The sequence below is a fragment of the Solanum verrucosum genome, unplaced genomic scaffold (genome assembly GCF_900185275.1).
Source record: "Solanum verrucosum unplaced genomic scaffold, falcon-dt-bn FXZP01000127.1, whole genome shotgun sequence".
Lineage (NCBI taxonomy): Eukaryota > Viridiplantae > Streptophyta > Magnoliopsida > Solanales > Solanaceae > Solanum > Solanum verrucosum.
Genome location: NW_026020321.1, coordinates 401,106 through 473,194, shown reverse-complemented (window position 1 = coordinate 473,194; position 72,089 = coordinate 401,106). Strand labels below are relative to the sequence as shown.

The 72,089-nt window shown below is 33.5% G+C and overlaps 3 protein-coding genes across 3 annotated transcripts; all 3 read right to left on the bottom strand.

The window, feature by feature from the left end:
• Positions 1-37,249: 37,249 nt before the first annotated feature.
• Positions 37,250-49,684, bottom strand: LOC125835374 (uncharacterized). The gene is made up of 13 exons (XM_049514500.1): positions 49,549-49,684; positions 48,305-48,700; positions 48,029-48,215; positions 47,117-47,351; positions 46,965-47,033; positions 45,825-45,926; positions 45,629-45,669; positions 41,158-41,291; positions 39,739-39,802; positions 39,548-39,644; positions 39,303-39,463; positions 37,455-37,477; positions 37,250-37,338 (listed from the first exon to the last, which is right to left on the bottom strand). Exons 2-13 carry the CDS (start codon positions 48,697-48,699, stop codon positions 37,251-37,253), a joined length of 1,596 nt encoding a protein of 531 aa, XP_049370457.1. The 5' UTR covers position 48,700; positions 49,549-49,684; the 3' UTR covers position 37,250.
• A 9,861-nt stretch (positions 49,685-59,545) lies between these two features.
• LOC125835393 (zinc finger BED domain-containing protein RICESLEEPER 2-like) lies at positions 59,546-60,885 on the bottom strand. Its single transcript, XM_049514517.1, has 3 exons — positions 60,669-60,885; positions 59,678-60,407; positions 59,546-59,555 (listed from the first exon to the last, which is right to left on the bottom strand). The coding sequence occupies exons 1-3, from the start codon at positions 60,883-60,885 to the stop codon at positions 59,546-59,548; spliced, it is 957 nt and encodes a 318-aa protein (XP_049370474.1).
• A 260-nt stretch (positions 60,886-61,145) lies between these two features.
• On the bottom strand, positions 61,146-61,613 carry LOC125835392 (zinc finger BED domain-containing protein RICESLEEPER 1-like). The gene has a single exon (XM_049514516.1). The coding sequence runs from the start codon at positions 61,611-61,613 to the stop codon at positions 61,146-61,148; it is 468 nt and encodes a 155-aa protein (XP_049370473.1).
• Between the last annotated feature and the right edge of the window lie 10,476 nt (positions 61,614-72,089).

The window sequence follows — 72,089 nt, the reverse complement described above, 5'->3', positions numbered from 1 at the left end:
ATCCTATTATACCCTCATTTAAACTTGAAAAATTTTAAGTTTTAATTCATCCTTTTTGAAACAAGACAATATTTATTATACTTAGGGAGTGACATAATCCTTTAAGTTACCCAAAAGAGCATTTCGTTAGTTTATGAGTAAAAATTTTGAACAATTTTTTTACTCTAAAAATGGATAGAAATAAACTTGAAGAATCATCCACCTTAACAGAAATATTTAAATATATTTCCATTCATTAAACTTGATTTATTTTGTCATGTATCCATTGGTTGTTTGATTTCTCATTTCATTGAAGCATTTTTTATAACAAAATATTTTGGTGGGAAATTTTGGGAAAATGCATAAGTACCCCCACCCCCCACCCCAAATCTATGCCCGAAATCTCAGAGACACACTTATACTATACTAAGGTCCTATTACCCCCCCCCCCCCAAACTTTTTTTATACATAATTTTCCACCCTTTTTCGGCCTAAGTGGCACTATCTTATGGGCCCAGCACGCGTTGATAATTTTTTCAAGCTATTTGGTTGATAGTGCCACGTAGGCCAAAAAGGGGTAGAAAATTATTTATAAAATAAGTTTCGGGGGGGGGGGGGGGAGGGGGGTAATAGGATCTTAGTAAAGTATAAGTGTGTCTCTGGAATTTTGGGCATAGGTTGGGGGGGAGGGGGGCTACTTATGTATTTTTCCTTTTTTTATATGTTAAAAGTGACAAGTAAAAATGAAAATTTATTTTTGGAATAATGGACAAGTAAAAGTGGACAAATAGATAGAGTAATTTCTAAATATGTAAATTATTTTTAAACAATATTAAAACTGATATGTCCAAATGTACAATCAAAAAAATTAAGCTCAATTTGCGAAATTTCGAATTATGTCATATAAATTGAAATGGAGGAGTACTAGAGTAAGAAAGATATAGTTTAGGGATTAAATTGAAATGGCAGAGTATTAGAGTAAGAAAGATATAGTTTAGGGACCATTTAGTCACCTCACATACATAATATGTCTACATGAATTTGTGGTTCTTTTCAGTTTACACAATAATTAAATGACAAGGACACTATGAATGAACATGTTTACCATGGAAAATATTTTCTTAAATAAGTGAATTTTAGATTTATTTTCTCATTTTTGGTTGTGAGTAGAAAATATTTTTTTAGTGTTTGGTTTGTGAATGAAAAACATTTTCTAGAAAATATCTTTTATTTTTTTTACTAGAGAGTAGAAAATACTTTTTAGGAAAATAATTTTTTATCCGAAAACTAACTTCGATAATCGATCTATGACATGAACCCGACACGCGCTCTAGGAAACAATCCCGAAAAGCAATTCGAAATTCGACCCTGAACCTGACCTTGACTTTCGAGTCGAGACCCGATGTTCGAATTGGGATCAGACATCCGACCCAGGACCTGACCTCGACTCCCGAACTTGAACACGATTGATCAATCCAAATTTTGACTTCGACAATCAAATCGAGCCCCAATTTCCAAATCAAGGCCCGACCTCGACAACCAACAATCGATGTGAGACTTAATTCGACTTTCAAATCGGGATTTTGACCCCAATTTTCAAATCGAGATCCAATCACACAGAGGCGTATATATCCAAGAGGGGGGGGGGGGGGGTCATCGGGTTCACGTGAACCCATGCTCTCCTCCCGAGATCATATATAGTGGTATTATATTTTTATAAAACTATAGATGTGTGAACGCACATTCGGAGTATCACATAATGCGATAATGTTTGGGTGCACTGCTCTACGTGAGGCTAGATATTTGAATTTTATATTTATCTTGTTTTATTTTTCTTTCTAAAATTAGATAACACTTCTATAATATTAAGATTTTAACGATTTTTAGTATTAAAAACCTAAATGTCGAACCGATCAAATTTATATCTTAGATCAACCTTTTTTGTAATAGTGCACCCATCATCTCAAAATCTTGAATACGCCTTTGCAATCACACCCGACTCGGAACCTAACTTTCAAACTAAGATTTTTCTTTAAAAAATAAAATTTTAAATTTCTTGTTGTGGGGGGAGGGCTGCATAGTTGGGTTGCACCTACGTTAGGAAAAAATGTCATTCAATTTCAGTGACATGATTTCTAAAGTCATCAGAAGAATTACAAGTTGACAAGGAAAAATCCTCTCCTTTGGGGAAAGAGATATCTTACTTAAGCATATCTTACAATCTCAATCCTTACATTTGTTAGCTGCTATGAATCCCTTAAAGATAGTTTTAAACAGGTTGAAAGATAACTAGCTAGATTCTTTGGACACTTAATGCTTATGGATCCTTATCTACTGCTCCTCATTGGGAGACCACTAGACAATCACAACCCAAAAATTCATATTCAAAATATTATAGAATAAAGTTTTCCCTTTCAAAATGTCTATCTTATCATGGAGGTTGCTTAGAAGTAAACTTTCTTTTTTATGAGGTCTTGGATAAATTCAATAAAGACTTTTCCTCTATATGCATTTGTTGTCGAACCCTATTGATGAGATAATGTCACGCTTTGAACCTATACTATGGACGTAGCCAGCACTCGAGAACCATTGATGGTCCCCAAGCGAACCCTTGGCCTAACTCAATACTCAGCGGAAGACTTACTCAACAATATATGAACTCAAAAGTAAAGATTTACTCATTTGTCTTAAGAATAAATAAACTCAAAAATGTTTGGAAACATTAAACTAGCCAAGAAGGCAACTCAAGCGTTAAACATTAACAATGGAAATGGAAAAGACTCCTCATAACACTACTGCCTATGAAGCCTCTAACAAATATGATGGAAGACGGGAAAAGATCCACAACATCCTAACAAGATTGAAAGTAAATGTGGAACTATCCTGAAGCAAAGAGACTCACCAAAGCAAATCTGGAACTGCAAGTGGTATCAACAGAGCGCCTATTGATGACCCTGAATATCTGTATCTGCATCATGAAACGATGCAGGTCAAATGGCGTCAGTACATTGAATGTACGAGCATGCAAGGGGAACTCTAAAGTATATATAGACATAAACTTGAACTGATAAAAGGAAGAACATACTCACCTCATCTTAACTCAATTCAAAAATACTCACCTTAATTCAATATAAAAGCAACAATAAAGATGCAGTATAAGAAAGCTTTTAAAACAGTAGATAATAACTCAATGTATATGAAAATACCTAAATAAACTCTTTACTCTTATTTGGGAGATTCTCTAACCGACAACCATCACTATGAGCAACGTGATGATACAACGTCTCGCCCACGCTGCCAGAATTGTCCTATAGCTTGTCGGAGTATAGAACATCCTCAACTAAGTGAATCCACTAAGCTATGCTTAAAATCAATAAGGAATCATCTAAAAAGTATTATCATTTACCCATGTTGGCATACATGGTTTATGAGGATTTTAAGTTATCTGAACTCATCCCCATATCGGTGCTCAATACTACTCCCAATAATATAACTCATGCTCAATGTTTAAAAACATTCCTCATCCTCAAACTTGAGATTATTACTCAAAAGATTATCTTAAAAGAGATAATACTCAAAACTCCTCATTAACTCATAGTTCTTCTCGTTTTAAATGTAAAAGCAATTACACTTGGAAATACTGTCACGACCCGAGAGCACCCCCAAGTCGTAACCAACGTACTCGATCTCTTGGAGGTCTAATACAAGCCTCTTAGCATTCATTCATCGCATAGATACTAAAAACATAAGGAATAAAAAAAACTTTCTTCACACATGAAGATCCTTTCATTAAATAACAAGGGGAAGACTTTCTAGACTTTATACATGATGTCTCAAAACCATCTAATACTTGAATACAACATTGGGACTAAGCCCACTCAAAACTATAACAAAACTACAAGACATAAAGGAACATGTTGGGTATTGTCCTCGAATCTATGAGGACTCACCAAGTCTTCATCTTCAAACACCTTAGAAACCTATCCATCAACCATGGAATATCAACATCTCCCAATCCCTACACTTTAGTCAAAAGGGAAAGAAAGGGGTTAGCACAATTAAGTACTAAGTATGGAAACCATGCAAAAACATACTAAAAAGGACATGTGGTTGGAAGTCATGTTTTACGCCATTTTAGTAAAACTTCATGAACATTGACATATTAGGCATATTATAGAACATTAACCACATTATAGACATGCTCAACATTTTCACCAAGTAACCCATTTCATCATCCAAGGACCATTATCTAAAGTTACCCTAAGACACACTTGAGTGAGACATGAAGTGGCCGCCCATACAACCTCTTCATACACACCTAAGTGTTCCTCAAGGATACTATAAACAAGAACCATCATGCTTCAAGGTAACATACAAATAACTCACTTCATTAACATAAGCTATCCATTCAACAAATCATTTAGACAATAAGTCAACATTCTTCTTTAAAGTCATTTAAGACACATTTATGCATTTAGGGGACTTTCATACATTAGCCATTAAGGCTTAGGGAAATCACTTTAGTATCTTCAAAGCATACTCGTGTCATGTGTAGATAGCATCTCATACTACTATTTACACGTTGTAGAATCTATTCAATAACTAGAGTACACATACCACATGATGGGAATAGGCATTAACCGACATAGACCATGCAAGCTAGACATGGAATCCGGTGTCATAAAACCCTACACCGTGGAAAGTGTTTTACTTGCCAAGGGTAGAACTAGGACACATCCCATGTAGGCACATGGTTTAGGGGCTATCCAAAGATGTTCATTGGACTCTTGCCTTTCCTACGGGAAAAGACATTATCTTAACTATATCCACTCGGTGCTAGCCTTAGTTCCCACAGAGTAAATTCATTCACATGTGTGTACTAGAGAGGGCACCATCATTAGGTCTACTGACCCATAGTACTTCTACTAAGAAGGGCACCATAAAGGATCTACCGATCAAGGTTCATTAAGAATAACTCATTGACTTTCTTAGAGAGGGTTTTCTACCGTTCCGGTCCACCAACTCTAAGTCTATCATTTCACACAAGAAGAAGGCACCATCATTAGATCTACCGCTTCAAGGTTTCACATTCACTTAGGGGTCTAGACTCATCATGAAAGGGCACCATGTTTAGGTCTAGCCGATTCAAGACATAGTCTAGAATGCCTCATTAGTCAATCATAGAAAGGGCACCATGCTTAGGTCTAGCTGATTCAAGACATAGCCTAGAATGCCTCATTAGTCATTTATAGAAAGGACACCATGCTTAGGTCTAGTAGATTCTAGACATTCATTCATTCATTTAAGAAGAGGTTACCAATCTAGGTCTACCAATTCATGCTCAATTAGACACCTAAGTCAAGATACATTTATCACTCAATAGAAGGATGCCTAAGCTATCAAGTCAACAGCTCACATTCAATAGGCTTTCATATATCAAGAAGAGGCATTTAAATCTATCAAATCAAGAGACAACATCATCATATAGAGACTTTTTATAGTCTATCATCATCACATATAAACGTTAAGAGAGAACATACTTTATATCACAACCCAATATCACCTCATACAAGATCACCATTGGGATCACATAAACACCTTCACAACATACCCTCACATATACCATAACATGACAATACTACCAATCACCACATAATGCCTTCAAGGACATGATCATAATACAATCAATATATAAATACCTCCACCATAAGTGGATCAATCCATACAAGAACAATTTTATATCAATTCTACATTAGTAAGGAAATTAGGTCAACTTACCATTCTCCAAAGCCATAATCAACATTACTCAATTCTTCAACAATTCACCATATATAAGTATAGACAACAATAGAAATCAATAAATCAATTCAATCTAAGCACAATTTCATCAACATTGAATCATCATCACAAAACTCACTTCATAAGTCAAATTTAGGAAACTTGGAAAGACATGGGTTCATGTAATTTTCTTTCTTAAAACCATCAATAAACATCAATAATAACATAATCATCATTAAAAATCATTCAATGCAAGAACCCATGCTTAGAATCGAAATTAGGGTTTCAGTGTTTTTGGAAGAACTTTGAAATCATTTGGATTGAGCTCCTTGAAAGGAAGAATAATCAAGGATAAAGGATCCCCATACCTTAACCTTCATGAATCCCACGAATTTTGAGAAGAAAACACTTGAAATCTTCAACCCTAGCTTCAACTTGACTTTGACCTTTAATGGTGTTCTAGAGAGAACTTTCTAGGAGAGGGGTTTTAATTTTGAAGAATGAATTCTAAATGGAGGTTTAATTGTTTTAATACACTTAAAAATACCTAAAAATACATAAAATAACCTCCCATGAATTTAATTAGCCAAGGGTGGAATTTACCAACCCACCCTTGGCTTGGCCGTGTCACTTGACAGCATGTAGGTGCGACCTATGACTCCCCACGTACAGACCATAGGTGGAGTGACGGACCTTACTGGTCCAGTTGTCGTTTTGGTCAGAGCCTCCTCAATGGAGGCCAAGCCTCCACAGGCTAATTATGGACCTACGCCCTCCATCTACGGACCGTAGATGGGTCTAAAGGGTGTGGTTTGAGGGCATCGATGGACTGTTTTTTGGAAGTCTTGGGGCAATGTTAGGGTCCTCCTCAAGGACCCTTAGGGTGATCCTTAGGGAGTCGTACCCGGACGTTTAACCCCTACACAAGTCCATCTAGGTACTAGGGTCACTTCTACCAGTTTTAGACCTCAACCACACAACAATTTCAACAACAACACATTGAAACTCAATAGCACCAAAAGACTAGTTTTCGAACATCATAGCCATCCCTTGACGTTTGACCTCAAACTCTTTAAACTAAACTTTAAAAGCCAACACTCATCATTTTAACAAGTTACTAACTTCCAACACATATGTGAAGCTCTAGTTCATCCTATTCCATTTTAGGGTTGTTACAAACACTTAGTTTCATTATTATTCATTTTGAAACATGGACTCAACTCTCATCATTCTTATACTCAAGTCTTAAATCAAGTTTTTAAAAAATGGTAAAAGACTTCTCAAAATGACTCAAAGGACCTTCTCAAACTTTACTCTTAATCTTTACTTGAATTTGAAATGTGAATTCAAGAGTTATGATTTGGATATATAGGATCACTCAATGATTAGATGAAGTTTGAATAGTTATAATTAGGAAGAGAGCAAAGATACGATTTCAAAGGAACATATACGGGATGAAAAATGGAGGTGAAAGGGGCCTGACACCCCTGGCGTATCAGTGGCGCGCCGCGCCAACCCTCATTTATTGGGAGCACTGTTGGCGCATCACGCCAAGCCTGCATATACCTGGGGTTAGATTGGGCTCACTGCTGGCGCATTGCGCCATGCCTGCATTTATTAGGGGTCTGATTGGGCGCACTATTGGTGCTCGTGCCAGGCCCCCTAACGCTATTGGGGGGCGCTGCCCCAGCCTAAACTCAACGAATTTTCTTCTTCGATTTTTCCCTAACTCACTTAGAATCGATTGATTTCTTCCAAACTCCCTTAGATTCGTAAACCCAACACAAGTAAACTTAAACCACTCAAAATTCCTTTAGAACAACCCCCAAACGCAAGACCTTCACCTCAAGAACTCAACAAGATTCTCAATATACTCAATCGCATGAACGATTTCAATAAGAAAACTCATGATTTGAAGTTGACTCAAAACTCATAATTTAAGAATAACTTGCACTACTCTCAAATTGGCTATTTCCAATTTAGTTCTTTTTAAAATTAGTTCTTTCTAACACCGAGGTGTTATAGATAATCCATCATCCCTTTTGTGCTAGTGAATTAGCTACAAGCTTATCAATATTCTTTTGGTCATCCTTTGTGTAACGAATCATCCCGCCGTTATGACTTAATTAATTATAAAAGAAATGAACGAAATTTTTTTTGAACTAAAACAGTCTCTTCATAAAATCAAAATTTGAATCTCAGTTCGACATAACATAACTATCTTCAAAAAACTCAAAAGCCAAAAATATGATTCGGCACAACACCTCCATGATCTTTGTCTTACTCTTCTTTAATACTGCATTTTGCTTTTGAGCAACCGTCGAATATCCTTAATCAGGGTAATGGCCAACTTGAAACTATGAAGTATGTTCTTATTTTTCTCTCTTGCATTATTAACATGTCTTATCATGTGCATATAGTCCAAACTTGGAATTTGCTTTCTTTCTTAGGTAAAGTTTCAAAGATGATCGTTGAATAACACTTGAATCAGCAACAGCTAGATCAAAACTTGATTCAACAGTAAGATCAGCAGCAATGAAAATCCTGTCAATAGTAGCAACTTGAGCCTCTAAAGTAAGAGGGCTAAAAACTTTACCTAACAAAACTTCTTTTTCTTTTTTTCTGTTTCTATCAGAAGTTCCAATTTCTTCTCTCTCTCTTTTCCCTTTCCAACAGTAGAAGTTCCAACTTTTGCTCCCTTTCCAATAGTATCTACAATAGCACCTACAACTTCTTTTCCCTTTCCAATAGCACTTACAACTTCTTTCCCCTTTCTAATAAGAGCTACAACTTTTTTCCCTTTTCCAACAACAGAAATTCCAGCTTCTGCTCCCTTTCTAATAGCAACTACAATAGCACCTATAACTTTTTTCCCCTTTCCAATAGAACCTACAACTTATTTCCCCTTTCCAATAGGAGGTACAACTTTTTTCCCCTTTTCTAACAGCAGAAGTTTCAGTTTCTGCTCCCTTTCCAATAGCAACTACAATAGCACCTACAACATTTTTTCCCTTTCAAATTACACCTACAACTTCTTTCCCCTTTCCAATAACAGCTACAACATCTTTTCCCTTTCCAACAACAGCTACAACTTCCTTCCCCTTTCCAATAACAGCTACAACTTCTTTAACCTTTCCAATAGGAGCTACATCTTCTTTTGCCTTTCCAATACGAGGAACAACTTTTTTTGCCCATAATTCATTCAATTTGTTCTCAATATACTGTTGGTTGACATTTGCTCAAAATTCATCTTTGAGTGCACCAAAATTCCCTCCATGTGAGATAAGTAGGATTTCAAACTCAAGCGTATTTTGTGGGTTGAAATGTCTGCAAATAGGCAACTGAGACACCTAAGATTAGGCTTCACCACCAAATAAGGAAAACAAGGTCCAGTAAATTCAGGCAGTGACTGAATATAGCTTGTTATCGGCTTATCTTCAAGTCAAGCAATTCTCAGACACGGAGGAATGATAACTAACTTTTCTTCAAGATAAGCTGATAACAAGCTATATTTAGACATATGATTCGATACAACACCTCTATGATCTTAGTCTAACTTTTCTTTAATACTGCATTTTCCTTTTTGAGCAACCGTCGAAAATCATTAATCAGAGCAATGGACAACTTGAAACTATGAAGCACATTATTATTTTTCTCTCTTGCATTATCAACAAATGTCTTATCGTGTGCATATAGTCCAAACTTGAAATCTGCTTTCTTTCTTAGGTAAAGTTTCAAAGATGATCCTTGAACAACACTTGAATCAGCAACAACTATATCAAAACTTGATTCAGCAGTAGAATCAACAACGGATTGAGCAACAATGAAAATTTTGTCAACAATAGTATCTTGAGCCTCTAAAGTAAGAGGGTTAACTACTTTACCTAACAAAACTTCTTTTCCTTATTTTCTCTTTCTATCAAAGGTTCCAACTTTTTCTCCCTCTTTCCCCTTTAATACAGTAGAAGTTCCAACTTCTGCTCCTTTTCCAATAGCATCTACAATAGCACCTACAACTTCTTTCCCTTTCTAATATTACCTACAACCTTTTTCCCCTTTCTAATGGGAGATACAACTTCTTTCCCCTTTCCAACAGCAGAACTTCCAGCTTCTACTCCCTTTCCAAGAGCACCTACAACTTTTTTTCCCTTTCCAATAGCACCTACAACTTTTTTCTCCTTCCCAATAGGAGTTGCAAACAATAGCACTTACAACTTCTTTTCCCTTTCCAATATTACCTACAACCTCTTTCCCCTTTCCAAAGGGAGCTACAACTTTTTTCCCCTTTCCAACAACAGAAGTTCCAGCTTCTACTCTCTTTCCAATAGCAACTACAATAGCACCTACAACGTTTCCCCCCCCCCCCCCTTCCCAATAGGAGCTACAACTTCTTTCCCCTTTCTAACAGCAAAAGTTCCAGCTTCTCCTCCCTTTCCAATAGCAGCTACAATAGCACCTACAACTTTTTTTCCCTTTCAAATTGCACTTACAGCTTCTTTCCAATAACAACTACAACATCTTTTCCCTTTACAATAACAGTTACAGCTTCTTTCCCCTTTCCAATAATAGCTACAACTTCTTTTCCTTTTTCAATAGGAGCTACATCTTCTTTTGCCTTTCCAATAGGAGGAACAACTTCGTTTGCCCATAATTCATTCAATTTGTTCTCAATATACGGCTGGTTGACATCTACTCCAAACTCATCTTTGAGTGCACCGAAATTCCGTCCATGTGGAAGGAGTAGGATTTCAAACTCAAGTAGATTTTGTGGGTTGAAATGTCTGCCCAATAGGCAACCGAGAAACCTAAGATTAGGCTCCACCACCCAACAGGGAAAGCAAGGTCCATTAAATTCAAGCAGTGGCTGAATATAGCTTGTTATCAGCGTATCTTCAAGCCAAGCAATTCTCCGACATGGAGGAATGTTGGTTAACTTTTCTTCAAGATAGTAAAGTCAATACATAAATTAATACATGTATAACTTTTATACAACATTTAAAATCTTATCAACCAAACATGGTATTATAAGTTATGTTGACTTTTATACCTAATACAAAACTTCTACGAAACATAGTAAAGCTAATACAACTTTTTATACATGAATAAGATGTATTTTATATCGTAACCAAACCACCCCTAAATTATTGAACCAAAAAAATAGCAACTCTTAGCTATTGAGGTCCTACACTTTTGAGAGATGATCTCTTAGCTAATAGCTAGGAAAATCTCAGTGGGTTTTTTTTTTTCTATATAGAAATAAAATCTTATCTAAAAATTATTTATAGGCAACTGATGTGACTTGTGAGCTGTGAGGGCATAAGATATTTTTCCATATAAAGTAGTTTAGTCCATTTCAACAAAAAGCCCGACAATAATTTATGTCGTCTATTGTTACCTCGTGGCAAAAATATCTGCGTTTTGTACGAATCTAATAGTAAATTATTTCATTAAAGTGGTGTTGATTAAATTAATTAATTTAAAATAAATAAATAAATAAATATATATATATATATATATATATTTGTATTTGTGTGATAATAAATTATTTATCTAAAATAAATTGTATAAATATATTTGTAGGATAATAATTTGTCTCATTAACTGTAAAATGAATACCTAGAATATTATCAACATTATAAATTTTAAATAATATTAATTAAAATAACTATAATAATTACATATATATTTGTATGATAATAAATTATCTCATTTTGTAATAATTTGATGTGAGGCCGGGAACTCTAAAATAACTCCTAATTTAGTGAAAGTTATTAGGAAATAACTCATAATAAAATAACTGTTAATTAACTTAAATGACCCTCAGGGGTGTGCATTCGGTGTTTCGATTTGGTTTTGTACTATTCGGTTTGGTTTTTTCGATTTTTGGTTTGAAGAAGTGTAACCCGATCCAAACCAAAATAAATTTATTTTGGTTTGGTTTTTCTCATTTCGATTTGGTTTTTTTCGATTTGGTTATTCGGTTATGTCAATAACTAAAAATATAATCAAAGTTATATTTGCAATTTGAAAATAAGCTAAATCATAATGAAAGAAAAAAAACTAAAAAGGAACAAAAGTGATTAACTCCAGCTTAATTCTCTCTCTCTCTCTCTCTCTCTATATATATATATATATATATATATATATATGTATATATATATATAAAAAATTCAGATTTTTTGTTTTTTTGGTTGTTATTTTTCTAAATTTGAAACCAAACTAAAAAACCAAACAAAGTAAATTATTAATCCAAAATCAAATCAAAAGGCCAATCCAAATTAGAATCCGATTTGATTTGATTTGATTTTTCAATTTAATCCAAATAGTACACACCTCTACCCATTGCCCCAACCAGCACAACAGCACAACCATAAGCTCCTCAAATTCTGCCGGTAGTATATTCTTAGTAGCAAAGATTTGTGCGTTGCAGGCACAATATTTGTTTATGAAATTTAACTTTCTAAGTAATGTTGATGAAATAATTTTAAATTTTGCAATAAGTTATATTGACAAATGAGTAATTTTTGGAGAAAAAAAAACCTCAATAATATCAATACAGTATATATGTACTAATTTGAGAAATTATTAATCTTATTGATACAAATACAGTATATAATATTGATTTAGTATCAGTTAGGCGAAAATTATCATTCTTAATGAATGGAGGGGTATGTGCTGTAATTTATTTTGAGAAAATGGATATTTCATAAATTACTTTGGATTAAGGTTTGAACATGTAATTATTTTGAGTTTTATGGCCATCTACGTAGTATGTCCCATTGCTCTTTTTGGAAAAATTACGTGGAATAGAGAATATCAAATCATAATTATCAGGCGTAGCTAATGTTTAAAATAATTACCACTTGCAGCTAAGGTTTAAATTAAATAATTAAATATATTTATTTTGTATTTGTATATTTTAGGGATCATATATAAACCTCTAATTTTCGGTCTTATAGACATTTAGCAAATTTGGGGGCTCATATACAAATCTCTGGAAAAAAAATTGTATTTGCATATACAATTTTTTTGAAAACTCAATTTATATAAACTATTAAAATTGACATAGCAATTGAAACTATTACTATAGAATATAATTAGATAAATTGTAGCTAAGTAGACTTATTGTGTTTCATCACTTATTTATGAAATTTTCTCCTTTTTCCTGCTTTGTAGTGTCCTAAGCTCATCAATAAAAGACTGCAAATTCTGATCGGACGAACCACCTTCCGCCACTGCCTCTGCGGCTTTCTTCTTCTTCCAATAATAAGCAGAAAAACTAGCACAAGATTGTACCCAAAGGACAGCACAAGGTATATCAAGACTTTTAGCTACATCACATACCCATGGAAGAAATGGATTGTTGATTAGACATGAAACAGGACGTCCATTCACTTCGTTCTGTTTTATCATTTCAGGGAGTAGTACCCTGCCAAGATTCGCCAGCTCTGTTTCGAGCTGGCGATTCTCTTTAGGCTGAGTGTACTCCCATCCATTGAAAAACTCAAATCTAATGAAACCATCTCCATAAGGAGTTGGCTCATCACTAATTATGTTCTTGCTGGCGTCTCTCATGTCCTTGCCACACATTCAGGTGCGCAAAAAGTGACCAAAACACCTTTCGAGGCGAGGCGTTTGCCAAGTCGAAGTAATGGATTGACATGTCCTTGACCAGGAAATGATATGAGAAAGACATGAATGAATGAATCCATAGTACTTTGAGACCTCATTTTCTCTACTGATTACTGATTTGCTATGATGAAAAAGCAGCTACAGAAAAGAATCTATTCGATTCCACAAACATTTAAAAAGTAAGAATTCATGTTGCTTTCTAAAATACTTTTTTACTTATTATATACTAATAATTAATCATAGTTGTGGGTCCTGCGGTTAAAGATGAGGATTAGATAGACATTTGAAAAAATGTTTGATCCCATATGCGTCAGTACATGTTGGCTATTTGTAATATGAAAATTTTTATTCTATGAGAGGCACAAATTGTGTCAGTTGTGTGAGAAGCTCTTCAACTGCGATTTGTTTCCCATAAATTACCCATTTCATTTCCTTATTTTTTACGCTCATTTGTAATCTTTTCTTCTACTTTTTCTCTTTCTTACACCATTCTTTTGCATTTTTTGAAAAACTTTTAACATAATTTTAAAATTAAACTTTATTTGAGACTTGACCACAATATCGAACATATCTATTTTATCTCTATATTATTTATTTGAGAAAAAATAAAAGTAATATATCAAAAAAAAAATTAAATTTAATATTTCGGATGAGTTTGAAGAAATCACAAGTAGTGGACTTAAAGGAAAATCTTAAAATTTTGTCTTAATTTCATATATTGATTTTTTTTTAAAAGTTCATCTAATAAAATAATACATAGGAAATATGTCTTTATATTAATCATTTAACTTTTGCATGTATTTTCTAGTTTGATTTTATTTTTATTTTGATATACCAAAACTATAATTCATACTTTAAATAACTTATATTTTTAATTAGTTATTAATTATTTATATCAAGTGTCATCAAGACTTTCTGATACACCACAACTAAATTTTTATATAAAAAAAATGTTCGACAAATTCATTATATTTCTTTAGGGAATGCATACATTTTTTTTTTGGAGGAAGTTGTATGTAATTTTATCAACTTTTTTATATTATCATATAATATATTTTTTAAATGACAAAAATCGAATATCCAAAATATATGAGAAAAATTCAAGTGAGTATAATTGACTAATTGATTTAATTTTATTTAATTTATTGAATTTTCTATTAATAAAAAATCTGATTCAAACCAAATCACAAACAAACCTATAAAAATATTAAATTCGATCTTTTGACAAATGAAAATACTTAGTAAAAAATAGTAAAATTTTAGAGCAGTTGATTGGCTATCTGAACTTTCGCATTCGATTCCCCACATTGTTATCCTTTCCCATTTACCCTTCCTTTAACCCCAATTTTTCATTTTTTTAAAAATAATTAAAAATCATATCTAAATGGAAAAATAAAATATAATTCCTTCATCTCTTTTTATTTGTTAAATTTTGACTTGACACATCTATTAAGAAAATAATACATTAATAGAGTATTAAACATATTTATTCACTACATTTTTTCAAAGATATTAACTCAATGTTAATAGATTGAGGATAAATTAGAAAGAAAAAATTATCCTTATTTATAAAAAGTGATAAGTTAAAAGGTATTTAAAATAAATATTTAACTAGTAAATAGAAATAGAGGAAGTATAAATTTTAAAACCTTTAAGTAAACAGATAAATGAAAAAGAAAGATTTTTTGAACAGGAGAAAGAGAAAGAGAGAGAAAGAGAAAGAAATGGGGTCTATAGTCTTTTCTGACCTAAAGTCCACTTGGCAAAGTATGAGAGGACTTCACACAAGTATTGTTTGCCACATACTACTTGTGCCTCTTATAGAATAAATTTTTTCTTTGTAATATATAGATGTCTTAAATTGAACAGACACATTCATTCATGAAAGAATATGATGAAAGGTCAACGGTTCATGAAAGAACATGACTCTTATGAAAAGTCATTTGATTATAAAAGAGCATGACTCTTATGAAAAGTCATATGTTTATGAAAAAACATGACTCATATAAAATGTCACCTCTTAAGTTTTATAAATATAAAGACTCTAGAAATAGCCTAATAAAAAACTACAGGTATATACCAGAGCTCTGTTGTATCCTGAAGTGAATTACTTGTATTTTCCCCAATGTGTATACATATAATATTTCTTTAAGGAAAGTGATTATTCACGCCTCAAAGTCATCTTCTTCTCCTCAGTTGTTTTATGATAACTATTGAAACACAAAAACAAAAAAGAGTGGAAAACTATTTTGTATATCTGGGCACTACAAATTGATAAACTATACATTATTTATTTACAAAGATCCATATATACAAACATGATTCTAGTACATTATCACACCATATCTTGCATATTATTATTGATGTGATTCTGCATAGTTAAAGCATAATATTGTCCCTGATCTTTTAGAATCATATCAAATCATTGGAGTCATATCTGATATGTCCAACATATCCTTTCAAATTGATGCTCTTTATCAAGAAGCATTAATTTGGATAATAGGAGTTGGTGTTGGCTCCTTGTTATCGTTTTTGTAAACAGGTCTGCCAATTGATCATGAGACGAGATATGTCGAAGATTGATGACTTGATCAATAACAAGTTCTCTATTATAATGTCAGTCCACTTCGATCTACTTTGTGTTCTCATGATGGACCGAATTTGTTGTATTGCACTGATATTGTCAGCATGTAATGTAGTGGAGACATCAAAAGAGATATGAAGTTCTGCCATCAACCAACGTATCCACACAATTTCAGAGCAAAAAGCTGACATTGATCTATATTTTGCCTCTGTTGATGATTTTTGAAATTCTTGGTTGTTTCTAGCACTCCCATGAGACTAGTAATGACCCAGTTCACATACCCTATCGTAGAATTTCAAGAGTTTGGACATCCTGCCAATCTATATCTGTATATCCTTCATGATTTAGAGATGATGTTGAATGAAAGAATAGAACTCAATTATAATGGTACTCCAAACATAGCGAATGATCCTGAGGTGGGCGAAAAAATGATGCTGATAAGGATTTGTAACAAATTGGCCCAAGAATTGAACTGGATAAGAGATGTCAAGTCTTGTTATCGTCAAATAAATTAGACAACCAATGAGCTTCTCATACAATGTTGGTTCTGCAAGAGGGCCGCCATCATTATTTTTGTACTTCACATTAATCTCCATAGGTGTGTGCGCTACCTTCTAATCACTTAAACATGCTTGTGAGACAAGATGTTCTGCATACTTTCTTTGTCTTAGCATGATATTATCCTACAAATATTCAACCTCCAACCCCAAAAAATATGCTAACCTGTCAAGGTCTTTCATTTTGAAGGTTGGATTAAGAAGATTATTGAGTTGTTTAATAGATAAACTACTTTATTAGACATGCATCACTACCATATATACTAATTTTACCTCTACTTTCAAATAACTATATATATTACCACTTTTAATATATTATATCATATATTGTTAAAGATACAATCAAATATCCACCTCCCTTAAAATTATGATTGATTAATTATTTTTACATTTAAACTCCAAAATTAACATTTTAATGAAAAAAATATATCTTTTTTTCAGGGAATATGAGTTAGGGTAAAACTCTAGTTCTTCCTCTTTCTCCTCCTTTGATTAGTAGCTAGTGACAAGAAACACACCATTAAAATGGATGCTCTACAACTTGTCAACACATATGTTAAACTCTTAGCCTTTGATTTTCTCACTCTCAAACCAATTTCCCACGCACCCATCATTTTTTCTTGCAAGGGGAGACGTCTTTCGCGTGCAAAGACAATGGGTATCATTGTAAGCAGAGATTTCAAGCCCAATAGATTTATCGAATTCAACATTGACGATGGTGTCGGTTACATAGGCAACCAAGAAACTTTGCATCACTTCTCCCGTCGGATCTAGGTAGTATAAGTGTATCTTATCAAGTGTGTATGTATCTAATAAATATAATAGAGATTTACGCATTATTGGAGATTTATGCATGTATTTGACACAATTTGTTATTTCATGTATGTGAGTGTTGTCATATGTATCTGTATGTTATCATGTATCTTAATATTATCATATATATGTTTGTTAGTTATTACAATGTATCTGAATATTTTTTGTATTTATCCGAGATACATGTTTTTGGATATAAGGTATGAAATTGATACTTGATACATCAAATTATATATAAAAAAATATACATGAAATGATATTAAATCATATAAATAGATACATGAAATTAATAATAGATACAGATAACAAATACATGATAATACTAGATACTTCTATGATACATATGAATGTACTTGTATGAATGATACTCATGTATCTAAGTCTTTAGTTTATTGGATACATTATATATTGATAATGGATACATCAAATTAATAAATTTATTATTTTAAGAGTAATAAAATGAAATTAATCAAATTACATGACCAAGATAAACATGTTTTTGTCTTTTATTATTAATATTAATGAATTTATTATTTCAAAGAATAATAAATTAAATTAATTATATTTTCAGAATTAATTATCTATATATTTTTAATAGGATAAACTACCTAACTAAACATATTTTACTACCGCATATACTTAGTTTACCTCTAGTTTAAATAAATTACACAAAATACCATTTTTAATATTTATACCATATATTTTAAAAGATTTAATTAGATAAAAAACTCTCTTAAATATGATATTGAATAATTATCTTAAAATTTAAACTCCTTAATTAATAGTACATTAGCAATTCAAATTATTTTATCTCACATCAGGGTTTCCTCCCCCAATCCCATTACCCGTTATGTCCTCCATCACCTCCACCATATTCTCTCTTCCTTCATATTTTTTTTTGTTGTAATTGACAAGCTTGATGAAAGTCTTGACTCGTGATTTCTTCGCTTGCTTTATCGCAGTGCTTTAACTTGGCTACGTCGGCGACCAAACAATGTCCGTATGGCCTATCACGTGTCTCATCGTCAAAAGCTTGAACAATCATTGTTTTCCTCTCGGTGTACTTTCCTTCGAGAATCACTACGACTTTGTTTGGCATAAGCAATTTCACCATGTTTCTACACTTCTCTTGTTGTTAGTCTCAACACATGATTTTATCGTCTAACTATTAAAAACTATTCTTGTTCATCAGCAATATATGTAGAGGTTTGTTACTATTGGTTGTGTAACGACCTGATTCAGTCGTTAGGGAAAAGTCAATGAAGAAAGAATTGGGGCCAGAAAACATTTTCGTAGTAACTTGGAATTTCCCAACCTAGTCTAAATTTGGACGAAATCAGAGTCATTAAGGTGTAGGGAAATCTGGTAATTAATGAGAGATATAATTATGATTTGGACTACATGAGTGGATAGCTAAGACGTTAAGGAATCCGTACGACTTTACGGAATCGAATTTGGGCGAGTAGAACTTTCGAAAATAATCTTAGCATGAACAGGTAACATTTTGCCTCTATGTAGGCCGCCAGAGCAGAGCCGCTGTAGCTGGATGGGTTCGCCGTGGCGGGCCAGACGGGACTTAAAGTCGTTAATAAACCCCTAAATGACCTTATTTGGCACTTTTCGATTTTTAGAGCTAAGGAGACGACACCAGGTGACTTCTTGACCGTTTTTCACCATTCTTGAGACTAAAGGTAAGGTTTTAACTCCCCGAATCTATTTTTTTATCAGTAGAATGTAATGTAGTGGATCATTATTGATGGGGGAGGGTTTTGATCTAGAATTTATAGTGGAAAAATCCCTAAATTAGGTAGTAGTATCTTGGGTTTGGTCTAGGGTTATTGGGTTTATTATAATCCAGATAATAAGACATTTGATTGTTGATCCTTGCGTATATTAATTGTTTGTAGACCTAGAACAAGCGGAAAGAATCCGGAAAGGGAAGATTCAAGTGCCTTAGGGAATTCAAACTTGGATTCGACGTAGGTGATGATTGTGATTTTATGATTGTGTGATGTATGTTTGTTCTTGCTTCATTATGATACATGTAAGTATGTGAATGTTGCATTATTGATCACACTTATTGTAAATGAGGATAATTGAATAATTGTATGTCATGAATCACCTCGTGTTATATGATTGTGAGAATATACATTGTGATTGTGATTGTGGTTTGTTGAATGGGCGGGTGTCACGATCCGACACACTAACTGGGATCAGTTGCCACGTTTCGGCATAAATATGGGATCAGATTACCACATTCTGGCATAACTAACTTGAATCAAATTACCACGTTCTGACATAAATATGGGATCGAATTGCCACGTTCCAACATGCTAATTGTTTAGGTTTGGGTTCCATGAGAGGACCATTGAATTGGGTTCCGTGAGAGGACCATTGAATTGTGTTGTGTATCTACTTGTGATGAGTTCGTTCATATCTAATGTGATTGATATTGGAAGACGGTATGTTGCTCTAAATTGATATAACTGTAATATGTGAGAATCGTGAAATTGTTCATTATTCATATATGTTGATAATATTGTATATGTTCGATATGTGCATGTGATTATATTGTTGTATTGACTAATGCATATTACACTTAGTGGGATAGTCGTGTGATCCTACCAGTACACGATGGTTGTGTACTGATACTGCACTTGTTCTTTCTTTGTTGAGTATAGGGCATCTTCATGTGGTTATTGATAGACCTCAGCTAGGTGACTATGAGTGTGACCGGATTCAAGGGTAAGTCAGTTCTTTCAGGCTGTCATGGATCTTCCTTATTTAAGTCCACTCTTTTGGACTCAGACGTTTGTCTAAGGTGTTGTTTAGTTTCGGGGTTGTACCCCTTGTTCTTAGACTTTTCGTTAGTAGAGTTTTGGTACATTGACTTTCAGGTTCTAGGTTAATTCTTCCGCATTTGTTAGATATTGTTGAACTTTTGTTAGAGTTTATGGAAACTCTATTTTCTTTCCTTAGTATTTGACTTATATGCCTTAGTTTTTAGATTGATTGTTTGGTTTGGATTGTAGTAGTGGTTCTCCTACCAGATTGTTAGTGTGGGTGCCAATCACAACGGTTTGGGTCATGACAAAGTTGGTATCAAAGCCCTAGGTTCATTGATCTCATTGTACCAAAACGAGTCTAGTAGAGTCTTGCGGAACGGTACGATGACGTTCGTACTTTTCTTCGAGAGGCTATAGGACTTTAGGAAAAATTCACTTCTTTCTACTCCTTCGTGCTATGAGTTTAATCCAATTGGTATCTGGGTGATACAAATTGGTATGTTTCCTCCTTAACTCTATGGTACGAACTAGAGCAACAAAAGTGGTAACACCATCACTAGCAAGAGAGGATGTGTATAGACTATCGACAGTTGAATAGGGTCACCATTCAAAACAAGTATCTATTGTCTCGGATAGATGATTTTTCTTTACCAATTGCAATGTGCATCGATTTTCTCTAAGATTGATTTAAGTTCTAGTTACCATCAGTTAAGGAATAAGGCGATTAAGAAATGGGTTCGACCAAGTTCTATGATTGAAATTAGCAATTTTGTGGGGATCGCTACCTATTATTATCGCTTGTGGTATGAGTTGAGTCCAACTGGTAACTCTTGATTCCAATTGGTATCTCAACGAAGTGAACTAGATATCGTGGTCACGACTGAAGGGCCACAAGCAAAGAAAATTAGAAACTGAGAAGGTTCCAATTGGTATCTGGCTCTAGGGGTGGTGTGAATGCATGGGTGATCATGAATGGTCATCCATGGAGCAAAATAATTAATTAAGAGTTTGGACTTATCTGTGAACTGTATCTTGGAAAATTTTAATGTGTGCTTATGGTTGTCTGAATTAACTATGAATGTGAAGTTGTAATTGCTTGAATGTGATGAGGTGATTATGTCACAATAAATGTGTGTCTGAACTTTGATATGTACAATAAGTTGGCCTGGTCGTTGAAGTTATGCAAATTTTAAATACTTAAGTATCGTGAAACTCGTTGTGAAAGGAAGATCTAGACTAAGGATCGTGTGAGTGTCTGGGTGTATCCTGGGGATGTGTGGGTTGTGGTGTTGAATTAACAAGAATGAATTGTTTCGTGTATCGTGGGATTGACTAGGGGGTAGACAATGATTATCCTAGTTATGAGGATTATTCTAAAATTGCTAAGTAAAGCTGGGAACCTTTGTGGAATTAAGAAAACAAAAGAACCCGGAAAAAAACTATTGGAAGGAGTTTTATTTTCGTTTTAGCTGCTGGGCGGGACTTTTCCCTCCAAAGCGAGGCCGCCAGTGCGGGATTCCTCCCGCCAGAGCGGGATAGAGCGGGATAGGGCGAGACAGAATCTCAGCCTTGTCTACCCTATTTTTTAGTCATAATTATGAACCCCGAATCGTACCCGAACTAACCCCCGCGATCTAATTCAGTGTTCAACAATCGAATATAAGTTGTAAAGTATGTTAAATTATGGAGAACCTGGGCATATGAGGAGGGAATCAGTGAAGTCGTGGAGATCGGGGAAATTGTAATGCAGGTAGAGGAGTAGTGCAACCAGGCAATGAGGTTGCCCATCAAGAAGACAGGGCTCAGTTTTATATTTTTCCGGGTAAGTCCGAGTTTGAGGGTGTGATGCAGTGGTCACAAGAGCTACTCTTGTTTGTGTCCAGATGACTATTGTTTTATTTGATCCGGGTTCTAATTATTTGTATGTGTCAGTTCAATTACATTGGGATTTAATGTGGTTTGTGATATACTTGATGCCCCCATCCATGTTTCTACCCAGTTAAAGAGTCAGTCATAGTCACCCATGTATATCGTGTTGTCCTGTTGTGTTATGGATTTTTAGAGTTGGGTTGATTTGGTTATGTTGGATATAACTGACTTGATATAATCTTATGTATGACTTGGTTGTCCCCCTATTATATCGGGCTTAATTGTAATGCTAAGTCGGTAACTCTAGAGATCTCTGGTAGTGAAAGATTAGAGTGGAAAGGGAGTACAAGCCTAAGTCACCTAAGGTCATATCTTTCGTGCGGGGTAGGAAACTGGTGGGGCAGGATTTTTTGACGTAATTGGCTCATATTTGGGATGTTGAGGTAGAATCCCCCTCTATTGAGTCTATTCTTGGGGTGTCAGAGTTAAGAGAACTTAAGGCTCAAATCCAAGAGCGTCTTGATAAAGGATTCATCCGTCCTAGTGTTTCCAAGTGGGGTCCTCATGTCTTGTTTGATAAGAAGAAGAAGGGTAGTATGAGGACTGATGATTTTATCTTAATCCATAAGGGAGTGGATTAATACCGGAATGACAAGCTTATGGAAAAAGAAAGTTCCATTGAGTATATTTGGGTGAAGGAAATTAAAGATTTTAGTAAGAAAGTGTGTACCAAGATTGGGTCAGTCCTTTAAATTTGTTGAGTTTACATGAGTTTGAGGTGTCATGTTGATGAAATGTTGGCTTCATAGTGATAGTCAGGGCTAATTGAGTGTAATGGTAATAAGAGTTCGGGATGAATTGTAATGGGATGCAACTATATAATGAAATTGTTGATTAAGCGAATTTTGTATAGTAATTACGACTTGCAAGTATCTAAGGTTGTGGTTTTTTTTTAAATATTTGGTGAGTAACGTGGTTGTGTGGAAAGTTTTAAGAGATGGTGGGACACCATTCGAATAGAAATTAAAGAGTTGGAGTCATAATGAAGAAAAATGGTGGGATATAGTACAACATTTAGAGAGAGGCTAGAGCAAGAATATTTTATTTGATTCTTAAGGCTATAGAGTTATCTTTAGAAGAGTAGATAATTGGGTTCTGAGACGCGTGATTTCATTTATTTTGTTGTGGCTTTGGTAATAGTGTCACATGTGTGTCGGATTGGTTAAAAACTATCGAAAAAGACTTGAGAAAGGAGTGTGCGGACATTAGCTTGAGTGTGATGACAAGTGTTTGGTGTTGTTTTTGAGTCTAGTAATAAGTATGATTGGAAATTTAGCGAAATATATGGTAAGATTGATGGAAATGCGATCAATGATAAACGGAGATACATGAATTCATAAAAATCTTCAAGGTACAAGCTAATGTTGATAGAGAGAGGGATTGTGTTATATGGTGGAAATTACAATTCAGATTTTTCATTATGGGTCTACATTCGTGGTGATGTATTTTGTCAAGGTATGAATTGGCAAGGTGAGAAACGATCAATTATATTCGGTATTGAGCATTTGAAAGGACTTACACCTGGGGTGAGTCGTAAGTACTACTATTGATTGTTAAGTATCTAAGAAAGGTTTTCATTTAAAAAGTGTTGGTTTATAATAAGGTAAATGGTCGAAGTGTTTATGATGATTGTTAGTATTGTGAGTATGATTCACTAGTTATGCTCTAGTGTGTTTTCACTTTTGTGGGTGGATCCCTAGTGGTGGATCAGGGGTACCAAATCCTGCGATGTTCTCTTGGTTGAGGGGAAAGATTTGGTTATTTCGAGTGACATAATTGGTGTTGTCTTGGAGTTGTTAAGGTATTTTAGTGGTTCTACATGTACCACCTTGCTTACGAGAATTTATAAGAGAGCTACCATGCGTATTTGTGGTTGTCCGACAATCTTAATAGTCCTCTAGTCGTCGAGGTCATGTATCGATTAGTTGTGGTTGAATATGGGGATCTTTGGGTCCAATTCTACTGTTCTTAAAAGGTAATCTATAATTACTAAATCTAGTATTTCGATAGTGTTGTTGGAGGGGTTATATGCTTGGACATATCCCTCGATGAGTATCTGATTTCTAAAGATCAAAATTGTTATAACTTAAGCTCATGGGAATTTATGTTGTGGGATGGAGATGTTGTTAAGAACTATGATTGGCTGGGTATTATGAATGTGCGTTGGTTTGTTCAGGTTCACTTCAAATTGTAGCGAGTATTGATTTAGATTTTTATCATAGTTATGTGAGAAAGGATTTGTCCTGATGTTGTGTCAAAGTCCTTGATAACATGTGTGCGATCAATTTTGGGGTTATTGAGAATCGTTGTTGTTAGTTAAGTTTACATACAACAATAATTATCACTCGAGTGTTGAGATGAATTCATTGAGGCATTGTAAGGGAGGATGTGTAGGTATTCAATTGGTTGGTTTGAGGTTGGAGATGTGAAACCCTTAGGGGGAATGAGATTCGGTAAGAATGGCATGCGAGACAAGTATCTCCAGTAATTCAACGATTAAGATACTACTCTACCCTTACTTTAGCTAGTCTTTTCCTAGTTGACCACTCGGAAACGAGTGATGGGTAAATTGGTATCTATTGTAACGACCTGATTCTGTCATTAGGGAAAAGTCAATGAAGAAAGAATTGGGGCCAGAAAACTTTTTCGTAGTAACTTGAAATTTCCCAACCTAGTCCAAATTTTAGACGAAATCGGAGTCATTAAGGTGTAGGGAAATCTGGTAATTAATGAGAGATATAATTATGATTTGGACCACATGAGTAGATAGCTAAAACGTTAAGGAACCCGTACAACTTTACGGAATTGAATTTGGGCAAGTGGAACTCTCGAAAATGATCTTAGCATGAACAGGTAACATTTTGTCTTCGTGTAGGCCGTCAGAGCGGGGCCGCTGTAGCGGGATGGGTCCGCCGTGGCGGGTCAGACATGACTTAAAGTCGTTAATAAACCCCTAAACGACCTTATTTGGCACTTTTCGATTTTTAAAGCTATCTTGACTGTTTTTTACCATTCTTGAGGCTAAAGGTAAAGTTTTAACTCCCCGAATCCATTTTTCGATCCGTAGAACGTAATCTAGTGGGTTATTATCGATGGGGGAGGCTTTTGATCTAGAATTTATGGTGGAAAAAGCCCTAAATTAGGTAGTAGGATCTTGGGTTTGGTCTAGGGTTATTGGGTTTGTTATAATCCGGATAATTAGACCTTTAATTGTTGATCCTTGCGTATATTAATTATTTGTAGACCTAGAACAAGCGAAAAGAATCCGGAAAGGGAAGATTAAAGTTCCTTGGGGATTCAAGTTGGATTCGAGGTAGGTGATGGTTGCGATTCTATGATTGTGTGATGTATGTTTGTTCTTGCTTCATTATGATACATGTATGTATGCGAATGTTACATTATTGATCACACTTTTTGTAAATGAGGATAATTGAATAATTGCATGCCATGAATCACCTCTTGTTGTATGATTGTGAGAATATACATTGTGATTGTGATTGTGGTTTGTTGAATGGGCGAGTGTCACTATCCGACACACTAATTGGGATCGGTTGCCACATTCCAACATAAATATGGGATCGGCTACCCCGTTCCAGCATAAATATAGGATTGGATTGCCACATTCCGGCATAACTAACTTGGATTGGATTGCCACGTTTCGACATTCTAACTGTTTGGGTTTGGGTTCCATGAGAGGACCATTGAATTATGTTCCGTGAGAGGACCATTGAATTATATTGTGTATCTACTTGTGATGAGATCATTCATATCTAATGATGATTGATATTGGAAGACGATATGTTGCTCTAAATTGATATAACTGTGATATGTGAGAATCGTGAAGTTGTTCATTGTTCGTATATGTTGATGATATTGTATATGTTCGATATGTGCATGTGATTATATTGTTGTATTGACTAATATATGTTACACTTAGTGGGATAGCCGCGTGATCCTACCAGTACACGGTGGTTGTGTACTGATAATGCACTTGCTCTTTATTTGTTGAGTACAGGGCATCTTCAGGTGGCTATTGATAGACCTCAGCTAGGTGACTATAAGCATGACCGGATTCAAGGGTGGGCCAGTTCTTTCAGGCTGCCATGGATCTTCCTTGTTTAAGTCCACTCTTTTCGGACTCAGAGTTTTGTTTAGGTGTTGTTTAGTTTCGGGGTTGTACCCCTTGCTCTTAGACTTTTCGTTAGTAGAGTTTTGGTACATTGACTTTCAGGTTCTAGGTTAATTCTTCCGCATTTTTTAGTTATTGTTGAATTTTTGTTATAGTTTATGGAAACTCTATTTTCTTTCTTTAGTATTTGACTTATATGCCTTAGTTTTTAGATTGATTGCTTGGTTTGGGTTGAGGTAGTGGTTCTCACACCGGATTGTTAGTGTGCGTGCCAATCACGACGGTCTGAGTCGCGACAGATTGGGACAAAAAATTGGAATTTTCGATGGTTCCGGCGGAGTCCATCGGATCTAGACGTTGCGAGCAATATTTTTTTCATGAAAAAGCAAAAAAATATTGTTCATGAATTTGTTCTGTCATGTATTAGATACATGGCCATAGTCTGCCAACTCCAATGCCATGATCGGCAGAATGCCATCGTCGGAGATGATAGAGAGTAGGTGGAGAGGGGGAGAGACGGTGGTCAAAATATGTATTTGAAAAAATATACACATGTATCTAATTAAAAGTTATGTGTCTGAGTTAAAATTATATGTATCTATGAGAAAAAATTGAGATGCTAAAGAAAAAATGAATTTTGAAATTTTTTACTTTTTTTAATTAATGATACGACAGATACTCTACAGTCGTGATTTGTTCCTAAATTCATAAGTTTCGGTTAAATTTCATATTTAGATACACATATTTAGATGTATATGCTTATTATGTATTTGAGATACATGTTTCTTTTTTATATAGCGTATGAAATTGATACTTGATACATTAAATTATGCATATAAAAGATACATGAAGTAAAATTAGATCATATAAAAAGATACATAAAATTAATATATATATATATATATATATATATATATATATATAAATCAAACTCATGAAATTAATACTAGATATTTCTATATACATATGAATGTACTTGTATGATACTCATGTATCTAAGTGTTTAGTTTGTTAGATACATTATATATTGTTAATAAATACATCAAATTAATGAATTTGTTATTTTATAAAAAATAATATTTATCAAATTACATGACTAAGAATCAAGATATACATATTTTTGTGTTTTATTAATAATTGTCACAACCCAGGGGTACACTCTAGATGTAACACGGCGTACTTGAGCCCTAAGGGGTCTCATACAAGCCCTTAGCATATAATAACATAAGATAAAAGAAATGATGAGGAAATTTTAAAACTTTATCCATACAATCGGAGTCTTTATAATAGCAAGCGAAAGTCTAGACTTGTCGTAATTAGCCATCTAATACAATGTTTGAATCAAAATAGGGACACAACCCTTACAACATAGTCCGAAATGAAGTAACTAGAAAGAAACTACTAAATGACTCATATGTCCTCGAATCTTGAGGACTCACCACAAGCTAGGAGAATAGTCGATCCAAGCTTTTGACCAAATGAAGATCACCTCAAACATTGGACCCTACATTTGTGGGAAAATGTAGGAAAATATGGGTTAGTACAAAATGCACTAAGTATGATAGTCATACATAAAAACCTGGAAAACATGCTAAAAAGGACATTTTAGTTTAAAAGCATGCACTTTCCCAAGTTTGAGAATCATCATGCACTTAAGTATAAAAGCATAAGTCACAAGAATATTCAACATATAGATCATCATAGCATAATAGAAACATACCATAAATACCCTCAAAGCATCCTTGTGCAATGCATGAATAAGATCTCATAACTTTACCCACACTAAGGAAAGCTTCTTGAGTAACTATAGTTCATAATTCATATTCATGTTCATACTATCATAGCATAATAGAACCATATCATAAGTAACCCTAACTTATACTTGTGCAATGCATAGATAAGATCCCATAATCCCATCTATACTAAGTACCACTTTTATGTCACCATAATCATACTCATCATTCTTTAATCTCATCTTTTGTTCATACTCATAGACGAGGAACATTCACATTTAATAAGTCATATCAAGGAAAGCAACATATAGCAACAATCCAAGTTAATTAAGCATCCATCATTACCATTAGCCTTCATATCAACATACTTAGTAGCATCATCATAAGCATATTCATTTCATAAAACATTATAACATAAAGGAACACACCATGACTACTCTCAAAGCTTACTTGTTCAATGCATGGATGAAGTCTTATACCCCCACCCACACTAAGTAGTGCATTCTTGAGAAGCCATAGTTCATAATCATTCATTATGGGGGTAAGCCTTAACCGACATAGACCATGTGAGCAAATCATGGAATCCGGTGTTACTCACACAGAAAAAAATGTCCTACTTATCTAAGGTAAAACTATTAATTTAGCTTTTAGGTGGATCCACTAGCTAAAGACCTATGATGGCACATAGTTATGGGATAAGGAGATTGCTACTAGATATCCCGCCTCAACTCACGTATGGGCATCCATCTCAAGATATTGCTACTATAAACTCCGCCTCAACTCACGTGAGAGCTTCCATCTCATATCAATATTCACTCAGTGCTTAGCATTATTCCCTATGGAGTACTTAACATTTCATTACTTGAGTTCATTATTCCATAAGAATGCATCAACACTCAAACCAACATCATTCATAAGATAGCTCATAGATTCAATAGGTGAGAATAGCCTTTCAACCTAAGAATCTCCATATTGTGAGAAAACTTTTCACAACATGTCATCATCATTCATACGTGTATAATTGAGAATAGCCTTTCAATAAACACAATCATTATCATAATCATAGAACTTCATTCATACTTCATCCATAAGTGTGTGTGTGAGAATAGCCTTTCAACAACACCACAATTACCTCATAGTCATAATCACTTTATTCTCAAGGTATTCATAAAGCATGTACATAAATATCAATATCATACATAATTCTCATAATTTCCCTTTAAGGACCATGGATCATAGTTCATCAACACATCTAGAATTATTACATTAGACATGGATAATAACATGATTCAAGTAATCAATTCATAACATTCATAATTATATAACATTCTACTTGCATCAATCATTACTCTACACTTGAGATCCAAATTGGGAAAATAGGGGAATTCATGGGTTCTTGAAGAATTCAACTTGAAATCATATAAAACCATCAATATATCCATAAACAAACATAATTCAATCATTTAAAATGAATTTGAAAGGAATCCATGAAATTGAAGTCAAACCCTAACTTTTGGGTTTTCTAGCTTTGAAATTGGGGGTTTCGAAAGGGCTCTATGGGTGAAGGCTACCCATAGATGAAGAGTTGCCATACCTTATTGAAGATTCACCACAAATTTGAGGAGAACATCTTGATTCTTTAACCCTAGCTTCACATTTCTTCTTCTTCTTCCTTGGAGTTCTAGAGAGAGTTTATTTGGGGAAAGTTGGTTATGGATTTGGATTTTGGGATTTTATGAAGTGAATGAGTTGGTTAATGACTTAAAAAGAGTTATGTAGGTGTAATAAAACCATACAAAATGACCTCACTTAACACTAACCTAAAAAGGAATTACCTAAACTACCCTTTCCTTAAGCCGACTTAAGACAATCCCCCAGGTCCCATCCACGACCACCACCTACGAGGCATGGACTGACCCACGGCCCGTACTGGTGGGGCGTGGGTTGGGTACTAGGACTTCACATTTACCCCTTGACCTACGAACCTCCTCCCACAGAGCGAGGACCACCCTACGAGGAGTAGGTCCCTCCGTGGGTCACTGTTTGGGCAGTTTTGGGGTAGACTTTAGGGTTCTCCTCAAGGACCCTTGGTTGGTCCTTGGGGAGTCGTACCTTTTCGTATAACCCCTAAACCCTTCATTCTAAGTTCGAGAAGAAATTTTATGACTCTAACCTTTACGACAAGCTCTAGTTAAGCCTACTAGTTTACGGGTTGTTACAATAATATTTAATTAAACATAGATACACTCCTTGATTTCCGTCTTATATTAAGGGATTTGATTAATTTAATTTTTTCAAAATTAATTGTCCATATATTCTGGAAATCCTCTTTTACTCCTCTAATTAAGGAAATCAGTTACAACTAATTAATTTAAACAAAATAAAATATGTATCTCGATTTTAAAATTAGACAGATACATGTATCTCGCGGATTCAGACTCGTGTATCCTAAGCAAAAAAATTGATAGAGAAAGTAATAGTTCAAACTATCGAAAATATTAATAACAAGGACCTAAACTAGTGAGATTTATATAGTTTGCCCTTTTAAAAAAGACCATTTATTATCCTATCCATGCATTGGAAGAATAGAACAAATTCCGTGAACATGTAAGAATATAGGGCCAAAAATTTATATATATATTACTAGGAGGGGTGTTCACGGTTTGGATAAAAAACGATCCAAACCGAAAAATCGAACCAAACCGATAAAATAAAACCGATTTTATTTGGGTTTGGTTTGGTTTGGTTTTAGATTTTTGAAAACCGATAGTATTTGGTTTGGTTATGGTTTTATTCGAAAAAACTGAAGAAATAACTGAACCGAACCGATGAATTATATACATATATTTTATTAATAGACATACTTAATATATTATTTTTATAAACAACTTTAAAAATCTTACGTATATTTTCATTAAAATTTCTTTATAATTTACTTATTGAAACCAAAAATGCCCAAGAAGAAAACATTTATCTTATTGATTTCATGTATATGAGTGTCTATAACAATTCTTTGTGGGACTGAAAATGTTATTGTCTCTTCCTTCGAGGCCAATATAGTGAATTTTTAAAGTTTTATTGATAGTAAATTTAGTGATCGGAAGTTCAGTAATTTAAGTCATTCTAACTATTTTTCGTTTTGAATGGATTGTTGTCACTTTTTTCACATTTTGAATGAATTGTGTCTTTCTTTTTTTTTTGTATGGTTAATAACTGAATAACCAAACCAAACCAAACCGAAACCGATAACCACCAAACCGATAAATGTATATTAGATTTGGTTTGGTTTGGTTTTGATAATTTTAAAACCGATTAAGTTGGTTTGGTTTTGGTTTTGACCAATAACCGATCCAAACCGACCCGTGAACACCCCTATTAATATTACCCTCTCCATTTTAAAGTAATTAAACTATTGAGGTATTTTACACTCTAAAAGAAGATTAGGAAATAAATTAGACATTACTTTCCATTTTTATCCTTATTAATTATCATCAAAATTAATCTTTAGAATTCTAAACATTAATTATAATAACTACTTCCAATACTAACTAAATTTTTAATTCATTCCTAATACAAAATCTAATATGTGACTCTTAAAATGACTAAAAAAAGTTTCTGTTGAAACCAATTTTTTGGAAATAAAAATGACTAAAAAAATTTCTCTGTGAATTATATCAATTGAGTCTTCATTCATGATGGTGAATAATTCAATCACATGCAAGTAGAGTATAACTCCAACAATGGAGTATTAATTTGTTAATATAGTGAAGAGTATTTTTAATAAAAAAATCTCAGCCACATTAATGTAAGAAATTTTCAAGAAAATAATTCAATGTAATTAAAGTTTTTGAACTCATCACATAGAAAATCTAAATGAAGGGTAAATATTTATTTTTAAATGTTATCTTATATTTTCATGATTGGTTGGTCAAAAAAAAATTAGGAAAATAAATACCTTAATTATTTAGTGTATATATATATATATATATATATATATATATAATAAGTCACAATGCAACTATCATTGTAACTATCTTGTTAGCTTTCAACCAAAAGATAACAAGATTTTTAGTTACATATTTATTATTTAGTTAAATAATAAATATGTCATTGTATGAGCTATTTATTACTCATTCCTTTTGAATTTGTTAATCTGATTTTGATCTGACACATAGTTTACGAAAGTAAATTAAATTTTGAGAAAAAATATTAAGTGATACTTGAAGTTGTCCCAGATTTTCAAAAAGACACCTTAACTTTGCGTGCATCCTATTACCCCACAAAACATTCAAAATCACAATAAATACACATTTTTTACACAATGTTTCCACTTTGGACAAAAATATCCTTCGAATGTGCAATTTCTTAAAAACAAAAAGGCGGACCCATTATTGATGTATTGAAGGATGCTTTGGTAATTTCCTATGATGAATTCGTTTTGTTTGTTTCTTTTAAATTTATTTTACTATACTAAATAATTGTATAAAATATTATGAATCACGATAATTAATTACTTAAATATTTAAAAGATATAAAAATATATAAAAGATTTGATTGACTCTTCAAATTTTATCGATGACACATAAATTGGGACAAATGAAATACTATATACTATTTGAAAATTTCTTAGAAAGTACTATAAATTACAGTAATTAACAACTAGAAATATTTCAAAGACAAACAAAATTGATTGAATCTCAAAAAAAATTTAGTACTACATAAATTGAGAAAGAAGAAATGACCTCTATTATTTGAAAATGGCGTAAAAGTATTACAAATCATACAATAAGAATTAACAATTTTAAATTTTAAAAGACTTTAATGCTTTATACTTATTCTATTTCCACTTTGGACAAAAATATCCTCCCAATATGCATATTTTTTTAAACAAAAAGTGAGACCCATTATTGATCTATTCAAGGATGCTTTGGTAATTTTCCTATGATGAATTCGTTTTGTTTGTTGTTTAAATTTTTTAAATAATTGTATAAAATATTATAAATCACAATAATTATTTACTTAAATATTCCAAAGATATAAAAATATGTAAAACATCTTATTAACTCTTCAAATTTTATCAGTGACATATAAATTGGACAAATGAAATAATATATATTATTTGAAAATTGCTTAGAAAGTACAGTAATTTACAATAATTAACAATAGAATATTTTAAAGACAAAAAATATTGATTGAATCTCGAAATTTTATTAGTACCACATAAATTGAGAAAGAAGAAATAACCTTTATTATTTCAAAATTGCGTAAAAGATATTACAAATCATAAAACAATAATTAGCAATTTAGAATGTTAAAAGACATTAAAAAAAAATTACCATAGTTAACAATAATTAAAAATTTAAACTATTTTAAATTAATATTAAAGTTTGATTAACTCTTTAATTTTGTCTTTGTCACATAAATTGAAACAAAAGATGATACATATTGGGCCCGTGCTAGCACGGGCTCCGATGTCTAGTATATATATATATACTAATTTAGTATCAATTAATATAAGCCTTAATGATACCAATAAAGTATATGAGACTGATTTAGTGTCAAAATTATCAGCCTTAATGAAACCACTATAGTATATGATATTGATTTAGTATCAGTTAAGCGAAATTAGTTGAGAAGTATATAGTGTAATTATTTAGTGGGGTATATGTTTGTAATTATTTTGCTTTTATGGGGTATTTGCTTAGTTTCCTCATAACATGACTATATTATTGTAAATTAATTACTTTATTGTATATATTTGAAACTTGCCCATTAATAAATTGAGTTGATATGTAGCCAAAATTGACTAATGAGAAATCTTGTCAAAATATTTTTAATTTTTTTTAATTTGATATTTTATAAATAGCCATAATAAACAATAATAATCTTTTTAGATACTAAAATCTTTTAAAAGAATAAATAAAGCAAGTAAAAATTAGACGAATTGAGTTATGACCCATTATTTGACTAGTTTTAACTCAACGCGCTCAATTATCACCCTTAATTTATGCTATACTGAGACATACCACTGTTGTAGGATGAATGGTGGCACCTTTCTGATTATTGGGCTAACGACAATGTTGTTCGAGAGGCTCTTCATGTTCGAAAGGTATATTAATTTTTGTTTTTTCACGTATTTGATCGTTCGATTAAAAATAATTACAGTCGCTAATTAGATATACAAAAATTATATTTCGTCAGTCTTAATTTAAGTCTTTTAATTTATTTGAGTGGATATGAAGTTTAAGAAGAAAAAAAGGAGGTTTTTGAATTTTGTTTTTTTAAATTTGCAATATAGAATATTGGAATTGAAAAACATACTAAATATAGAAAGCGTAATTTTTTTGAGACAAACCAAAAATGAAAAGGAAGACACGTAAATTGAGACGGATAAAGTAACTATTTATGTAAAGAATATCTAAAGTAAGTTATTTTTGTAAAGGCCTGACTTATTTTGTTTATAATTTTTCATGATGTTTTTTTTTGTTTTAACTTTGTATGTGCTTCTTTTTTTTCTTTTTTTAAAAAGGACATCTAATTCTTGTATTCTTATGTGAAGTTGTGAACAATAGAACCAATTTCGGGAATCTGAAAATTCAAATTTTTTTATTTATGTTTACTTTTAGAATAATTTAAGTTAAAATGTTAACTAAAAATTAAATAAAATTGAAGAAGTATTAATGCATATAAACACTTTACATTTAATATTATTTAGTATACAAATATAATTTTTTGAAGAAATAACAAGAAAAGTGATCTTGATCTCTCATATCCACTTGATCACATGACAAATATAAAAAGAATTTCATATATTTATTGATTTGATATAAGCAATCGTATATGTGATTAAGTATACCTATATTTATTGTGTAAATTGTTATATAGGTATACAAGAACTTATGACCATCTCCAATCCATCTCTATTTTACTCTCCATTCTCTATATTTGGAGAGTAAAATAGAGAATGGGCACTCCAACCCACCTCCAAATTAGTCTTTATTCTTCAAATTTAGAGATTTGAATAGCAGTTATCCAAATTTGGAGAATTACTATTCACACTCTCTATTTCACTTTTTTAATATTTTATTATTATTTTCATTACTTTCTAATTAACATATTATTTTACATATAATTTCATTAATTAAATATCTAATATTCATAATTCTTTTTAAATGTAATTAATATAATATTTTAAAATATATATTATTTAATATATACTACTTTAATTTCAAATTAATAGCATTTTTAATTTTTTTCTAATTTTCATCAATAATAAAATTTTATTTTATTATTAATTTTCATTATAAAGAATACACAAAATTAAAATGGTAAGATGAAAATTTTAATTTAAATACAAGATAACAATACAATACATAACATAATAATTTAAATACAAAATAAAATACAATACATAATATAATAATTAATTCGCGATGAAACAAGAATCATGTCGAAAAGATGTTGAACGTTCATTCAGAGTTTTGCAATTATTGCAGGACCGTCACGTTTTTGGAGAAAGGAAGTTCTACATGATATTGGAGGTGGGCATAAATACCGGAAAACCGAAAAACCGAACCGAACCGAACTAATTCGGTTCTTCAATTTTTTGGTTCGGTGTTCAGTGTAAGGGTCTCAAAACTTCGATGCACCGAAGAACCGAACTTTTATTTAAAAATAAATAATTATATATATATATGGGCATTCTCTTAACTAAAAATTAAAAATTCAACTAACGATTAAATCATTCATGAACAAATCAATGTAACAACAAATGTACAATTCAATAGTTAACTTCAAATATTAATTTCCAAGAGAAACTCAAACATATTTCTACCAATGTACATTATGTAACGGAACCGTCTTCGTACTTGTTTTTCTCAAGAAATAGTTGGAGGCACAATGTTCTTGATAAAAATAAATATAGTCTTTTAGTTAGCACAATAAGTGTTCCACGGTGATACGCATCATTCCTTAACATAGTTTTAAAAGAAATAAATTATTTATATTATGAAATAAGAAAATAAGAATGAAATAGAAATAATAATATAATATTAAGGAGAGGGAAAAATATTCTATTTTAGAAAGTAAAATAGAGAATTGGGTTGGAGTTGGTTGTCTGAAAAAATAGAGAACTTTATATTTGGAGAGTAAAGTAGAGAATTAGGTTGGAGTTGATTGTCTGAAAAAATAGAGAACTTTATATTTGGAGAATAAAATAGAGTGTAGGGTTGAAGATGCCCTTAATTCCAATGAAATGACATATGCTACACTGAAATCAAGAATTCTTTACATATTTTTTATTATCCGCTATAATTTCTGGTGTGTTTGGTAGCAGGAAAATATTTTTCTAAATTTTTTTTGTGTTTAATGATTAAAAAAATATATTCTCTAAAAGAAACAAGTTCCTTTTCCTTTTTTCAATTTATATATATATGCTATTGTAACAATATTCTCTACCTACTTATCAAATTCCAACAAAATAAGGAAGAATATTACTTATTTTTGAGAAAAATATTTTACAAAAAAATGTTTTTTTACCAAACACATCTCGAGCAATGGCGGAGTTAAGATGAGGGAATTCAAAACACAAAAAAAGTAAACAGTAGAAGAAGTCAAGGGGGGAGAGGGATGGGGTCAGCAACACAGAGATAAAATATACTTATTTTAATCATATATAAACAATATAATTTTCCTCCAAAGAAATTTCGAATGAATCCCCTCTACCCTATTTAACTCCGCCACTAAATTCCCTAGTTTCCACAAATAATCTAGAAAACATTAATTTGGTTCCCTCTGATTGCAGGGAGCAGGCCATACTGCTCCAGAATGGACTCCTTCTGAGTGCTTGACTATGTTGAGACGTTGGTTATCTCATAATCCTCACTACTCAATTTTTATCATATCGTATCTACGCGCATCGAATTATATTGTTAATTTCCTGATTGTTTTCTTATTATTTTTTGTTGTATGTTTGGGATACGTTTAATGTTTCAATATATTCCCTTGCGTCAGTGTGCACATAATTTTTTGTCAGGCATGTCTAGATGATCATTTGTATGTTACAGTATTGATACAATGGAGACGAGTCGAGTTGAGGTAACAAGATTTGTAGTAACACAACCAAAAAAAAAAAACTTGCCTTCTGTCAGAGCAGCTCAAACAGATCCATTGATCCAGCACCAGGGTTAGACTCGAAAGGTAAATTTTTGTTTCAGCTCTAGTACAGGGGCTGAAAACTATATTTTAAAAAGAATATATGAATCAAAAATTTGCTTTATGTAATGTACTACCTCATATTTTCGATAATTTTAAACCAAATCAAACTTCTGATCATGAACCTCCGGCTGCAGATGCAGCCTCAGCTTGCTTTTTCTTCTCCCGTTTTTTCTTGTTTTTCAATGCATTCTTGCTAAGCTCCCTACATTCATGTGAAATACGGAAAAGACGTACAGTCACTCAACAGTTTGAGGTTTGAACATCAAAAATATAACGAGAAAACTGGAAAAAGTATGAACATGTATCTTGAAAGCTTACCCTGAAGGACTTCCTCCAAATAACTGTCAAAATGAAACAGATGCATACTATCAGCACATTAGTAGTACAATCAAAGATAAACTGGAAATAATGCATGGATGAACTTTCAGATGACGTTTGACATATTTAGACTTTAGACATTCTGAAAGTAGCTCGTAAACCATCGCGTCATTACCACATTGCATGTTTATCATCACAGTGTTTCATGTAAAGGTAACTATATCATAATGCAGTTTAACTTTTTTTTTTGTGCAAAAGGTCTGTGTTGGGAATAACTTCTGGAGAAATCTTGAGAGAACCTATATTATTCTCTGTGAATTCCTAGCTTAAGTATTTTTTATCCAAATCCTGAAAAGAACAGTCCATTCAGAAAACAGACTTTCAGTGAGCGAGAACATATTTGAAAAGTATAGGATTATCTCGCCAGAGCAAGAAGAAGAGAAAAGATCAAGCAATAGAAGTGCCAAAATTCTAATATTTGACGAGTTCCAGCCTTTCAGCCCCACCTATGAGTACTATCTACTTTTAGTTAATAATGAAAATGAGTTACAATTAGATTCACAATTTGTACATTTTCTTCCGGAACCAGAGACTGTCTAACCTCACCTTTGTCATCTCGTTTTCCGTTTTTCTGAAAAATAGTTATGTACTTGTTATTGCAGTCATTTATCTATATTTTGCTCTATATCTCAAACAATCACTCCTATACCCAGAAACATACCATCAGACAGTTCATCATCAAAACCATTAATAGACGAAGTAAGCCTCCAAGAGAACCTTCACCTGCTCTTTCGGCCATAACTTCCAGGTCCAAAAAGCAAGAAACCTCCTTCCTTATATTTAATACATGAAGATCCAAACTTATGCTACGTCAGTTTTAGGTTCACAGGTTGTAAAAACCCTATTTTGCCAAGTGCAGGGTCAACGCAAACAAGTCATGTTGGACAGATTAAAAAGAGGGGTTTTTAAGAGCTTACTTCTGGTGGGTGCATGACGGAGTATACAAAGAAAGCAACAAACAAACAAACGAAGAAAAAAACAAAACAAAATAATGAAACCAAAAAACAAAGAACTATGGTTAACAAGACTCACGATAGGTCAAAATGCAGTTTATGGAGCATAAATGAAGCAAATAAAAAAAATTGAGGGGTTATCCTGCTGCTATACCATTGCACACTAGTTTGTACAGTTATTAATGCACATAAAATCCAATTAAAAATTGACATGGCATTAACCATTATGAGTATAATGTTGACTCCAAAGAGGGGGTGTATGGGGTTAAGGTTACTTAGTCAAATTGTGATGCAGAATATCTTGACGATCCTTCTCAAAATATTCCTGGTCAAATAAAAGAATATCTTGACAATAGCAAAACCATTAAAAAACACCATTACTTTCTTGGAACCTGGCAACAATATAATCTTACAGGATGAGTATTTATAAGGGAACCAACTACAAAAATATTATGGTTGCTGTATAAAAGATCGGTTTACTTCACAAAGATAATGGCTGTGCAGAAAACACCACGAGTGAATAATTCATCATATTTGAAACCTACCATATCATTAATAGAATGTCGTTTAGACATTGTAATGGCATACTCATAACGTCAGTGTTCTCCATTGGGAAATGGGCATTAGAAAGAGATTTAATCAGCCAGTGTAAAAACTGGCCCAGGCATGACGTTCAGAATACTGAAGAAAGTATTTTGTATAAGAATGTAGTTAAAAGCAACAGATTCATAGAGAATTTTCATATTGAATAGCAATCGCATGTTTTTACTGAACACACCTTGACTTGTCAAAAAGAAAAAAAGTAATAAGTACTCAATAAAGTATCCATCCATACCTCTGCTTGAACTACAGCAGCGGCCTTGGCATGAGGTGGACGATAAGCAGCAGGTTTTGCTGCAGGAGGATTGGCAGGTGTAGCTTTTGGAACGGCCTGAGCAGCTTTTGAAACAGCCTGTGTAGCTTTTGGAACGGCCTGGGTAGCTTTTGATCCTTTCCCTATAAAGACATTTTGGTTTCAGCTCCCATTATTATAAATGGGCATTACATCAAACTTTGTTACTAGATTTAAACAGGAGGAACCTGGCACTTTAGCTTCATCTATTTTCACCGAGCCAACTGCCTTCACAAGGTCTTCAATGTCACCAAATTTTTCAACTGATTCTGGCTTCCAATCAACCTGTCAGAGGAGTGAACAAAGAAGTAAGCAGGCAAAGCAAATTGGTTTGGGACCAGAAAAGAGAAAAAAGCAAATAAGCACGACTATTATTAACCTGATACAATCTATCAAACATCTTCTTGAAGTATAATGATCCATTGTGGTGAAAGACTTTAACCCTTCAAAAGTATGAAAATAGGCATTAGCTATCATGTCTTTGATTAATGAAGTTTCCAAATATATCTGCTTTCATAAACCTGGAAGTACACTCTCTCGTCCAACAAAGCCAACATTAAGCATGATCACTATTCACTAGCTTCTCATACCTTTAGAATCACTGAAGGCTTTTCAAACAAGATTATGAGTTCATGCAGTTACATTAGGGCCTTAATTCAATAGATCCAACTTTTAGTAAGGAATATAGATGATAATTGCTATAACAATTGATATTAAACTTGCAGGTGGATTGACAACAACATACCCCGTGTAATCCACAAGTGTGACCCTGGGAGGGTAAGATGTACGCAGACCTTTCCTCTACCTTTGTGAGGTAGAGAAGTTGTTTCCAATAGACCCTCGGCTCAAAAAGAGAAGCTATTCGGAGAAGGATAGCAAGAAAAGATGATAGCAAAATATCGAGATACAGAGCAAAATAAAGCAACAAATAGCAAAAAATCACTTTGAAGAAAAAGAGATTACTAAATTACTAAATTACTACTAATAATAACGAGAATAGGATATGGGGCTAGCCCCTTGCCTCTCCCACTCAATGGGCGACCACACTTGGCTACCTATTGACCTTCTACCGTAATCCTCCAACTCCATACCTATCTAAGGTCATGTCCCCAGTAAGCTGAAGTTGTGTAATGTCCTATTTAATCACCTCCCCAATTCTTTTTCGGCCTACCTCTACCTCTCGTAACTCTTGCTACATCCAACCTCTCACACCTCCTAACTGGCACATCCGTGCACCTCCTTTTCACATAACTGAACCATCTCAATCTCACTTTCCTCACCTTGTTCGCCTCGATTTCCACACCCACCTTGGCCCCAGATCATGTCTCCCCTAGTGTGTTCACACATCCATATGAGCATACTCATCTCCGCTACATTAATCTTCTGAATGTAGACGTTCTAACTGGTCAGCACTCTGCACATACAACATTGTTGGTCTAACCAACACTCTGTAGAACTTACCCTTAAGTCTTGGCGACACATTTGCAGGTGGATAAACATCAGCAAAGAAAAAGTTGACAACCAAATTCAAGATTTAAAAAACTATTAAACCAATAGATTGAAAGAAATCAAGTAGTCTAGACAGTCATCAAGATATTCAAATATATTATAGACTGAAGCAAAATGCAGTAATTTAACACATTGAATTGTCTAATCATTGCAGAGCAAAAAAAGTTATCTTCTCATTGCAAGCTACAAACTGAAATTTTATACATTAGGTTCTCAAGGTACCTTAGACTTTAGAGTTTAGCCGAAGCACATTTTACACACAAACAAAATCAGCAAAACATATGCATACCCATTATCAACTTGAAGGCGTGGAGCTGTTGTGGCAGTCATAAAGTATCGACCATCAGGAGACCATTCACTTGTCACTGACAATTCAGCCCTTGTAGTTCCAAGTTGCTTCTTTTCCCTGTAGTCCCAGAATGCCTGAAATCATAACTAATCACTTAAGAGCTAAGCTAAATGAGGAAGAAACTTCTAATTCAAGATCACAGGCAAGCATCACTTAAAGAATCAACTAAGATTTAATAGGAATTTTCTAAGCCTCAGGGTAGACATGGCAATACAGTCTTTTAGTGTTTTTTTTTGGCAAAGGTAACAGTTTTGTGTATAAATCTTCAGCACTAAAGGCTGGGATCCCAAATTTACATCATGGAGCTACATACAGTTGAGAAACTCAACAAAACACAAAACTAAACTAGATCCTACTTCATCTTACAAAGAACCTAGAATATCTATAATAATTACAGGATCATCTACATACTCAGAACTGCACCAATTGCAAAAAGTGATAATGAATTCATTTTAATCCTATGTAAAGGACAACTAATGCTCTCATAACACCTCAAGTTTCTCTCCTTCCATATGGTCCACCAAATCACTGCTGGGACAATGCTCCATCTGTTTTGGTCTCTACTGACCTGCATTGTTCCAGCTTTTTATAGGCTGACTTGCCCTTCGTGGCATGGTCCAACTTGTGCCCCTGAAGCTAGTAAACAAGTTCCAAAGTTGTCTACCCACCTATGTTGCTCTGACTCTTCAAAAATGTCATCAGGTGCGTGTTGGATCCTTCAAAAGTAGTGCATTTTTGGAGTATCCGACACAGATGCGGCAACATTTTTGGAGAGTCCGAGCAACTTAGCTAACCACCCTGCAGTGAAGAAACAGATGGTTGATTGTCTCTGCCTGTTGGTCACAAAAAAAACATCTAGGACACATACGTATTCCCCTATTCATGAAATTCTCCTGAGTTAGTTCTGCCTCTTTTACTACCAACCAAGTAAAGACTGCCACCTTATATGGAGTTTTGACTTTCCAGATAAGCTTCCAAGGCAAAAATCTGAGTTGAGTCCCCATTTGATTCAGATTCTTGTAGGCAGAGCTAACTGTGAAGATACCTTTGCTGTGATGAATCTACCTGAGAATGTCTTCTCCCTCTTCCAATCCTTCAATATGGTCTAGGGTGCCATAAAATTCAGCTAGTCTATCCACCTCCCAATCTTGTATTATCCTTCTGTATGTTAAGTTCCATCCATGGATGGACCAGACTTCTTGCACAGTGGCCTGTTGTTGCTGATTCAACAGATAGATGTCTGGAAAGAGCTGCTTGAGGCTACCAATTCCTAACCACTTATCATCCCAAAACAAAATGTTCCTTTCATTGTTTACATTGAATCTAGTTCTTTGAAAGAAACTATGCCACACATTTCTGATTGATCTCCATAGGCTGATACCATAGGCAGAAGTCACTTCCTTAGTTTTCCAACTCTTTTAGTTTTGTTCAAATAACTATAGCATAGATGAAGGTCAAAGTGCAGACAGGCTGCACTTGCCAAAAGATGAGGCTAGTTCTACCACTAGAGTAAATATTCAAATTTTCTCAGGAATGAAATCTTTTAACCTTACATGTCATCCTACATGCCAAACCTATGCTCTTTATAACTTGTATTAACAATTCATATGTGAGTAAGAAAGATTTAACCCAACATTACATCAACCAGAATGGATTAGATGTTGATAACATATCCATGGTCGAGTAGGAAATAGAGGTGACTTGAGATAGCACCAGGAAAACGGTTCCACCATGTTAATCACTAGGTTATACTAGCAAACATTTTCATTTGTCTAGATGTACCCATGATGCACGGGTGTAATTTGACTATGGATATTATGTGCCAATAATTCAAACTATAAGAATTAACAAAACGCCTCTTTACCTTTGAGGTAGAGGAAAAGTTTGTGCTCTCTACCCTCCCCAGACCGCACTTTGTGGGATTATACTAGGTATGTTGTTGTTGAAATAAGAATTAGCAAAACCTACAGCTACTTGTACCAAATACCTATACATACCATATCCAATAAACACCCACAAACAATCTGGTTGATAGTTTAATGTAAATAGGGTTAGATAATCAAGTGTTAAGGATAAGCGACTAATTAGTATTATGTGATTAAAAGGACAACTAAGAACATCAGGAATTGACTTTTTCAAATTCAAGTAGGGAAAGGATAGCTTGGCCTATTCCAATTGTCATGGATTAGAATTCATTGGATAATGCAACTAAAGAAAGAAAATGAGAAAAAGGAGTAGAGCTGAGCCAACAATCTGAAAAACAAGAATGGAGGACTAAGAGACATAAGTAATAGTTTGCCAATTTGAACAACTAAAATTACAAGCGTTAGACTACTATTTAAGTACCATACACTAAAGAAACTCATTTTAATCAGATAGAAGAAACCATCTAACCACATAAATCACCATATCTATTTAGTCTTTTGGATAGTGATGGTGTCTAGGCTAGCTTGCGCAAACCTCAGCTACTCCATCGGTTACGTGCTATCTCTCACCAGCATGGTACCGGATAATTCTGCCACCAATGCTTAGGTAGATGAGAAGACATCACCTAGTGTTCCTTTTTAATGCTGGGATTTGAACCCTGCTCTCCAAGTTTTGCACTCATTTCGTTTACCACCAAGCCACACCCTTGGATGCCACATAATTCGCCATATTTTATTTTGACCAAAATTCTCAAATTCATATGACATAATTGTAGGAGGACAAAATCTGAGTTAAAAGGTTGGGAGATTGATGAACATACAGAAGGAATTGAACTTGCTGGAAAATTAATCCGGAAAGCTGTCAGAATGAGATATTTGAAAATCTTTTTGTCATAAGAATCACCTAAATATTCTATTTGTCGAAAGAACTCACCAAACTAAAGAACAATTGAAAAAGCACTGGAGATTGTTGCCATTTATGAGCCTTATGGTGCAGGATAATCTTATTATAGTGGGTGTACAGTAAGCAAGATCTTTGTCAGCAAAAGACACTGTTGTAATAAACTAACCAAAACCTAGTGAGTCAGAATATTAAATTAAATCTCAAATGAATAAAAAAAGAAGGCACGAAATTGTTTGAGCCTCACAGAATTAGGGTTCAGGTGATCAAAATTGGTTAGGTTTAGAATGAAGAATCAACCACCATGAAAGCTAGAAATTCAAAGAATTGTCTGAAATCTGAATAGGATTCACACACTGAGCATATGAGTAGATCTCCTCATAGACGTGCAGGACCTGCCCTTGAGACGTGCTTCTCGAATTTTGTCTTCTGAAATGTTCCTAGTTTCGTGGTAGTGCTGGTTGATGCATAACATTTACAAAAGCAAAAAGGCTCGGGCAAATGAGACAGTTTCAGGAAAATATGCGACAAATGACATTTTCTTATCTCAGATATCGTTGGCAAATGCAAAGTAATTTCTAACAAAAATTTGATGTCATATGAGATACAGTAGAAACAAGGATAAAGAATTGAGAGAATGAGCAAAGAACAATGACTTGCATGTGAATCCCTTTATAGAGATATGTACCATGTACATCGTTGTATTACTAATACACCTGATACAATATAATTGCCTATGTCCCATTTTAATGTGGCATGCTATCATTTTGGTCCGTCCCAAAAAGAATGACGCTTTTATATATTTAAAAACAATTCAACTTTAAACTTCTCATCTACCCTTAATGAGGTGATGTACAAGTTACAACCATACAAATGTCTATGGCTTGTTATACACCACAAGTTTCAAAAGTCTTACATATTATCTTAAACTTTGTGTATGGACTATGTTCAAACACCGTAACATAAAATGGGATGGAGGGAGTATATTATTAAATACAATTGTTTACAGTACACTTAACTATTGACCATTTGGAGGAACCAAATGGTCTTATACACTGATTGTGCTGATGGCTACATGTATTAAAGAGTCTCCTCGAGCATCATTTGGTGTGACTGTAAGCTTAGCATAGTTAAGAGTTTGGCATGCCTCCAGTGACTGATCAATTTGTGTCCTATTCAACACTTAAATCTAAGTTTTCTACTTTCTTGATAAGTTTTATGTGATATTTGTTCCTTTTTAGTCCATCTCAAAGAGATTGACACCTTTCCATATTTGGAACTATTCAACTGTAACATCCCAATTTTACTGATTTACTCTTTATTCACATGACTTCTTGTGACACCACTTGATACAATAACTGATTTTATTAGAAGAAAATAAAGATTGATGGGACACGTCAAACTCTTTCCATCTCTCATTAAATTGTTGGTAGTAAGGGTAACTTTGATACTTTGTTATATTTATCATATTTGTCAGAAGTCATCTATTTTGATAAGTAATAGCAAGCCATGATATTTGACACAGATATAAGAGTTATGGGCATTTCTGACTTCTCTGTAGGATAAATTATCTAATTATGCATACCATGTCTCCTGGTAAGTTACCAAAGCCTGCCAAGCATATAACTGTAGACCAAGGTTAAGGCAAACAAAAGCAAAAACTGCTGACTGTGGAAATAAACTAGCAGTCTGAACGAGCCCTTGTATGTTTTTTTTTCCAATGACCAACTAGATAATGAAGACAAATACGGAAAATAATTTATTTACTAAGTAAAGGATACAGTTTCCCAATGGATTCCATCTGATAGTGTTGTATGGGCCTGTTCCAAGCTCAAGTAGAGGATTGCACTTCTTGTCAAAAACCGTGGCCATAGCAGGCATAACTAAGTGATTTAAGGATAGCAGCAACATCCAAAAAATATATGAAACAATACATTCAACAGAAATATAGGAATACTAGCTGCATATTTTTCTTTCATTTTTTAACGGTAGCATTAAGGATATCTTGCACACTTTATTACTACTTCTGACACAGCATAGGTACCAACTGACCCTACCCACCAAGGGCTAGGCAGATAGGAAGGTTTCACCTAGCTCTTTGACTGTTATTCTACCCCTTTGGAGGCGGATACTGGCTGCAAATTAATTTTGAACAAATAGACTCAAAGGAGGAAATAAGAGCTCCTTTGATAGGACAACACTTAGACCCTATCAATTAACTGAACACAAGTTTGTTGAATATATAAAAGCCAAATGATCTAATGCACTTGACCTAAGACCATCGACCATCGTTGTAGTTAAAGAACAAAAAAATATGTATGCTAGATGTCCTCCACCATTTAACAGTTATCTTGCTTTTTTTATTCTGCATTTCTCTTAATTGAGAAAGAAGGTTTAAGAAGGAATAATTAAATAAAAAGGCTGGAACACCAGGAACCACGAATGAGAGAATAATGGAAGAACCAAGCTCTAACCTTCGGCAATTAATCATAAGTGTGCATATATTAAAACTTTTACCTTGTTTAGAAAGAAGCTGCATCGAATTTCAAACTTTAAGAACATTTCTTCCAATATTCTTGTCTTCAAATTGTATGGCTTTTCATTAATGGGCAGCCGCCAGCCGGTGCACAAAGCATCCCGCTTTAGCAGGGTCCAAGGAAGGGCCGCACTCCAAAGGAGTGTCGTGTAGACAGTCTAACATAATGCAATCATTAGTGGCTGCTTCCACGGCCCAAACCCATGACCTATAGGTCACGCGGAGACAACTTTATCGTTGCTCCAAACCTCTCCTTCATGAATAGTGTGTTATATTTACATAAGACTCTTTTCACAATCTTCTTTTTTCCTCTTCTCTAAGGTTTTCTTTTCATTTCTTGGTAACAGTTTCACAAGTCTTGAGATTAGGATTTAGTAAAGGATACATCCATAAACAACTGCAAATTCTTTACCCGAATAGGACCATTGAACATCATGAATAGGGCCTTCTTTACCTGCAACATACCAAGGATCTCTAAATTCCAAATTCACTCATTCAACACATAACTTTTTCTGAAAATAAGATGATAGAACATACGAAGAGGCACAAGCCCTTCATGGGCCCCATCAGTAGTCAAGTAGTTCAACTTTGATTCTCCATAGTAACTCTGGTTTGTTTTATCAACATCTGATTGGACCACCACTAGGAGCCCTGTAGAACCAGAGTTCCAGCTCAGTTGCACAGTTGAGCACCTGAAGAAGCTACGTCGAGCAACAGGTTGACTTTGTAAGTCCTTTCCACAAGCATATATCTGAACACTGGCTGGCATTCCCTGCATAATTAATCTCCGAAAGGTTAATTAGGAACCCTGAGAACTGTCAGCCCAAGCACTAAACACTTGAAGAATTTTCTATTGTGTCGTAATCTGATTGCAGAAAAGTGATGAAACTAAGGAAGTATTTTACTCTTCAACCCTATCCATATATATTGGTTTTTGGACATTACTATACCAAAAAGAATTCCAAAATAGTCAGATGATTTCTTAGATTCACTTAGTTGACTACTCTCCTGTAGCAGTTTCACTACAACAAACATGATGTACTGTGCTGCCCAGAAACACAACTCTCTGTAAGACAGCTCATTGATATCTGGTTTACTAAAGTGCCTCCCTCCCATATAGGATTTATTATGAAAGCTTGTCATATATTCCCAAAGCCTCAAAGTGTAACTTTTTATTACATTAAGGAGCAGTTTAGACAGCTTCTGGAAAATATGTTTTTTTAATTTATAGGAAATATTCTGGATGGAATGCACTTCTATGAGACTTAACAGTTGCACTCAATCGTAGTTGTGTCAAGTTGTCTAACAACAAGCAAAATATGGATTAGTTAAAGAGTCAGCAAGCATATCGAAATGCACAGTGATCAATCAAGAAGAATAATACATGGATATTTTAAATTCATAATTAATGAGTATCCAATAATTCTCTTCCTGAACTGTAAAATAGACCTTAGATTCTGGAACAAATGCAGCCACATATGATCCAGGGGCTTTAGAAAGCTCCAATGCAGCAACCCCAGGAACTCGAAGCCGATTAACGAATCCCTTCGAGAAATCCCTAGGATCAAAAAATTGGATCTCATTTGTTGCCAATCGACATGCACCAGTTTCGTCAGAGCTGAAATGTACTGAAGGCCTGAAGAAAGCAGAATCCAAATGAACAAAATACAACAAAATTATGAGCATAAATTTCCACATTGACAGCCAAAGCAAAAGAAAAATTACCATGTAACTTTAGTCATATTTTTCTGGAAGAGTTGGTAAGCAGATTCACCATTTTCTATCTTCCACAAGACTACGTTCTTATGCTGAGGAGATGAACATTTTTGGAAGGTTTGAAGATAAGTCCCGCAAGGAGAGATGACAGCTGCAAGAACATTTGGGACATCAAAGGACCTAATCTCTGTCAAGGTTTTGCAATCAAAGATGCTAATTACAGAGTCTAATTTCGTAACCATAAGTTTGGACCCATCATCACTGAACTTTGCACTGGTACAAGGAACCCTATCCAGCTTGACACCAGGTTCACCGCTCGGGAAAGGAGGTCCATTCCAAATAAAAAAACCTTCTGGTCCTCTTACTAAAATCTCCAATGAGGAGGAAGGTTCCACAACCGCCATCCTATTGGATCACACATACTATCAACATTAGCCCAAACATCAAACCACCAGTACCAGAATTAACATCAGTCACATTTACAGAAGTTGAGACTAAGAGCTTGTGTATGCTATATAGGATATAAATGATTTTCCACGACTTCTTTTTTAAAATTCACAAGATGGGGAATCAACTGCTCACCAACCAGGGGAAAGTTCATATAGCCATAGCCAATCAACTGAGCTACTAAGATTCCCGATTTTCCACAACTCAAGGTAACCAAACAACTAAAAAATGACTTCTCACTGAAAAAATGAAGAATTAACCCCATCATCTGAAATCGAACATTGAAACTAAAACACTCAATAAACTTGGCATTGATGGAGAAAGTATCAATTAAAACAACATACCCATTATAATCCCACAAGTGGGGCCTGGAAAGGATGGTCCATACATAAACTTAACCCTACCTTTGTGAAGCCAGAGAGAAGTTGTTCCCGATAGACCCTCTTGCTCAAGGAGAAAGTATCAATTACATTATAAAAACCCAATTATTTTTGTTAAAGTTTGTATCTTTTTGATATCATTGCAGACTGCCCTAGTGGCTTAATCTATATGACCTACTAAATAGAGAAAAAAACAACACCCAAAGAATTTTTTTTTGATATATTCACTATAGAAAACAAAGAGAAGTCAATTATTTGTTATGGAAGCATGATTTCACTTTCTCCAATTGATTTTAAGCAATCAATTAGCTCTAGATTACCAAGTAATTAAAGTGAAAATCTCAACAACAACAAAAAAAATCAATTTTTCGGTATGTTTGTGCTGTAAATGTGCATTGGGGTTTGCTTAACATTAAATTAACTTACCAGAAAAATGAATTTCAGAATCACTGGATTCACTGATTTGTGCTCAGTTGAAGTATTTTCGATTTTTGTGTAGATTGATATTGGCGGAGTTGATGAGAGGGAGAACTCAAAGAGTTGCGGCCTATGGGGTTACTATTTGGCCTTCGAAACGAATTTGGCTATTTGTTTTTTCGTTTGGGGTAATTACATTGAAATGTCAACACTTTTATGTATCATATTGAATTGTGTCATATTGTATTGTTTTAGATCTGCTTTAGACAATTTTTGACATAATACATAAACATAACTCTTAACTTGGTTTTTTCAGTGGACAATTAAACTCTCTAATTTTGAGTGTATACAAGTAGGCAATTAAATTTATATAAATTGAAACATGTGTCCTACATGGCATAATACATGTAGGACATCACATAGGACACAAAATTGTCATGTAGGACAAATGTGTCCATTTATCCATTTTATACAAGTTTAAGTGTCTATTTGTGCACACCCAAAGTTAAAGGTCATAGTTGCCTGCTAACGCCAACTTAAGGATCATGTTTATGTATTTTGCCGATAGTTTTGTGTGTCTATTGTATTGTTATTGACATACTCTCTATGTCCCTATTTACTTGTCCACTTTTCCTTTTATAGTTGTCCTTAATTACTTGTCCATTTTGACAAATCAAGAAAGGACAAAAAAATAAATCTTATTATACCCTCAATTAATTACTTTGAAATTAGGGATTAAATATGATAAGAATCTAAACACCTCATGAAATTAAGTTTAAACTAAAACAAGCTCCTTTGTGCTTATGGCGAAGCAGTAGCCCAACTTAGATGAGAAGAAAATCAAACTAAAACGCGTACAGTTACTAAAATGGACTCAAAACTATATGAAAACAGAGAGCTAGAAAAATAGAACTTGGATGAACAGTAACTAGAAAGAAACATGGGCAAAAGAACCATCAAACCGAAGAAAAATGCCAGAGAAACGGACTGCAAGACTGAAGGCCTTAACAGAGAACCCAAACAAACAGCATGCTTAAGAAGTGCATCTACTAAATGTTAACAAGCACTAGATCATAAACAAACGACTAGCTTATACAGTAAAGAAAGAAACAACACCCAATCTCAAAACTTGTAGAATTTGAAAGAAGAACACAAGATTTGTGGAAATTTTCTCTCTGTCTTAATTCTGCCTCCATTACATTCCTTTATACAATCTATTAAGCTCTACTGTGCAAATAGGAAAAAAAGGACTAAAGGGACTAAAAGCTAATTACAAAATAAAATAACAACCTGTACCTGAACTAGACACCTCACACTATTCTAGAAACTGCTAAGGAAAATACAACTGGATCCTTATTCAAAATGGGCCAGCTTCCAGCTGCAGATGAAAGCCCAAGCATTTAGGCCCTATCATCATTTCATCGGCCATTTATTTCATTAGTCCAAATACTCTTCTGAATGTATATTCATTTCCGACACAAACAAAAGATAAGTTCACATCATTCTCTGTCGGAGGCATCAATGGATGGCTTGTCTGCAACATCCCCCCTCAAGTTAGAGGGGAAGGAAAAAACCCCTAACTTGTCCATTATTTGACGATGAGAAACCCCAGAGAGAGGCTTAGTAAACAAGTCGGCAAACTGATGAGACGAAGGGACGAAAGACAATGTAATGAGACTGGAGAGAAACTGTTGCCGCACGAAATGACAGTCCAAGTCAACATGCTTCGTTCGCTCATGGAAGACGGGGTTGCGAGCAATGTTAATGGCAGCTTGGCTATCAGAATGAAGAGGAATCGGCAGAATAGGTGGAACAGAGAGATCTGTAAGTAAGCGGACCAACGAGGTCAGTTCCGCAGTGACCCTTCTCATGGATCTGTATTCAGCTTCAGCGGAGGACAAGGAAATGGAAGTTTGTTTCTTTGATTTCCAGGAAATAGGTGCACCACCTAGAGTAATGAAAAAACCACTAACTGATCTTCGTGTATCCTTGCAAGACGCCCAATCTGCATCGCAAAAGGCAATGAGGTTCATTGATGGAGTAGAAGAAAGGAGAATGCCTTGACTAGGATCTGCACGAAGATATTTGAGAACTCGAAGAGCAGCTGTATAATGGGCAACAGTAGGTCTTTGCATAAACTGACTGAGGGAAAGGACAGCATAGGAGAGATCAGGCTTGGTATGTGTGAGGTAATTAAGTTTTCCAATTAAATGCCTATACATAGTAGGGTCTAATAATAAAGGTCCATCATCTGCCTGTAGCTTGACATACGGATCGAGAGGGGAAGAAACAGGAGAACCTATACAATCAAACTCCTTGAGCAGATCCAAGGTAAATTTCCGTTGACTGATTATGAACCCTTGCTGCTCTCGTATAATCTCCATACCCAAGAAATAATGTATATCGCCCAAATTCTTAACCTTGAACTCAGAATCAAGAAAATGAGTTATGTCGGTAATCTCTAAACTGTCATTACCTGTAAGTAATATATCATCAACATAGACCGCCAGAATCGAGACCAGATCACCATTGACCTTGTAGAATAGAGAGTAGTCATTCAAGGAGCTAGAGTATCCTTTGAAGCTCAAAGCCCCAGCCAGACGTGCATACCATTGCCTTGAAGCCTGTTTAAGTCCATAAAGTGATTTTCGTAAGAGACAAACATGATTTGGTGTGGGAGGTAGAAAACCAGCTGGAAATCGCATATACACCTCCTCTTGTAATTCACCATGTAAAAAGGCATTGTTCACATCTAATTGGGACACGGGCCAACCTTTCTTGACTGCAATTGTGAGAAGACATCTGATGGTGGTCATCTTAACGACCGGGGAAAATGTCTCAGTGTAGTCGATTCCTGCCTTCTGTATATCCCCCCCTAACTACTAATCTTGCTTTCAACCTTTCGATAGACCCATCTGAATTGTGTTTCACCTTGTAAACCCATTTACAAGGAAGAGGCTTCTTCCCAAGGGGTAGAACCACTACATCCCAAGTGTGATTGAGTTGGAGAGCTGCAATCTCATCCTTCATAGCTTTAGTCCAACCTGGGTGTTGAGAAGCCTCACCAAAACTGTTAGGCTCAATGACAGTGGATAAAGAATGGAAAATATGTTGGTTGGGAAGAGACAGAGCTCCAAAAGAAAAGGAAGTAGGGGAAGTAGGGTGAACAAAACAAGAGTTAGTGACATCAGTGAGAAGGATAGAATTGCATATGAAATCTTGCAAATAAAAGGGAGGCTTACTAGGTCTTACAGATCTCCTAGGAGGCAAATCAGGGGAAACAGTAGAGTGTGGATCAGTAGGAGATGTGAGATCACAACTTATGGGAATATGATGAGGATCTGGAGTAGGAGGGTTAGAGGATGAGGCAGGAAAGCATGTGGATGAAGGATCTGCATAATCTGGAAAAGGTATATGAGAGGGGAAAAGAAAGTTGGAAGTAGATGGTGAAGAAGTGGTCTCAAAAGGGAAAACATCTTCATGAAATTTGACATCTCTAGAGATAAAAACCTTTCTACTAGCCATTTCCAGCACTTTATAACCTTTTTGAGAGGGAGGATACCCAAGAAAGATACATATTTTAGCTCTTGGCTGAAACTTGTCCCTTGGATGAGATAGAGTGGAAACATAACATAAACAACCAAAAGATCTAAGTCCCTCATATGAGGGTGGAGAGCCAAAAAGCACTTCAAAAGGTGTCTTCCCTTGAAGTACTCTAGAAGGCAATCTGTTGATTAAATGAGTGGCAGTCAAAATGCATTCTCCCCAATATTGGATAGGCAATTTAGATTGGAAAAGCAATCCTCTGGCCACCTCCAAGAGATGTCTATGCTTTCTCTCGACAACACCATTTTGTTGGGGAGTGGCAACACAAGATCTCTCATGAATAATCCATGCAGAACTCAGAAAAGCAGCCTTCTGTGAACCTTTACCAAGTTCCAAAGCATTATCAGATCTGATTCTTTTGACTGGTGAATGAAACTGTCTTTCCACCATAGCCAAAAAATCCTTTAAGATTGGAAAAGCATTACTCTTAGTTTTCAAGAGAAAAGTCCAAGTGCCCCTGCTAAAATCATCTACTATGGTTAAAAAATAATTGAAACCATTGTAAGTAGAATCCTTAAAAGGTCCCCATGTATCAATATGAATTAGTTCAAAAATTCTTTGGGTTTTAATGGCACTAACTGGAAAAAGAAGTCGACTCAGTCTAGCTTAAGGACAAATATGACAAATATACTCAGAATTTGAAGGAAAATGAATTAAACTTATATTTCTCATTGCTGAAAATGGTAAATGCCCTAATCGGACATGCCACAGATTTACATCAGGAACTGCATAGGCAGGAACAGAAACTGAATGAGAATTACAGCCAGAAATAGGACTAACAATATTACTAAAAACATCATTGGAATGACTTCCTTTTGGAAAAACATTTCTAATTGATCCTGAATCTATTTTAGTGGGCTGGAGTAGATATAGACCATCTCCTACATCACCAAAAACGCGTTCCTTCCTCATTGAATGGTCCTGTAAGAGACACCCACTAGAAGTAAATAAAACATGACAATTAAGTTGAATACACAACTTGTTAACTGATAGAAGGTTATACTTAAAATCTGGAACATGAAGAACATTATGCAGAGTGAGAGAAGGCAGAATACTAACACTCCCTGTGTGAGTGACAATAATGTTGAAAGAATTGGGCAAACTGATATTCAAAGGCACAGGGAGAGGGGTTAGACACAAAAAGGACTTAGAATTGAAACACATATGCTCAGAAGCACCTGAATCAATGATCCAGGTGCTAGAATTAAAAACTGGAAAACATGAAGCAGAATATTTAAGTATAGTACCAGCAACCGTATTCACATTAAATGATGATCCTGATGTGCTTGATTGAGTCAACTTTGCATCCTTGACAACATTGTGTACCAGATTCGAGTACTGCTCCTTGCTAAGATGTTGCATGTAATCATGTGGAAATGCTTCTCCATATTTGTGGTGTGTGTCTTCTGTTGATATAGCTGTATTTCCTTTGACTGAAACCTGGTAGTTTTTATTCTTTGTGAACTGAAAATCTTCCGGAAACCCTATGAGTCTAAAACAATCCAGCTTCAAATGACCTGTCTTTCCACAGTGATCACAACTCACATTGGGATCGTATTTCACCTTCATTGGCCTAGATTTTTGAAAGTGTTTTCCAGGCCTTTGATTGAGATTCCCGAAATTCTGAGATGTACCACCTCATTTGTTTTCGAAATTATGTGATGTATTAGCTCCTTTATTAGCTTGATTCCCAGATCTGAAATTACCTCCCATTTGTCTTGCAGCTATGAATGAAGCAGAATCAGGTGGTATGAAGGCATTCACATATACCTCCCTTTGATTCTCATCTTGGAGAAGTAGACTGTATGCTTGATTAATGGTAGGTAGAAGGTTCATCATCAATATGGTTCCTCTTGCTTGGGCATAAACATCATTCAAACCCATTAGAAATTGTATGAGTTTTTGGTCTTCCAAGGACTTAACCAACCTTGCTTTTCCTTCACACGTACACACATAGGTACAACATGATGATAGGTTGAGTGAGTCGAGTTCATCCCATAAACGTTTGAGCTTTGTGAAATACCCAGCAATGTCATTATTGGCTTGAACTAAACCTGATAACTCTTTTTGCAGATGATACAGCTTGGCTCCATTGGATCTCCCAAATCGATTCTCCAAACTGTCCCACAGCTCTTTTGCTGTTTTGGAATAAATTACACTGTCACCAATTTCTTTTGACAGTGAATTTAGTATCCAAGAAATTACCATATCATTGCAACAACTCCACTGTTCAAAATCTTTATGTGCCATATCTGGAGCTTTGCAGTTTCCATTTATGAATCCAAGCTTCTTTTTCGCAGAGAGAGCAATGAGGAGAGATCTCCTCCATCCTAGGAATCCTTTTCCATCAAAGATGGAGTTAACTAGGTTCATTCCAGGTGAATCTGAGGGGTGGAGATAATAAGATGGAGTGCTACCAATCTCCACAGCGTTTCCAGCATTGGAAGTTTCTACTACAGCAACACCATCCACCATTTTCAGATATTGTGATTTGAAAGAAAAAAAATGTTGTGCTTGAGCTAGATCGAGCTACTGCTCTGATACCATGTAGAATTTGAAAGAAGAACACAAGATTTGTGGAAATTTTCTCTCTGTCTTAATTCTGCCTCCATTACATTCCTTTATACAATTTATTAAGCTCTACTGTGCAAATAGGAAAAAAAGGACTAAAGGGACTAAAAGCTAATTACAAAATAAAATAACAACATGTACCTGAACTAGACACCTCACACTATTCTAGAAACTGCTAAGGAAAATACAACTGGATCCTTATTCAAAATGGGCCAGCTTCCAGCTGCAGATGAAAGCCCAAGCATTTAGGCCCTATCATCATTTCATCGGCCATTTATTTCATTAGTCCAAATACTCTTCTGAATGTATATTCATTTCCGACACAAACAAAAGATAAGTTCACATCATTCTCTGTCAGAGGCATCAATGGATGGCTTGTCTGCAACAAAACTTAACATTTCTTTGTCAATTTTAGAGTAAGAAACATGCTTAGAGAGAGAACAAATGACACAATAACTCAAACAAAAGAAAATTAATGGCTCCTTCAAAACCATAGGTAAATTTCATTAAGCAAGGCCAAGGAAAATATACAGTTAAACTGATTAATTCTAGCAAGACTAAGAACAAAACATGACTATAAGATTTAGACTCGGAGCAGAAGAAAATCTAACTATGCTAACATATTGCTACAAACAAACAGAATTCAAATTGTAGAAACAAAGAAATATTACCTGGTTCTGGGCAACGAACCGGAACGACGAGTTCCACGGAAACGATTCCAACTCGAACGGCCACAAAATTTTGAACTATTGAACCGAGAATTCCCAAGCTACTATGAGGTCTCAAAACGTCTCCTTGAACAGTGGCTATTTAAAGGGGTTCAGAAATCTGAAAATCACAGCCTAGAATCGATGTGGGTAATTTGAAATTCTTCGCATGAGCTGGAATTCTGTACGAATTCAAATTGAGAGGATAAGGATCGTTATGGAACCTTCCAAAAATCTTCCAGCGCCTCGAGCTCGTGCCTAGCACACTTGGATTTCGATTAGAAGGAACTAGGACGGCGGGCGAGAAACGATTCGGAGCTGGTTGGTTCTGGGTCTGTAGTGAGCCTACTGTTGAGAGGATCAAAGAGAGTATAGGGGTTATTTGGGCCGGGTCAGCTGATTTTGGGCTAGAGAAATTGGGTCTTCTCTTTTATTTGGATTGAAATGAAATGTTAAGGGGACAATTCAACTTCAAAGGAAGAAGGTCCCTTGGTTCACCAGATTCGAATTGTTTTAGTTCAAATTCAATTAATTATTTAAGCTTCGACAACACAAAATAATTATTTTGATCTTTATTAAATTGTGATCAGTTTTAAAGGAAATAAGATGCGTACTTAATTAAAACTCTATTTTTGGTAAAACGATATACTAACTATTTATTCAAATTGAAATTTTTTTATATAAATCTATATATTTTAAGTATATAGAGATATATTTTATAGTAAAAATGGAAAATTGCCTTGAAAATGATTTCAAAAACATTTTTTATTTTTTCCAAAACAATTACTTCAATTTGTTCAAAATTTAAGAAGCATGAAAATTAATTTAATAGTGGAGGGCCAAAATTGGGTGTCAACAATAACTCTGAAAAATAAAGAACTTTCTATTTTGCATAGGTATAAGAAAGTGATTTTGGACTTAAAAGTCATAAAGTAGGATCAGTTAGAAATAGACATGATTTAGATCATTTTACATGTAATTTCTGTATTTGATCTATGTCATTGGTATTGCTGATATTTGTGACTATTGATGGGTTTAGTTACGAATATATGTTACGAAAATCACTTTTATCCAATATTGATATTCTCGATGGACCAGATTGTTTTGAGATATTTAAATTAAATAGCAAAAGTTTGTGCACAATAAAGTTTCATCTATGTATGATTCTTTAGAAATATATGTAATCCAAGTGGGAGATTGTTAGTAATTTCTATTTTGTGGACTCACATATTAATATATTATACGTGGATATGCCATCATTATAGTAGCTCATTGTAGGATCTAATAAAGTAATAAAGTCTGGGGCCTTAAAAGTAAATATATATTCATGTGGATTTATTTTAGATGTCTAGAAAACTCACAGTTCTTTTCTTATGTCTGATGGAGATTTATTGAAAAGATATCATTTAAATTTGAAAAGATGGCTTAGGCGAAAAGACACTTCAAAATCCTTTAAAAGGATTTGGTCCCTGAACCAGAAGATATACTTTTCTCTTTTTGTCCATCTCAGAAAAAGAACACTAAAAAGTAATCTTTAATGTTTAGAAGATCAAGTTCATCAGTTTGGAAGGTTAAATTCATTAATCAAGTTGTTGTCTTCCTCAATGAAGTTACTGCAATGAAATAAGGTTAGTGTTTCTACCATTCTTCTAGATTAATATCTCTATCTAATGATTTACTTGTGATCTTGGGTGAATTTTTTAAAGTTTTCTAACAATTTAGACCAAATTAATTACACAGTTTGTTGATACTTTGACAAATTTAGAGAATCAAATGTTGCAAGAGCTAAAGAAGTGATCCTTAATAGAAGAAATCATCTACCAATAAAAATCTACGAAACATCAAGTATTTCACTGCAGTAACGAGAGATAAATAATAGAACTAACTGAATTAGTAAGAGAAATTGGTGGAACTATAAGACATCATAGTAGAGATCACTTATAACTTTTGCAAATTATTATTGTGTTCAAAGATGGGAATACAAGTGAAATCAATAAGGTTAGGGCTGGGCGTTCGGTCGGTTCGGTTTGTAAATTTCGGTTTAATTTTTTCGGTTTTCGGTTTGGCAAAATATGAAACCAAACCAAACTGAAATAAATTCGGTTTGGTTCGGTTATTACAATTTTGGTTCGGTTTATTTCGGTTTGATTTTCGGTTTAACCAAATTTAATTAATGCGGCCTGTGGGTTGTGGCATCTGGATTATTTTCTGCTGGTCTGATTATAAACTGAACAAAATTTGACTTTCTTGGCTTTAATTTGTTTCACCAAGTCTCAACTTTCAACCATTCAAGTTGTTTCTTTGCAGTTAAACAAATGCAATGAGCTCCCAGAGGAATGAGGATACCATATTCAAGAGTCAAGACCCATAAATCAACAAGTGCTGGACAGTGGACACCCTTCTTTATAAGCACGTCACAACTCACAAGCCTTTTACTTGAAACTTACCATATCATTGACTAAAATATCTAAATAAAACAGATAATTCTTGTCCAGCAGGCAGCAACATTAACAAACTAGTCGAGAATAAGAATAAAAAGACTATCAAGACTCAAGAGTCAAGCCAACAATAGTACAACACTAGAAAATTCAAAAACTTGTGCCCAGCACGGCAGCACCACTAAACTGAAACGTCCAGCTGCCAGTAGACTGAAAAGTCCAGCAAGCCAACAACCAAAACATTAAAAAACCAACAAAACATTGTTGCAACTTGCAACCTCCAAACTCCAGTGCAATAGCTCCCAAGTTCCAACAGATAGCAATCAAGAAAATAACAAACCATTGATGTGTCTGCGAGAAAATAGAACTCTTTATGATCTACATTTCATAATAAAATATATAAAACTATCAAGCAAGTTATGTAAATAAGTTCTTTACTTACCCATACCATGCATCACTAGTTGATAGTTGAACTTACAAGTTGCAACTATATATCAATAATACTAGATTCAGTCCCACTACAAGCAAAATCTAAAAAAATATGAAAGAATTTGTTAGTTGTTAAAAAACATAAGTAATAAAATTATTTTCAATATAATTAATACAAATACCAAAATCTTACCAAGTTCAAGTTGCTCAAGATACTCTAAATCTTCCTCAATATTGATTGGAAAAGGCTCACTTTTAAGACAATCTTGAACACAAATAAGAGATTGCACAAGTTTAGGAGTTAATGAACTCCTAAAGGGATCAAGAACACGACCTCTTGTGCTGAATGCACATTCTGATGCGACACTTGAAATGGAAATGGCTAACACATCACGAACCATCTCCGCGAGAATAGGAAATCTCGGCTCATTTACTTTCCACCACATTAATATATCAAAGCCATCACTATCTGGCTCAATATCTTCAGCAAGATATCTTTCCAATTCTAATTTACTACCTGAACTTCCACTAACTTCTTTATGCTTCTCAAATTGTTGTTTCGTTCTCATTCTTCCTCTATTTACAAAGTTGCCAAAACCACTCACACTAGATATAATTGATGAGTTGTCAGATGAAGTGGGTGAAGATGGTACATGTAAAGAGCTTTTTGAGGATGTCTCAACATAATAATCAAATAATTTGTTCATGTATTTTTTCACTTCTGAACATAGCTCATCCCCAACTTCTTTTCCAAACATATCCCCAATTGCAAATGGAACATAATCAAGCTTGTTACGGGGATCCAACACGGATGAAATAAAGATCATCTTGTTCATTTTATGTGGTTCACCCCAATACTTTTTGAACTTTTCCTTCATATTTTTTGTCATTTCTTTCAAATTACCATCTTCATTTTCCATCATCTCTTTCAAAATAAGATTAAGTTCAGCAATTTCAACAAAGTGTGTATTGCTAGTGACATAATTAGAACCAAAAACTTTCAAAGTAAGTACATAAAAAGTTTCAAGAAATTTCACCATTGACCTCACATTTTTCCAGTCAACACTTGTAAGAATATCTACACTAGTTCCATCTTTTGCACTAGTTCCATCTTCACCTTCAGAAGAATTAGAACCAAAGGTACAAAAATGGTTAAAGTATCCTATATCATAAAAACTATATCTTTCAAATGCAAGCTCAAAATGTTGTGATACATCAAGCATCAAATATGTAGAGTTCCACCTAGTAGGAACATCTAAACATAATGATTTCTTACAAGTTATCAATTGAGATTCACAACATTCTTTGAACTTTCGAATTCTTGCGGGAGATTATTTAATGTATTTCACGGCTTGTCTCACTAGCTTGATAGACTTACCAATTTCCTTCAACCCATCTTGCACAATAAGATTAAGGATATGTGTCATACACCTCACATGAAGATGGTCACCATCCATAATGTTAGTTCCCCAATTACTTAATTGTTTAGACATTTCTTTCACAGTAACATCATTAGAACTAGCATTATCAACTGTAATAGTAAACACATTATCCAAACCCCATTCAAGCAAACAATTAGTAATGCAAGCCGTCATATCCCCGCCCTTATGATTAGAAATAGGACAAAAATTTATTATTCTTTTATGCAAAGTCCAATTTCTATCTATAAAGTGGGCTGTCAGACAGATGTAGTTGATTTTTTGTATAGAGGTCCAAGTATCTGTCGTAAGACAAACTCTTGGACGTGCTTCTTTGAAAACCTTCTTCAAAAGTTGTCTTTCTTCAAGGTATAATTCATAACAATCTCTTGTCACGGTTCTACGAGAAGGAATATGAAATTGTGGCACTGTAACTCTCATGAAGTTTTTAAGCCCTCTTTCTCAACAAAACTAAACGGTAGCTCGTCAACAATTATCATTTTGGCTAAAGCTCTCCTACTTTGTGCTTGGTCAAATTTCCAAGTGCTAATCACTCCTTCCTTTGCTCCCATTGAAGATGGTAGAAAATTAATTAGATTTTGACCTTTATCTACGGTGTCACGAGGAAATTTAGGACATGTTCTCATATGAGTATTCATTGACGACGTACCGTTACTTGATGTAGAAGCTGCATAAGGTTTCGCACAATACTTGCATTTGGCTTTCTTAGCTCCACTTTCATCGGTGAACTTGTCAAAATGCTTCCAACAAGTAGCTCTAGGTTCCATGAGTTTCCTTTTCTTTGAAGTATCGACATCAACTTCAACCTCATTGGGAGATGAGGTGTTAGGTGTGCTCTCATTTGAAGCTCCACTTTCACTTATCCTACTTCCAATTTGTGTCATCTGTAAAAAAGTGAAATAAACAAGAAGAACAACAATCAGAATTCAGAAAGACACAGACACACAATATATTATAGTTCACAAATCACACAAATTATCACATAGTTGCATTCAATGATTAAAAAAACAATAGAGGATTCACAATTTATAGCAATAAAACTCACAAATCATACATGTATGATGTACCAACACATCCTAATTCCTATGTCTAAAAACATAAGAAAGCATTCACGCCCTCAGCAAAAGTTTCCAACATAAACAGTAACTAACAGAATTAACTAACTGATATTAGTCATATTACATTTCATATTCATGAAATGAGGAAATAAAGAAGAAGAAGAAAAAATGAGGAGCACAGACATGCTCAATCCTCAATCTGGTAGTGAAGAATGAACAAGTTTATCACCACTAGGACTTAAAATTTATGACAGAACCAGTAAGAATCACCTCATAGGTCCAACACCCCAAAGCATAACAAAGAATGCAAACTTTTCAAGAACACTAAGGTACTGCAAGGATCACAGTGTTTTACTACTCTTGTTGTTTCACTTTTGGGGTTCCAAAAGGAAACTTCTATTAGAAATTCTCCAAACATTAGGCCACATTTGAAAATGGAATATGGCTCTTTCTAGAATTAAATCTTCCTATAAACAATGGAATATAATGATAGAACTCTAGAATAAAAAAGAAGAGAAATAAACATAAGCAATTTGTAATTTACTCTTAAACATGAATGTTAATTGGAAAATTGCATCTTGAACGTTAGAGAAAGTAATGGAAAATTTGCTTGGAAAGTGCAAATGCTCTCTTGAAATATGAAACCAAACCAAACTGAAATAATATATAGAGATTGCCAAACAATCTGGTTGAGCACAAGAGTCATGGACAGTACACAAATTTAGTTAAGAGTCTCTAAAGTAAATAAGTAATATATAGAGATCATCTTATGATTCTTATCCAGTGAGCACTTACCTTCGATTTTCAAGTCGCAAGCGCCGAGCAGTGCACTGAGCAGTAAGCTAAGTAGTAGGCAGTAGCGGGTTGCACCTGCGACTTGCGAGCAGCTGAGCACTCAGCGAGGAGCCAGAAGCAACGAACGACAAGCTAAGACAACCTGCGAACCTGCGACGTAAGTCGTAACTGAGACGAGAGTTGAGAGATGAGAGTTAACTGTGAGAGACGAAAGTTGAGAGATGAGAGATGAGAGACGACTTACGACGAGTGATGAGAGTTGAGAGATGACTGATGAGAGATGAGAGTTGGCAGTTGCGGCGTATTTTGAGAGATGAGAGACGATGAAGATGTTAGGGAAATCACAAATCAGATTAGGGATTTTTGAATATTGATTGAAATTTGGGCTTGGCAGTGGGCATGGGCTGAATGTTGATTGTAATTTGATGTTAAGGTTGTGGACTATCAGCTCTGATTGGATTTGGGCCGGCTGGGTTGGGCATGGGATGGTTGAAAGTTAATTAAGATTTAAGGGGGTAAAGAATATATACAAATAATTTCGATTTTTCGGTTAACCGAATTTTTTAAGCTAAAAACCGAAAACCGAACCGAAAAACTGAAATATTGAAAATCGAAACCGAAACCGACAGAAATAACCGAAAAACCGAAATCGAAATTTAAAAAAAATCGGTTCGGTCGGTTTTTTCGGTTTTAACCATATTATGCCCAGCCCTAAATAAGGTGGTAAGTTTAGTGTTCTTTGAGACTGAATCTGAATTTGTGTCATGCAAGAAAGTAAACTGATAATGTTATATTTACTAATGAGCTAGTTAGAGCTTACAAGAGAGAATTTAGGCTATAGTTATAGAGAATTGTCATTCAGATATCTAGGATAAGCAACCAATCTCCTAGAGAGAGCGATGTATGCATAGACCAGATGATTAGGAATATAGCTATGTGAATTACTCGTCAGACCTAATAGGTGGTGGTATTAGTACATCCTTCTTGGTATCCTCTTATCTATCAAAAATCTTAGTATATTAGAATGATAAACTTCTAATATCCAAAATAGTGCCAAGTATTCATCAATGGACAACTAAAAAAGTTGACTTATGTTGGACAGGCCCAACTTGTTAAAACAATGATTTTTGAGGTATAAGTTTATTGGTCACAACTCTTCATTATATATACCTGCCAAAGTTATGAAATCAATTGAGACACAATGTAAAAGCTATATTTGGTTAGGAACAAATGTCATCACAAAGAGAGCCATTGGAGGATTGAATCTTATAAATTTGAGAATTTGGAACAAGGCACCAATGACCCAAGACATGCTAGAATCTAGCAATATTGAAGCAAGATAAATTATGAAATAAAGTCATTTTATCAAAGGTCAGAATATGAATATTATAAGGATATCACGAATAACTTTCCTAGTGAAAGTAAGGAAAAATAAATTTTATGAGTGACATTATAAGTTCATATTATCTCTTCCCCATCCGCCGAACTCTCCCAACTCCCAATCCTTAACCTTCTCACTCCTGTCATAATTTTGCTAAATTACATGTATATTTTGTTGAGAATATATTTCTTTACTTATCAAATATTAAAAACTAAGTAGGAAGCTATTTATTTTTTCAAGAAATATTTTCGTTCGCACTACACACCCTAAATGTGAACAACGTTGGGCTTATTTTGTTGATTAATGTATTCGTTTAATAATCTTAGTCAAGATGGTACCATTTTATTGACAAAGGTAATGGAATAGTCATAATATTTGTTGTATATTATAGGCATAGACAATTGAGCAACAACCACGAAATATTGACCAAAGATGATTTTTTTTAATATATATATATATATATATATAGTAAGATTCAAGGTAATTACTACTATTTTAGTTTCTTTAAAGATATAAAAAGGAAAATTATAATTCTATATCCAAATCAAACAAACTGAATTTATAAATCAAAATTGGAAAGAAAAAATAAAATCATATCAAAATTAATTAGCTTATATCAATGTAGACTGTAGTAGAATTTTAAGAAATCCAATATTAAACCAAAATATTTTAGAACTGTACCTAATTGAACATCAACACAATTAGGACCAGTGTACGAATTTGCTATAATTTGAATTTAGAATCTCTGACTGAATTATAAGAAAATGGAATTAGCTACGAAATTTTTCTGTAACACTTAGGTAATTCGTTGCTAAAAAACTCCTAGCTAATTGAATTATTTTAAAATCTGTTGATAATCTGTATCTAAATGGGATTTTTTTGTTTAGCCATGAAAATTTATTTGTTACTAATTTCTTGTTTTCTAGAAGTGATTTTGAATTCTCCATAAATCATTGAGCCAACTTCGAGTCTCGTGTTTAGCAGATTCACACAAAAAAAATAAACCTTATATATACTATATATCTTTTTGTCAAAGAAATTCGGGTGAACACTCTCACATCCTCTAGATTCGGGTAAATTGTTCATTTTCTTGATATAATTTTTTATCGTATTTAAAAGTTTGTGTTTTACCATAAAAATTCTAAATTTAACTTGAAGTTGTATTTCAAAAGTATTGAAAATAGGTGATTAGACAAGACATGACACAACTTCATATTACCGAAGACATGATTCTTGATAGAAAGGAGTGGAGGTTGTGTATTAGCTAGGGTAGAAGCGCTTAGTAGGGTTAAAGTGAGTTTAGCTTGTTAGTGTCTATAGTAGTACTAGTCATACCCTTATAGTTCTTGTCATATGTTATTAATTGTATTCGATTATCACACTATTTTGTTGTTATTATTGTTTCTTCCTTGTATATACCTTACACTGCTTTTCTAATTAAATGTTTTCTCCGTTACTTGAATTTGATGCACTCGAGCCGAGAATTTTTCTAAAACAATCTCTCTACCTCCACGAAATAGTAAAAAGTCTTTGTACATTATATTATTTCATTAGATATGTTGTTGTTGGAAAACAACTTATAACGTATTTTCCAATAATCATTTTTCACTTTTAAATTTATATTTAAGTACATCAAACATAAATATTATTTCAAATATTCTTTCCCAATACTATAAAACATAACTACATCTTCAATTTTCGATCCATAAATTTCAAATCAAATGAAGGTAAAAATATTTAGAATCTTTTGTCAGACACCTACTTAATTTAATTGTGTGTAGAAAAGGTCTAATTAGGTCTTACGTAAAGGGGTAATAATGGAATTTCAAGCTCATTTATTACTCCGTCAACAAAGACCAATTGGTCAAACTACAAACGTTCAAATCTGTGGACTCTTCTGAATTTTATCTGTTTTTCCTATATTACCCTTCAACATTAAATACCTATATTACCCCTCTGTCCCAAACATCAAACACACAGACACAACAGGGGCCTTTTTGGAATTTTATACAATGTGTTACATACATGACCTTTTCTTGTTTACTTATTCAACACGTTCCCCCTTATTAAATTAAAAATTCAATTCAACAAATACCAAAGTTAAACAAAAGACACCTCATTCAAATTGCTATAAATACCAAAGTTCATGCATAACATTCTTCATCCATATTCATTAGCAAAAAAAAAAATAGAGTACCTAGAGAGAAAAAAAGCACATTAACTCATACTTGCAACGCTCTTCTTCTCGAGTTCTGCTTCAATTTTTGATCAATTTGAGAATGATGACTTATCGCAAAATGACTACTCTGTTAGTAATTTTTGTCATCTTTGTTTCTATAATGAGTACTCAAAACCATGTAGAGGCCACTAGAGTACTGTTATCACAAGATTTTTCAGGGAAAATTCGTCTCGCAACTTTGCCATCCATATATGAGAAGGCAAAGAACAACTTGGAATTTTTGCTTGAGAGGCTACCTTCAGGACCTAGCCCTAGAGGGCCTGGACATTAAGCTAAAGGAATTGATAAGATGTTTTTTTTTTTTAAAAAAAAAAGGCTCAAAGGAGTACTAGAGTAGCATAGCTTATAAATTTTTTTTATATTTTTGACTAGATATATATATATATAGAGAGAGAGAGAGAGAGAAATATTACATATAGGATAATTGTTTGTTATTCGTTTATTGTTATGTAATACCTCATTTTATTAATTATTCATTGTTCTGTCCCTTTATGTAAAAGATCAATGGGATGATGCTCTTGTAATTAAATTGTTATTGAAATGAACATATTATTGAAAAAACTATTTCAAACTTATTTGTTAATATTCTAGACGAACACTATCGAGGTAGAGATGGGGAAGGTTAGGGGAGGTGATGGGATAGGGACGTGACTATAGGGCGAATTCGTTTTCCCTTGTTTCATTAGAAAAGTCTTTTTAAAAAAAAAAAAAAAAACTTTAAGAATTTATTTTCCTAGAAAAAAATTTAAAATAAAATATTTGACTAACCAAGTTTGATTTTTTTTAAAACATATTACAGAACTCCTTACATGTTCTGTTTAACAAAACATCTACTGGAAAAAAAAAGTATGTTGATTAAAGGTTGATTGGTACCTATATTTTTCTTTTTTACGGCCACCAAACACTGAAAAAAAACTATATATTTGAAACATCATATACATGTTAATCACATCAGATATACATATTTATGTATCTAGTGTGTATCTTGTGTTATTCGTATGTATCTGGAGTACATAACAAATCTCGCTCATACCTCCCTCCCTTCTCTCTCGCCACTCTCCCTATTTTAGTGTATCTGATAGCAGAAATACATTTTTCATATATAATACAAACACTATAACCGACACTCGAAAATCCTATTTTGTTCCCCGAAGATATGTGTTAGCATTAGAACCTCCAGTTTTTTCATTAATAACCTAATTAATACGAAATCTAATTAATAGAGTTCTAGGGTCATGATTCACTTATTGAATTGAGATTAGTGTTTTCACTACTTTTCGATTTATGAATCGTGATAATGTCATGTAGTAGTGCTACATCTTATTTATAACCAACAAGTTGAAAAATTATAAATGTCAACCTTATTTGTTTGAAATTAGTTATTCTATATATGATTGAAATGCATATAAATTAAGAATTAAAAGGTTAAATATAGAAGAGAGAGATCACTCAAACTTCAAAAGAGACATTCATTTTTATCACCATAAAATGTGAAGGGGATAAAAGACATAATAGAGGGGGGAGGGAGGAAATAATTAATTTTGATTGATGGTATAAAAGACATATAATGATTTTGAAATATGAAAAGTGATCGAAATTTTAATAGATAACCAATGAAAATTAATTCCAAAATAATCACTAAATTTGGCCCAAAAACGCGTGACATTTAAAATTTTACATATATTATGTTTTGTAATATAAAATTATGCTTGATAAATAATAATAATAATAAAACAATCTCTATGTGTGGTGTTATTCTTCTAAATTTAAAAGAGAGAAAATGTTAGAAATAGCACATAATAGATATAATAAGGCTCTATAACTATAGTTTCCATAGTTGCGTTCTATAGCTATAGTATTGTTTGTCATGGAGGCCGGGGTTTGTATATTTAATATTTTTGCCCATTTGTATATTTCACTTGCAAATATACAAATAGGGTAGGTATATACAAATTCTATATTTATACATTTAGGAATTTTTTAAAACTCCATTTGTATATTTTGCTTGTCAATATACAAACGGGGTAATTTATTATGAATATTTAATAAATCATATACAAATAGTTAGGGTAAGCATATACAAAATTCTGGATTTATACAATCATGAACCAAATTATATAAATTCTAGATATATACAAATCATACGAGTTATACAAATCAGACGAATAGCAAAAATTGATAAAACTGTAACCGCAAATTACAATTTTCTTAAAGTGTGACTATATTGCCTAATATAGACTAAATATTTGCTATTCTGCATAATTTTTCCTTTAAAGAAGTTGGTCTTTGTGCTTTTTAGTTGAAGATATTTTTGGGCCTTTTCCAAAATCTTTGTCTTGCTAATGGGCTGATTGGGCTTGTGGAGTTTTTACTTGCGAATTGGTAGCAAAAATGTTCCAAGGGTCCTTGACACTTCTGCTCTTATTTTGTGTTAGGTTTTTAATTTTTACTTCTTAAGATAAATAATTTTTTTCGTAGAGCATGAGTTTATTTTTGTATCATAATGTTTCAGAGTTTATGATCATTAGGTATAAATTTGATTGCTAAATATAAAATTTTAAAAACAATCTATTTGTAAATCTGCCTGTTTAAAGGACAAAAAAATACTTTTTTTAATGGTCAATTCGTTCATTTCCTAACTAACAAGTAACAACAAAATTTGACTTGTGAGGATTTCATTAATTATTTTTAAAAAAAAAATTATTTCAAAAGACTATTTTTTGATTAACAACTTGTAGACTAAAAAGTCAAACTAAAATTCATTATCGAAACTAAAAAAAATTCATTATCGAAACTAAAAAAAATTCATTATCGAAACTAAAAATTGGAATCAAACTAGACTTGAAAAGATAGTTAATAAAATTGAAGAAATCATAATTTCTAGTTTGGTGAATAATAACTAGGTCGTTAGATGAAAGGCTTTAGATTTTAAAATATAAAAAAGTGTATATTCAAAATTAAGCTCAATTTAATTAACTCTAATAATAAAGTATTCCCTTTCGTTCCATTTTAGTTATCCACATTATTAGTAATAGTTGTCCCGAATTACTGGTCAATTTATAAAATCATGATAGATTTAATTATATTTTCTTATTTTATCCTTACTATTAATTCTTTTTGAAAGTGTAAACAAAGTTTAAAAAGTTCTAAAAAAAATTCTTAAAAGGTAAATTAGTAAAACTACATTTCTCATTCATGATATTTGAAGAAGCATGTAAAAGAAAAGGTGAACAATTAATATGAAACGGAGAATATATTAATTTGGAGAGTGGATTTGGTCATACCAAATTGTCAATTGAGGCACAACTCAAATTGTTAGCTCGATTTTTCATATTAACTTAAATAGGAAAAAAGGAGATTAAATTGCAATATTAAGCTCACTCTACGTCTCTTATTTCTTTTTCTATGTCTAGTTGAATGCTATTAATAGTTTTTTTTTTGTTTATGAATTATTACTTAATTTAGTTTGTTACTAATACATAAAGCTATAGTGACTATTGCCATTAATCTTTATTAATACCTTTTTTTGTTTATGAATTATTACTTAATTTAGTTTGTTACTAATACATTAAGCTATAGTGACTATTGCCATTAATCTTTTCTTTTTCCATTATCCAAAACAAGTGCATGCATGAAAATATAGTAACTAGATGAAATCCTGTCAAACAAATTTCATCATTTAGACATTTTCTTATATTTGTCAGCAAATTATTATTTATTTCAATTGAACATCTAAGCATATATTTTGACTCTTTCAGTTTTATAGTGGGGAATAATTGGACGTTCTCTTGAATGTCTATTAGATAGATAGTTAAGTTGACTATATAAAATATAACAATTTTATTTAGTTATATAAATCAAAATCAATTAGAAAGCGCTTAAAGTTTTGCGACTTATTGAGATGAATGTGTATATGATTAAAGAAGGTGACATATATATTTTAATCGATTAACTTATTTATGTAATGAATACTTGAAGACATATACAAAAAAATTTAAAATTTAAATAAAAATATTTAATAAAAACACTTTATTGTGTTTAGATGCTCAATTAAAATAAATGTCCTACTAAAATTAACTAGCAAATTTAAGGAATCATCAATACTAAGCTTTACACAAGAACATTAGCATTATGATATTATTATCTTTTGCTTTTTGGAGTTGAATTTTTTAAATAATATAATTAATGCTTCTAGATAAAGAAAAGGATGAGGGAGAAAATAAACTAAATATTGTAAGGGGACATTTACCACTTCCTTATCCAAGTTGTCTTCTCCATGCTAATAAAATTATTATGTCACCTTCCAACCATATGATGTCTAATGTCTTCCCCACTTACTTACTATATTTTAATGATCATTATAAAGTCTCCCTTCCTACTTTACAAAAACAATTGCAACTCTACTACTTCAAAATTGAGATCATGTCAAGGTCTTATATATTTTGTGGCTTTATGTTAGTTTTACTCCAATAATGTTTCTTTCTTTCTTTTTTTTGGTGTTTGATATGCAGATTAAAATTTTATTTAATTTTTATTTACGTATTATAAGGTCTATTTTTAAAATTGCCTCTTTTAATAAGATTTTTTTTTTTCAAAAATTCGAACACAAAACGTCTAATTAAAAATGAAGAAATTCCACCACAAACCAAGTTGATCAAGTGAGTCACTAAAAGATTTTTCTTTGAATCGTTACGCTCACTGAATGGTTCAAGGCATCAGTTCAATCACTCAGTTTGTATCTAAGTCCTATCATCATAACTCAACATATATTTGAATATAAATTATATGTGTTCTGGCTTTAAGCTATCCTTTTACTCTAAATTAATGTTTACTTTGCATGCTTTTCGAGAAATAACAACTTATTATACACCATAAATATAAACACAATATTGTTTTTTTTAAGATATATTATTTATTTGTATAAACAATTGAATTTATTTGTCATTGCCACTAACACTACAACAAGTATGAAAATTTACAGGAAAATAAGTTTCCTACGAATTTTCATACTAATCCCCAGGAAAATCCCCATGCAATTCACACTTTTCTTGCCGTGTATAAGATTCTCACTAATATCTAATTCTTCCTCTCTCCCCACCCCACCCCCCACCCAACCCACAATCCATAATTTTAAATGGCACAGTTCACTAAACTTACCTGCCCACTACTTAAGTTGCCTAATTTCCTTCCTTAGCCTTGTTAGTAGTTCCTTTCAAATGATTCAAAAAACACAAACTTCTACCTAATAATTTATAAACTTCAGATCCCTTTCACACAAGACTTGTTTTTCTAATAAAAGAAAGTTCATAGAAGCCACTCTTTGTGCTAATCATTAGGTTCTTTTGATGTGTGATAAGACATTTGATGAGTCACAATTGACAAGGAGAATTTTCTATGCTTAAGATATGCAAATTACGAATAATAAGGAAGAATAAATTAAACTACTAATAAAACGGTCTCAATAGATAATAAGTGTGGAAGTGTAAAACATGACAACGAAATTTGCACATACAACTCAAAATAGACTAATTGTGAGTTTAAAGGATATCTTCGTTATGTTAAATGTCAAAATGACAAAGGGAATCATTATTGTAAGGCATAGAAGAGGGTGGGGGGGGGGGGGGTGTCCTAATTATTAATCATTTATACTGTAAAGTTGATTTTTGATAGAATAAAAAGATATTTGATTGCAACTTCAAATGTGAAATTTAAAAGGAATCAAATAGGGAAGGATGATTTGAATCAAAGGAAGTTCATACCTACTACATTTCAAGAAGTGTTATGAAGGAGACTTATTAAAACTAGTAAACTTACTCGAGTTTTAAGTATTTACGTATAAGATCACACTTTAAAAAAAAAAAATTCACAAAGACTGGCCCATTCACCA

Bases quoted from the DNA above. Each gene is read 5' to 3' on its own strand.
- LOC125835392 (XM_049514516.1), bottom strand. From the start codon at position 61,613: ATGACACAAATTGGAAGTAGGATAAGTGAAAGTGGAGCTTCAAATGAG.
- LOC125835374 (XM_049514500.1), bottom strand. From the start codon at position 48,699: ATGGCGGTTGTGGAACCTTCCTCCTCATTGGAGATTTTAGTAAGAGGA. The intron at 47,034-47,116 runs GTATGTTCTATC...GGTATGTTGCAG, and splicing joins TGAAGGGCTTGTGCCTCTTC to GTAAAGAAGGCCCTATTCAT. The intron at 45,670-45,824 runs GTATCCTTTACT...CTTGGTCTACAG, and splicing joins ATGGAATCCATTGGGAAACT to TTATATGCTTGGCAGGCTTT.
- LOC125835393 (XM_049514517.1), bottom strand. From the start codon at position 60,885: ATGACGGCTTGCATTACTAATTGTTTGCTTGAATGGGGTTTGGATAAT. The intron at 60,408-60,668 runs GTAAGTCTATCA...ATTCTTCTGAAG, and splicing joins AGATGGGTTGAAGGAAATTG to GTGAAGATGGAACTAGTGCA.